We start from the raw sequence: 72,089 nt of genomic DNA on the forward strand, positions 1-72,089 counted from the left end.
CCCCTAATTGGACCCTCCGTAGCACTAAGCGCCCCCTGACTCTGCCTAGCTGCCGACGAAGGTGGGAACCAAGTCCCAAAGCCACCCATACCTAACCTCCCACTTAGAGAAAATCCTACTGGACCCTCTGTTTCACAAACATGAGAGCATTGATGACCCTCGCCTGAGCTGAGCACTATAAATAAGAGGGAAGGAGAAGAAAAAAAGGTTGGTCACAAAAGGGGAGGAAAGAGAACAGGGGTAATAGAGAAGAAAAATAGAGTCTGAGAGGAGTTGGAAGGAAAGATTGTGTTGCCGAGAAGGAGAAAAGTGATCTCAGTGAGTCCTTGGTTATATAACTACCCATAGTAGGAAATTCAGCCCAACAAACAAATAAGTTGTGAGCCCAAGTGGGGTTGAGCCCATTGGCCTCATTTGCGACCCGCACAATAACAATAACAATAATAATAATATATTATTGGTATTATTTTAATAATGTTTGTGTTTAGTTCTTTTTAGTGTCATAATTCTTTGTTATTACCATTAATGACTTTTTTTTATCAATATTAATTAAATCTAAATAATTTTCATCATCATGAAACACAAAATGAAAATGTAAAAAGGTGCTAAAATACATACCAATAATCCAAGTTTAAATTATACTGCATAAAAATGTCAAAAATTGTACTACATGAGTTCTGCTTCAGTTTCTGCAAGATCCCTAAACATTCTATCAAGTTGTTGTAGATTCTGTAGACCTTTATGTCCAAATTTTGAAGCTTTGGGTACTTCCTACAAAATGTAATTGTCATTTCACTCATATTACAATAATATACATAATTATTTCAAACTAACTACATATCTATCTATATATTACTAAAAGCTGAAGTGTAGCATTTAATGTTGCTACGCTCACGTTGAGCTACATCAGCAGTCATGTCATTTCCATCATCTTTTCTAAATTTTTCCTACAATTTTAAAATAGTTTTTATCAATTTTAAAATACTAATAAATATAAAATATTTTACAGCCCTATCTCTACCATAAAGCCCACTTCTTATACATTTAATTCCACCATAAAGCCCAAACCCAAAGTCTTTTCAACTGAAACCTTTTAAAACCCTCTGTTTTCACGGTTTCAACTTTTTGTTTTCCTGCACGGTTTCAATTTCCTCTCCCTACGTTTTAGTTCTTTCCCCTTCCCCACTTTGTTCTACGGTTTCACATTTAATTCACGCCTGCCTCTCTCCCTTTTAACGATGGCCTCTCTGTCTTCCTTCCTTCCTATCTTCCTCTCCTCACACTACTATATAAATACTGACAGAGGCTGGATGATTCGGTTGAGGTATCTCTAAATCCCAGTTTCTTTTGTAGTCCATTCTTTTGCTTTATTTATTTATTTTTCTCTTTTTACTACCTTTTTCGTGCTGTGGTGTGGATGATTGTTTACTGCCTCTTTCATAGGGTGTTGAATTTTTGATTGCTGCGTTTTTAAATTGGAGTTTTACCTCTTTGGGTCTGTTCATAGTTTTTTTATTGCTGGGTTTTTTTATTTTTTAATTCTATGTGATTCCAATGACTTAGTATGACTTTGATTTCTTAGCGTAGTGCTGTGGTGTTTGCTTCCGCTGTTTTCCAACAATTTGTGTCAGTGCCTACTTCAATATCATGATTGTATAATATGTTGATTGGGTTTTAGAATCAAAGCAAATGTTTTCCTGGTGTTTCAATTTTTTGTAGTAATTTTTCTGCATAATTGTGTTTATCATGGTCTTTGGTTTAGACATGGTTTGATATTCATGGTTTTGATTATAAGTCATTGTGCAAGCGTTTTTATTTTGTGCTAAGATTGTGTTTTTTAATTGAGATTTATAAGGCTGCTATGGTGTGGCTGATTGTTTACCGCCTCTTTGTTTGGGTGTTGAATTTTTGATTGCTGGGTTTTTTAATTGGTGCTCTACCTCTTTTGGGTCCGTTCATTTTGAGTTTTTTGAAAATTGCTGGGTTTTTAATTCTATGTGATTCCAACGACTTAGTGTGACTTTGATTTCTTAGTATAGTGTTGTGGTGTTTGCTTCTGCTCTTTTCAATCTCTCTCTGTTTTTGGTTTTAATCTCCCTCTGTTTTTACTCTTTCACTTTGTGTTAAAAGCTTCCACTGCCTATTTTACACTGCCCTGAATTCTCACCTACATGCTCTATATGCCATCCTTTTTCTTTTGTTTTTTTTTCCTTCTACAATTCAAAATTTATGAACCCAAGAAAGACAACTTGAGAACCCTATCTTTTGCAATATTTTATCCCCATTAACTTTTATACTCTCCTAAGCTGCCCATTTCACTGATCAATGACATATATTCAATCTCATAGAGATTTAAGCTCTGATTTGTGTCTTTGAAACAATTCTAGATGTAGCGGTATCTCTTCATTAAATGTTGTCTTAATTGTAGAAAGCCATTTGATTACACCCACCTAAAATCATTTCAAATAAGTGGTGGATAATATGAACAGCTTACACCACCAAAAATAATATGAGAACTATTTTAGTAAAACATTTCATTTTATTTACAACTAACATTTAGTGATACCTAAAGAAATATTCCAGCTTTTGAACTTGCAATTTAATAGATAATCTGTGATAAATTGGTAGAAAAACTGAACATCCTACACAACCCAAAGATAGCATAAAAATTATTTTAGCATACCGAAAAATAATATAAAATATGTTAGCATATCCTTTTCATTTTATTTATAATTGAGAATTGGACATACTTGAAGAAACAACTCCAACTTTATTTACAATGGAATTTCCCAGCAAAGCAACTCATTCAACAATGTCCTATTTCTTTTGGATAATTCCTTTGGTTACATAAACTATTCGGTTGACAATGGAATTTCCTAGCAAAGCAACTCATTAAGCAATACACTGAAAAAAGGAGAAGTAATATGTTTTTAGTAGGTGCAATTGTATCAAGCCCAAATCGCTCATATATATGTTTTTTTAATCTAAAATACTGCCACTTCTGCCTCCATAGTGGTAATAGCTCTGAATCTATCTATGACACTTGTGAATCACCAATAAATAAATAAGAAAAAAAATGTAATGCAAGAATGAATAAAAATGATATAAGAATTTAAATCATTTAACATATTTTTAGTATACTTCCAAATACATGTGACCAAATCTAATAGTGGAGAAGTTCTTAAGTAAATGCAGCTTATCTAATCAGAGTTTTCCATAGATGCCTTTATGATATGAGTACATAAAGAGTAATCATTCAATTATCACTGGCTTGGGCATGAAAATTATTACAAATGCCTTTGATTGAATAGCATGCAATAGTAGTTTAAAAACTGTCAAAATCTAAATTTACATATTCCTATTGAGATACTGCCAATAAAAAATTGACTGCAATTTAGGTCTTCCCTCCAATTTCATTAAAAAATTGCCATTAAAAATATATTATTCTCACATAAAAATGATCTATAAAATTAATTAAAAATATTTTTTCGTTAGTTAATTGCATGCTTTCAACTTCAGATATTAAATAGGAAAGACGTATTGAAAATATGTGAAAAATGTATTGATCAAAAAAGAACTAAAGACGTAATTTATAAAATGTTTGAACTTAAGAACTAATTTGCTCTTTTTTTTTAATAACCAATTTGAAACTAAGAACTAATTTTTTGAAGTATGTAATTAACTAAAGGATCAAAACATTTTACAATATGTCCTTCAAGTTAATTACATATTTAATGAGAAGTTGAAACTTGCAAGTAAGAACTANTAACATTTCATTTTATTTACAACTAACATTTAGTGATACCTAAAGAAATATTCCAGCTTTTGAACTTGCAATTTAATAGATAATCTGTGATAAATTGGTAGAAAAACTGAACATCCTACACAACCCAAAGATAGCATAAAAATATTTTAGCATACCGAAAAATAATATAAAATATGTTAGCATATCCTTTTCATTTTATTTATAATTGAGAATTGGACATACTTGAAGAAACAACTCCAACTTTATTTACAATGGAATTTCCCAGCAAAGCAACTCATTCAACAATGTCCTATTTCTTTTGGATAATTCCTTTGGTTACATAAACTATTCGGTTGACAATGGAATTTCCTAGCAAAGCAACTCATTAAGCAATACACTGAAAAAAGGAGAAGTAATATGTTTTTAGTAGGTGCAATTGTATCAAGCCCAAATCGCTCATATATATGTTTTTTTAATCTAAAATACTGCCACTTCTGCCTCCATAGTGGTAATAGCTCTGAATCTATCTATGACACTTGTGAATCACCAATAAATAAATAAGAAAAAAAATGTAATGCAAGAATGAATAAAAATGATATAAGAATTTAAATCATTTAACATATTTTTAGTATACTTCCAAATACATGTGACCAAATCTAATAGTGGAGAAGTTCTTAAGTAAATGCAGCTTATCTAATCAGAGTTTTCCATAGATGCCTTTATGATATGAGTACATAAAGAGTAATCATTCAATTATCACTGGCTTGGGCATGAAAATTTTTACAAATGCCTTTGATTGAATAGCATGCAATAGTAGTTTAAAAACTGTCAAAATCTAAATTTACATATTCCTATTGAGATACTGCCAATAAAAAATTGACTGCAATTTAGGTCTTCCCTCCAATTTCATTAAAAAATTGCCATTAAAAATATATTATTCTCACATAAAAATGATCTATAAAATTAATTAAAAATATTTTTTCGTTAGTTAATTGCATGCTTTCAACTTCAGATATTAAATAGGAAAGACGTATTGAAAATATGTGAAAAATGTATTGATCAAAAAAGAACTAAAGACGTAATTTATAAAATGTTTGAACTTAAGAACTAATTTGCTCTTTTTTTTTAATAACCAATTTGAAACTAAGAACTAATTTTTTGAAGTATGTAATTAACTAAAGGATCAAAACATTTTACAATATGTCCTTCAAGTTAATTACATATTTAATGGGAAGTTGAAACTTGCAAGTAAGAACTACCTAGATTAATAGGATGCATAAAATGTTTACTATAATGTTTTGCTCTTCTTGAAAGACGTATTTTAATAGGAGCATCAACTTCCCAGACGTATTTTAAGTTAATTACTTAGTTAATGGGAAGTTGAAACTTGCAACGATATTTTATAGACCCAACCAGATTTTTTACTATAATAATGGTTAGTAAATCAGACCTACCCATATTTCTAGGATGAATAAAAGATGGCATGTCATTATAATCCCATCCCGATACATCTTAGGTGGGGAGAGAGATTTAAGCCTTATAAATCTCGATTTAAAAAAATAATCTTAGCACAAAATAAAAACACTTGCACAGTGACTTAAAATTGAAACCATGAATGTCAAATCATGTCTAAACCAAAGACCATGATAAACACAATTATGTAGAAAAATTACTGAGAAAATTGAAACACCATGAAAACAATTTGCTTTCATTCTAAAACCCAATCAACATGTTATACAATCATGATATTGAAGTAGGCTATGATACCAATTGTTGAAAAAAAAAAAAAAAAAAAACGATGTTGATCTAAAAAATGAGGTTGGTTTAAGTATTTGGGTTAGGTCTTATCTTTTGATTGTTTCATTTATAATGGAACTGCATAAGGCAGGATTGTCCAAATAGTCTTAAAAAAATGCTCTTCATGTTTCTTGTATGAACTTACTTAACAACCAAGAAGACACTATAAATAGATGACAGCAAAATCAATGCACCTCAAAACATAAAATATTAGATCTTTTTGATTGTGTGTATTTCCACACAAGTGTTTGAGTTCATTCATTAAAAAAAAAGTTCTTGGTGTTCAATGATGTGGACACCTGTCATCATTTTAATTACTATTTTACCCACCTGTTGCTCACAGGTTACCTGTTAATTTGCATGTTTTTAAGTTGGATTGTTTATTCAAGAATGTCTAATTCTCAATTATAAATAAAATGAAAAGGCTATGCTAAAATATATTTTATATTATCTTTTGGTTGTGTAGGTTGTTCATATTTTCTACCAGTTGATTATGAATTATCTATTAAATTGCAAGTTCAAAAGCTAGATTGTTTCTTCAAGTATGTCCAACGAATAAAATTTTCACATTCTATTCCAAATACTAATCTCTAATAATACACAATTAATTCTATCACCAAAACCTCCAATCACCATGAATCCAGCAATATATTGATCATACATATATAATGCAGCTTGAGTAGTAATGCACAGAAAAATATTAATCATTAATAATATATAATAATAACACTATCATAAACAAATTTATCATGTGCAATGCGCGGGTCTGCGGCTAGTTAATAAAATACTCAACTCACCTTCAACTTCATGTCCCACCAATCATCAATAACATCAATTGTTCCCTCCACTGCATCCCAACCTAAATTTGTGTCAAGACCCTTCAATTTTTCCCACACTCTCCAATCTGTTTTTAATACATCCCACCTACATTTTAATTGTTCCTTATCATAGTTTAGATCAATCTCATCACAAAATTTGATTACCAAATTGCTCCAACCTTTGGCACTTAAGGCAGCAAAGATTCCTTTATTCCCAGCTTCAATCTCTTCCACACAAAGGTTACAAAAGGTAGTTTTCCAACTTGGATCTCCCCATAATGCTCTTGTTTTGTTTGCGTCGGAGTTGGAAGTAGTGTTTTTACCAATCTATAGAGTGAAATGCAAAAAATAGAATTCATAATATTCCAATCTAGTGAACTAGTTACAAACATGATCTAATAAATCCACACACACACACACACAAAAAAGAGCTGAAAAAGAATAATAGAATTAGGAGTACTGGCCAAGTCTTTCTAGAAGGTCAATGAAAAAGCTGTAAGAAGCACAGAATAATAGAATGAAATACCTAGATAGAAAGTGCAATCTTGCATGAACAAGAACAACTCAGAAAAATACTACATAGCTGGCATTCTGGGACTGATTTTTTGTGGTAACTAACATGCACAAACAAATAAAATTAGAGGCAATATTTAAGGCATGTAAACAAGCCAAGCAAAAACATGAAGCCATCTAATGAATGTTTAGAAAACATAGGAACTATTTCTCTTCACAAAACTCTCTCTCTCTTTCTCACGCTATTGCTATTGCTATGTCTTTTTTTAGTGTTTCTACACAACCATACAGCTTCAATAATAAACTCTTCTGCCAAAGGACAAGTATTTTCCAACCTACTCCTTCACATCCAAGCATGTCAGATAGGAAATCTAAAGACTCTATGCAAGTAAAATAAACATATGAGGAACTATACCTAATAATGCATAGTTGCCAGAGCTTCGAATTGCAGAATTTCACAATGCCACTAACGCCACTAGTATTTGTTAGCTGCTTAGGATTTTGTCTATGGTAACTTATTAGACAATTCAATTAGCATCTTTGCCCCTAATTAAACCCAACTGAAACCTCTTAAGGTTGCCTTCAAAAACTCTAGCACAGAGAATATATTGTTCAAACAACTATCTTGCTACCTCAATCTAAACATAAGAAAGCTCAAGCAAGTTGATGAACTAAAATTCCTTGTATGTCTATCAAGTTAACTTCAGGAAAAGGAAGCTTTATAAAGTTCCCTATTACAGGTTCTCTTAATTTATAAGGTATCCTACCATCTGTACTGCCCCACGGGAACTAAAATACCCAATTCCAATTCCAAAGAAATCAAACCTAAAACAAAAACTAAAATACCCAATTCCAAAGAAGACCCAAATCATGCTAAACTTAAAAAATCGAATCTCAATCCAAAATGACTTGAACAGAGAAAGGGAGTTTGGACGATTTTTTTGTCATAAATTAAAAGGTGACTTGAACATGAAAATATACAGAACATGTAAAGACAGAGCATCCACAAAAGAAAAAAAAAATACAAAGCATGTACCCACAAATTTTTTCAGTACCCAAAAGAGAACAAATAGATCATTAGCAAGAACAAATAAAGCATGCACAAATTTGAAAAATTTTCAACAAATATTTCAAAATCTCTGGTGGTACCTGGTGGATTTTAGTAGCAGATCAATGTTGCTTGGTATTTTGTTGATCAAAAACTCTACCTTCAAAATGTTTTTCTCAAATCAGATATATAGACATAAATAAAATTTTAAAAAAAATATACAGAGGGATGCGCGTTGAAGAAGAAAAGGAAGAAGATTCAACGGATGACAAAGGCAAGAAAGACTTTGACCATGGAGAGGCTTGTAGCAGCACGGAGAGGGAAGAGCAAAGAGAAGAGAGGATGGCGTGAGTGAGCTGAGGGCAAAAGGCAGAGCAGAGAGATGAGAGGAATGAGGGATATGGCGTGAAGGATTGTTGATTTATCAAAGGGTAAAGTTAGAGTTTTAAGTAAAAGTGATGGGCAATTTGGTAACTGACTAATAACCCAACAGCTTGATTTCTCAACACGTTAGGGCTTTATGAAAATGCTCCTGTGAGCTCCATTTAAGAGATGCACGTTCTCTTCACATTTCAAAAAGTAACGTTTTTGAAAAACCTGGATGAAAATGTCTTACCAAACAGGCAGAATGAAAAAGTGGTTTGAAAAAGCAGTTCTTGCACTTAAAAAATGCAAACAAACGGGCACTAAGTCCCAAAAAAAAAAAAAAAAGGGCACTAAGTATTGCACCTGAGTATATAACATTACAAACTTGTGAAATTTCTACGAGTGTTTGCCTTTAATACTGTCTTGCAGGCCCATGTTAACAACATGGACGTAAACATCTGGTGTTCCAAATTATGAACTTGAGGACAGATATCTTGTAACAGTGTTTGTAGACATCGAACACATGGACTGTATTGGCCGTTCAGCATCAACATTTTTCCTTTCTCACAAAGGCCAGGCATGAAGATGCACTCTGCAGAATCCTCTATGACTATGTTAGCCTAGAAGCTCCTACATCTCAGTAGCTGAATAAATAAAAACACGGTATAAAGCCTGCTGCAAATACCATTGATATTAGCCAATTACCCGTTGCTGTCCTAGCAAATGAAAATAAGAACTACAACAAAGGATATTTCCTATGTTCTTGCATCATCATCTCTGGCCTATGACAAAACTTGTTAACTTATTGTTATGGCTACATGATGCAGGTAGATAAGGGGTATGTGTTTAGACTTGGGGTTTAGAAAGAAATGAGAGTTGATTAGAGTGGCTTATAGCTATAGGTGGACAAACCTCTGCCCAAAGAACTTATCTCTGAAATTTAGCACTAAAGGCAAAGGGAAATTCTTATTCATCAACAAAAACTAATTTACAATTGACGTTTCAGGTACTTACACTACTAGCTACACAAGCACCAAGCTTTGCTAAGTGGTTCCTACTGTAACAGAATTAGTTACAGTTAACAGACACATTACCTAATACATTCATGTGCACTAATTGTTGCAATCAACTAAACTACAACTACTTGTTAAAATCAACTAAACTACAACGAAAACACTAACATGACACTAAAACACGACTCAATTCAGCTGCTGCACTGAAGAATATCCACTAACGTTGCTGTATTTTCTGCCCTTCTAAATGCTGCATACATGAAATTACTGCTGGTTGTCGATTTAGATTACAATTAAAACTTCATGATATAGACGCCCCTGCATCACTACACCACTTGTTGATAATAATAAAAACCTATGTTTTGATTGTTTTGGCAAGCACATTGTCGTGTCTGTCTTTGTTATTCTTCTAACCAAAAGATATAAGATGAAAATTTCACCTCTTTTATTTCCCCCTTGAATATTTTCTACACCTTTATCTAGTTGCAGAAAATACCAAGCCCCCTCTCCCTCTATTTTCCCATTTGCAGCCAGTGTAATGTGCAAACTTACAACAAGAAATCAGCTAGTTCCAGACAGTCAAACAGAAGACAATTACAAAGCTCCAACATACATGTTAACTTACGACATGCAAGATACTCAATTATGCCAAGATGGGCCGGACCTAGCAGCAGTGATCATAAAGCCACTAGTTCACCTCACTAATCACCTTTCTGACCAACCCAGCAACGTTGCTAGGTTCCACCCCACTCAGCTAAGCAGCCACATTTCAAAATTACTAGAAAAGCAAATCTTCCTGAGAAGACATCCAAGAAGGTTCTGGAAAAATCTATGACTAGAAGTTAGCGATGACATGACAAAATAGTCAATTAGCATTCCAGTAATTAGCAGTGCATCTGAAAGTATATCATTTTATCAAAAGGTTTGCATACAAAAAGCAAAGCAAGATGCCCCTCATTTACATCATTTAATCTGTAACTCTACAAAATTGCATGCAAAAGCATGCACAGAGGCACTGCCTAGAAAGCATCATTAGTTAACAAAGCTTCACCATTTACAAAAACCAAAAACACATTACAGGCTAGAGATTGTCAAAAGCAAGCCATAATGATCACTAGGCAGAACGGGAAGCTCCAGCTTCTTGACCTCCTTCCTCACTTTCTTCTCCTTGCTATATGACAGGCCTGGTATTGCATCCATCCCAATCATGTCAATTCCACTGATCTTGAAATCACGCAGATTACAAATAAATCGATCAAGCCGTTTTTGTAATGTACGGTTACCAGACAACATCTGGTTGGACTTGGTATCATATGTCCATCCATTTTCCCCTGGCCTTAACTCTTGCCATGCATCAACCCAACCATCAGGAAAAGGAAACTGACCATCTAACTTGTCATCCCAATTCATGTCACCACCATAAACGACATTTGGATTCTTTTTAAGAAAGTTGATTGCCTCCTTTGCCTGCTCTACACGTTCCTTGCTGTACATCTGATCCCATTTCGGGGGTGCTGGGCAGGGACTCTCAAGATGACTAGTAGCAACAACAAAAGTCTTGCCCCTCTGGACTTCAACCTCAGCAACAGATAGTTCTCTCCCCATTATAGAATTGGTAAAGGGTTTACAGATGAAGGATTTCACGGGCAGTTTGCTTAACTGCATATCATTTAATTGACACATCACATATTAATACCACATACTCATCAATTAAATGAATCATGCAACTTGCTAAATCAACAATGACTTACCAGGAGGTGATCCAAACATCGGATCCATCTATCATGCCTAAAAGTATGATAAATCAACATAAAAATGTGAACTTTTACACTTTAAGTAGTAATCAAAATATTACCAGCATGCAAAAGTAAGGTCTTGAGTTTGCCATCTCAGTTGAAACTGAGCAATGATATACCTTCCACCAGCTGGAATGGCAGAAAATATCATATATATTAGGAGTAACCTCCTGCAGAGCAAAGTGACCATAAGCAAGATGTACAAAGCTAACCAAATGAGAAGGGATGATAGAGAGAGAGATTGCCTGAAAACAGATGAGTTCTGGGGAATGCAGTTGGATAAGGTCACCAAGGGCTTTCATCCTCTTATGCATTTCCAGGTCTTCTCGAAACCAAACATTATAGCTTAAAATCTTCAATGAACTCGGTATGGTTCCTTTACCAGTTTCCTCTGCCACACATTTAACTAGTCTTTCATAATGTGCAACTAAAAACCCCTAGATTGAGTTTGAATGCGAGAATTTAAAGAACAATTGCAAATATAAATTACTTGATATAAAGTTAACAACACATGATGACTCCAGTCTAATTTAACACAATCCTGATCAGCCACAACAGGGCCAAAAATCCATATTTACACCATTACTCCATTAGAGCATAAAACAACGCAAGTTCATTAAAACCCACAAGCCAATGCACAAAAATCCAACCTTTAAAACCTTAGATTACCAAAAGCCACACTACCCAGTCACAGCCATATTGGACTCCTCCACCCAGTTCAAAAATCCACATTTGTGCCATAGAAGCACTAAACAAAGCAAACCCAATTAAACCCACAAGCCAAAAAAAAAATCCAAACTTTCTCAAACCAAAGATAATCAAAACTCACCCAGCACAGCCTCGGCCTTATTGGAAGCCTTGATCCCCCTAAACCCACCAAATTCAGCACGATCTTCATCAACCACAACTGGGTCCCGCGCCTTCCTCTTGTTGCAACGCTGCAGGGGCAAGAAAACTGACCCCACCCCAGAATCCAAACCCTCATCATCAAAATCAATTTCTTTCAAATCCTCAAAGCTGGACAAGGAAGACACAGAGGCCCTCGTGCCACAGACCTCACAGCTTCCGATCTTGTAAGGGTTCAAGAAAGTGCAGGCCTTGCATGACCATTTAGGGGCTGAAGGAGAAGGAGGTGGCGATGATGAAGAAAAAGGAGTTAAGCAGATTTCGCAAGTGGGTTTTTGATTTTGAGAAGTGGGGTTGATGAAAGTGCACTTTTTGCAGGTCCAAGAAGAAGAAGAAGAAGAAGACGACATTGTTAGAAATGAAAAGAGAGGAGAGGTTTTTCTAGGGTTTATTGGCTTGTGATGTAGAAGAAGAGACGGGAACGTGAATGGGGCACTAATCATAAGCTTTGGGATTGCCATTCAAAATTGGCTTGCCGCTTTTGCTGTAACTCTGTGCTGGGCTGTGCTGTGATGTGCTGTGCTTCTTTGCTGTACACCTGTACTAGTTGTGATTTGATTGAACTTGTCGTTTGCAGTGAACGATTAGTCGTTTTAGATTGGGAAATGCAAAACTAGTCCGCTATTTTTTTTTTTTTTTTGGATAGAAGTCCACCATTTATTTTGAACTCATGTTTTTCTTTTCTTTTTCTTTTTCAATTGAACATTAGTACGACCATACGAGGTTCAAGGGATAGCTCATATGGGTTTATTTATATTTTATTATGTGCAATGAACTCCTTTAAATTTCAACATGGTATTAGAAACTATTCGATCTTGGCTCATAGCAAAATTTTAATCCCTTTTTTTCATCCCCACGAAAGTGTTTTTTCTCTCTTGTTTTGGTCTTCTCTAATGTGTCCTCGTATAGTCTAACAAGTGTGGCACACATTAGGACTAAAACAAATGACATAATGAGCCTAATTCTTCAAAATCTGCGATCCTAGATCAATCGAGATTAATTCTCGGTGGATCCAAATTAATTTTATATAGTTGACAAAAACAAGTCATAGAAAAAAAATACATGCATTCAGCACCATTTATAATACAAAGAGGAAAAGAAATACAGCTACAGTTACATAACGTAGCATTAGACTAGTAGTTGTGCGGCAATAGTTATCAACACACTGTAACAGTCATTTCCCATGCCAACATGACAGTATACCGGCATAAACTTCTAAACTTCATAAGCCTTACAATACAAAACCAAACTTTTTTTGAAGTAATACAGAAACTTCATACAACAATACAGGAGCATCACAGGATTATAGAAGCTGTACACATCAATATAATACAAGAGTTTGCAGGATGAACTAAAATAGACCTAATTGAACCGAATGGAAGTTGTTTAATTTTTATGGAGAACAAATTATATTCAAAAATTTTTAGAGATAAAATTATTCTTTATATTACAATACAAAATAATTATTTATTCCCACACATTGCGTGGGTTTGCGACTAGTAAAGTTTAGCAAGTGTAGCACACATTAGGACTAAAACAAATGACATAATGAGCCTAATTCTTCAAAATTTGCAATTCAAGATCGTTGCAATTCAAGATCGACTGAAATCTCGGTCGATCCAAATTAATTTTATATAGTTGACAAAGACAAGTCATAGTAAAAAACACACGCATTCAACACCATTTATAATACAAAGAGGAAAAGAAATGCAACTACAGTTACATAACGTAGCATTAGACTAGTAGTGGTGCGGCATTAGTGTTATCAACACCAATGTAACAATCATTTACCATACCAATATGACAGTACACCAGCGTAAACTTCTAAACATCATAAGCCTTACAATACAAACCAAACTTTTTTTAAAGTAAAACAGAAATTTCACACAACAATTAAGGAGCATCACAGGATTACAGAAGCAGTAAACATCAATATAATACAAGAGTTTGCAGGATGGTGGGCACAGTCGTAACGACACACCTACAATCTCTTTCTTTCTTTTTTTGGAGGGGAAATGGAAACACTCAAACACTTTTAAAAGTGTTATCATGCCAAGACAATAATTTACTGGACATTAACCCCTAAGAGCAAGCCATAATGACCACTAGGCAATACAGGAAGCATCGACTTTTGGAACCCTTTTCTTACCTTCTTCCCCTTCTTATATGACACTCCAGGTATAGCCTCCATTCCTATCATGTCGATTGCACTTAATTTGAAATCACACAGATTGCAAATAAATCTATCTGGCCGCTTTTGCAAAGGCCGGTTAGAAGAGAGCATTGGATTAGACACAGTATCATATGTCCATCCATTTTCACCGGGCCTCAAATCTGCCCAGGCATCAATCCATCCATCAGATAAAGGAAACTTTCCATCCAAATTTTCATCCCAATTCATGTCACCACAAAAGACCACATTTGGAAATTTCTTAAGAAGGTTAACAGCCTCCTTTGCCTGAGCTATACGTTCCTCACTGTGCATTTGATCCCATTTAGGAGGGGCAGGGCAGGGGCTCTCAAGATGGCTTGTGGCTACAATCAACAATTTCCCCCTCACTTCAATCTCAGCCATGCACAGTTCTCTCAGCATTGTAGAATTGCTGAACGGTTTGCAGCTGAAGGATTTTACTGGAAGTTTGCTCAACTGCAATTGACAAATCAAGTTAGGCTCCAACACTACCTTAAATATGAACATTGAAGTAACAAATTATTTGACATGCAGAAAAATCATATCCCAAATAACACATCCTGAGACAAGTAGCCCGAAAGAGAGTGCACTATAGAAGCAAGATAAAATTTATAGGATAAAAGAAATTCACAGAAACAATCACATTATGGGCTTTACCACCTTAAAAGGTCAAATATAATAAAAATATGTGAAATTAATCATTTGAGAAGATGAGTGGATTTCTCAAGAATTGGGTACCGCCGTAGCGGCCGTATTAATTTTCTATATTTTTCTGTGAGCATTATACACAGCAAGAAGACATATTATACTGTTAACACCAAAATGCCCCCTACCCCAATGTACTTTCATGGAAAATAATTCTAGAAAGACCTAACTAAAAGAGAAAGAGAACCGAACAAAAGAACCTGATTTATCCAACAGACTGCAGTATCCCTCCACTAAGTAACCTCCCATGGTTTCTACATACTTGCATTGCAACTATGTTGGCCAACCTAAATTGCAAAGGATGCACAATATCTTACCTGCATGCAGAAATATCTTCTTGTACTGGCCATTTGATGTGAAACTGAGCAATTATATGTGTTCCACCAGCTTGATACCTTAAAAATGTCATACATATCAAGTGTAACCTCCTGTGCGGCATATATTCTGGTCATAAATATGATGAATAGTTAATTGGAAACGACCTACAAGATGAAGCCAAAATGGCACACCTGGAAACAAATGACATCAGGAGAATGCAATTGAATAAGTTCACCAAGAGCCTCCATCCTATTATGTATCTCCAAATCTCCGAACCACACATTGTAACTCAGAATTTTCACTCTACTTGAAACCATGCTCAAACTATTTCTCTCTGCCACAAACAGAGTTTTTTTAGAAATTCATATCAATAATAACAAAAGACTCCAACATAGCAACATTGAAATTCTGAGTTAGATGGGACCATTAAATATAGTGAATGAAATTCATTAAAATAACACATTATAATAGGAATCAATGTCCAACAACATGAGATTAGGAGAACTGATAACAATCGATGATTTAAGTTACGACCTCTCTCTAGTCATTATGCTCTATTAGAATCTCTTAATTCTTTCTTGCCACTAGGAAGGAAAGCCTTACTTTTAAAAGGTCGTACCCAATGTACAAAATTCTCACTTTTATAGAATCCTAAAAGGTCATTCACATTTATTTGAAATTTCATAAAATGATTCAAACATAAACAATTTGTCGTTGCCCGCTCCAGCACAAAGGCTGAGTACCGAGCCTTCGTTGTCACTACTTCTGAAATTCTATGGCTTCAATGGTTCTTGGTTGATATGGGTGCCCCACAGTCCAGTAATTCTTCCATCCACTGTGACAAATGGTGTGCCATCCGCATTACTCACAACAATGTTCTATAAGTGACAACTAGAAGCAGTTTCAATCTTGAGAGGCAATAACAAAAGAAAGAACAAAGAAGTGAAAATTCAAGTAAAAAAAGGAGCAGAATGACATTCTGATGCTCAAGAACACAACGTCAGCTATCAATTTGTTAATTGCTATCAATTTCATGCTATAAAGATCCAATATGATAATTCTATTGGGCAAATGGAAAACACCAAATCAATGCTTTTACGTTCATTAGCTACTAGAAGATTAATATATTTGCAGATACAATCAACAGATCATTAAATGGAGTAAAAGAATTCGATGTCGAAAGATATAAATTTTACCAACTTTTAAGGATTAATAAGCACCATCAACATCATCTAAAGTGATAAGTCAAAAGAAATAGGTAAGATGGACAAGAATTTGAGCAAGTCATAAATGCACTAAATACAAAATCCAAGATGAAAATGAAATGCTTATAGTGACTGGAAAATACACAAACCTCTTCTGAACGGAGGCACATATATGCCACATTCTAGTGGAGATTGACCAGAAAGCTCAGATTGCAGTTGAGACTTAAGTATGGATTTATGAAGATCACACTGGTCAGTGGAGAGAGCAGGTTGATTGTTATCTGGCGTCAAGGGTGATGCAAGCCTAGACGAAGAGGAAGATGGCTGATAGTATCTGTCTGACTGCTCGATAGGATCCTGGATAGATGGCTGACATCCACCAAATTGGGGAGAACCCTTTTGACTTCTATAGCTTCTCTTTGTCTGATCATTGTTCATCTTCTTGGCAGGAAAATCTTTGTCATGTAATGATAGAGATGAAAATTTATCATATGTTAGTCTATGCTCCACAAATAGCAACTCTCGCACGGCTTCAGGAACAGTTGGTAGAGGGGAACGTTCCAGCATAGACTTTCTAATATCCTCATCAAATATATCTGGTAAAGCCATGAGAAGCTGAACCAGCCGAGACTCTTCACGGTATTTCTTGTAACTCTCTAAATCACTCAATTCCTTTGGCTCCATCTCATCTAATTGCTGCCAATAACATTGCAAAAAACAATATAATCCAGTAAGGGGAAAACCACTTTGTTTCACAGCCTCAATTTCCCTCTCCAACCGATACGTTTTAGCCAAATTCGACTCATCATGATGGGCATACAACAATGCCAAGTAGTCCCATGCATCCTTGGCAGAGTTTATATTAGCCAAAAGTTTCTTAAGGGAACGATCAACATGCAAGTCGATAATTGACCGTGCTGTTGCATTCATAGATTCCCAATGCTTAATCAAGTTTAAGTAATTTTTATTTTTGGGGTCAGGACGAGTCGCTAATCCACTTATATAGTCCCACAGTTCTCCTTCAATCTCGAAATTACGCATCATATATGACCATAGTAGATAATTAGTTCCATCCGATTTGAGTGAACCAGCATCATCCGGGTCATAATCCATAACCAAAAACAAGTTTCTCAATCAAAATGCAAAGATACTTGGAAATCTAACACCTACAATATTACAAACACGTAAAGAATGTAATGGCTTTCATGCAGAGTCCTTAAAAAAAATTCATGATCAAATTTAGCTAGTCAATTATTAACATCTAATAAAATACATTAGAAGTCTAGCATTGACAATTAAGACGAAGAACAGAAACAAGAATTGAACACTTGAGTTCGAGCTGAGGACTAACCGGATTGAGAGGACCACTACTTTGTCTTAAAGCTTCAAATTAGAGCTCTGAGGAACTGACTCTCTTTTCTTTTCCATACACGACAAACAGTCTTTATTCTTTAACTCTTTATCCAACTTAACTTTACTCTCAGGACAAGTGAAGTAAAGGATACGACGAGGTTGTCGTTTTAGTTAACGACTCGTTTTGACTGAATGATTTTATATGTAACTATATAAGTACGTACACAAGCTTATCTCCAAGAGTCCAGTCCATTTAGTTCTAAGTTCTAACAAACATATTGAATGAGTTTTCGTTTGGATACTTATTTTTTGCCAGCTTATTTTATTATTCAGCTTATTTTTACTACTATTTATGGATCTCACTGTATTTTTTGTTACTATTCATGAATTCCACTATTCTATTTCAGTTAACTTTTACCTTTATCTACATTACTTTCAATAAAAAAATTTCAGTTTCATCAAAATAAGCAAATTCTAAATAGAAATGAAGCTCATGTTTTTCACATTGGTCTTCGGCCTTTTTACAATCCTAAACCCATTTTCCTGTGAATAAGATTTTAATTTGTAATGATTAAATGCTCATGTAGACTCATAGACCTTATTTTATTGATGGGCTTTACTAGGCTTTTCATGCCAAAACCCATATTCTTTGTATGAAAAAGTTTCTTCATGATTGTTAGAGGAAAAAAAAAAAAAAAAAAAAGAGGGGAAATGATTGTTAGAGTTAATATTAGAATTGTGTTAGGAAGTAGGGACGCAACAAATTGTCATTATATTTTCATAATAGTTGAGATGTCAATCCCTCGCAAATCAAAATAATATAATAAAATATGAGATTATGACTTGCTACAATTAAAACAAGGGTGTTGTGAGATTTTGTTGTGTCATTAAAATTTCTCTTAATATGATTCATCTTCTATTCATCACAAAAGTAGGGACACCAGACGGAATATGAAGGTCATGAAATGCAAAGTCTTTATTTTTTTTTTTGGCGAAAACCACATTTTCGTCCTTACATTTTCACGTAATTCCCACTTTAGTCCATATCTTTTATTTTCACCTCTTTTAGTCCCTATTTAGAAAAATGTCTTTCATTTTAGTCATTTCCATCAGTTCCCTAACAGTAAAATCCTACGTGGCAAACGGAACTATTAAAATAATAATAATAAATTTTATTTTGGCATTAAAAAATGCCACGACAACATCTAAATTATAAAAAAAAAAAATTATTTATTTTACTAAATAAAAAAAAAAAGTAAAAACAGAATTAAAATCCAAAAATCACATGAATTAAGATTTAAGTGTGTCTTGAACAAGAACAACAAGAACACAAATCCAAAAATTAAAAATCTCAAAATCACCATTTTCTCAAACCCAACAAAATCATCAAATCCTAAAGCCCCAAAGTACCAAATCAATCCAAAAATACAACACAACCAATCCAAACTCAGAAAAACCCATCACTCACTTCTCACCAATCCAATCCATAGCAACAACAATCAAAGATCCACCTTCAACAACACCTCCACCGATTACAACAAATAAAATCACCGGCGAAATCCACCAAGCACCATCTTTAACCACAAAATCTACCAAACCCAATCATAGGCGAAACCCACTGATCACAACATACCTAATCACCAGCTAAACCCATCGATCCCAGCAAACCCAATCACTGGAAAACCTCACCGATCACATTAAACAAAATCAACAGCAAACCCACAAAGTCAAACCCATCACCGGCCAAACCCATAGAGCTAAACCCATCGCCTCTTTCTTCTCTTACTGAGTTCGACCCTCGCCTCTTTCTTCAGACATGTTTTAAGTTTTTTTTTCCCTCCCATTGTGGTCATTGGAGAGTTTTATACATATTGTGATTGGTTGTTGGTGGAAGTGGGTAGTGGGTTTGAGGTGATGGTGGTGATCAAGTTTTTTTTTATTTGGTGGTGGTGATTGGTGAGTTTCAAAGAGAGAGAGAGAGATTAGTGAATCTCACCACTTGAAGCCAATCTCACCACCTGAGCTATCTCGCCAATCTTGCCGCCGATGTGTCCTCTCTCCACCTCGCTAATCTCTATTTCTCTCTCTCTCTCTCTCTCTCATGGTGCTTGTGGCAATGTTTATAATAGTAGTTGGTTGATTTTGGTTGGTGGTGATGGGTTCGTAACCATGGTGAGAAGCAAGTGATGGTTGTGTCTTGCTGTTCTTGTTCTTGGGTTTGATGTAAGGCTATGTTTAATTAAAATCCAACTTGCTTGAGGTGGGTTTGCTGGGTTCAACTTGCTTGAAATGAGTTTTTCTGAGTTTGGATTAGTTGCGTTGTATTTTTGGATTGATTTGGTACTTTGAGACTTTAGGATTTGATGATTTTGCTGGGTTTGAGAAAATGGTGATTTTGAGTTTTTTTTTTTTTTTTTTTGGATTTTAATTTCTGGGTTTGTGTTCTTAGATTTGAGTTTGTGTTCTTGTTATTCTTATTCAAGACATACTTAGATCTCAATTCATGTGATTTTTTATTTTTAATTCTGTTTTTAATTTTTTTATTTAGTTAAAATTAATAAATTATTTGTTTAATTTAGATGCTAACATGACATTTTTTAATGCCAAAATAAAAAAATTTATTATTATTTTAATAATTCTGTTTTCACGTAGGACTTTGCCGTTAAGGCACTGATAGAAAGGATTAAAATGAAAGACGTTTTTCTAAATAGGGACTAAAAGCGGTGAAAATAAAAGATAGGGACCAAAGTAGAAATCGCGTGAAAATGTAGAGTCAAAAATGTGGTTTTCGACTTTTTTTTATTTTTTTTTATTTTTAAGAATCAAATGCAAAATCATTTTGCTGTGTAAAATGATGGCATCTTGTGATATGATGAGATGGATTTTAGGCCATTGATCCCTCATAACATTAAATGGACCATGAAAGTGCTAGTACAAAGTCCATATTCTTTTCGTGGTTCCACTAGTCATTATAGTAACAATGGCCGAGAAAAGGAGCATGCCTTTCAACAAAGATGTTGTGGATTGTTTTTTTAGCAAAAAAAAAAAAAAAAAAGGATTTTAATTTCTGGGTTTGTGTTCTTAGATTTGAGTTTGTGTTCTTGTTATTCTTATTCAAGACATACTTAGATCTCAATTCATGTGATTTTTTATTTTTAATTCTGTTTTTAATTTTTTTATTTAGTTAAAATTAATAAATTATTTGTTTAATTTAGATGCTAACATGACATTTTTTAATGCCAAAATAAAAAAATTTATTATTATTTTAATAATTCTGTTTTCACGTAGGACTTTGCCGTTAAGGCACTGATAGAAAGGATTAAAATGAAAGACGTTTTTCTAAATAGGGACTAAAAGCGGTGAAAATAAAAGATAGGGACCAAAGTAGAAATCGCGTGAAAATGTAGAGTCAAAAATGTGGTTTTCGACTTTTTTTTATTTTTTTTTATTTTTAAGAATCAAATGCAAAATCATTTTGCTGTGTAAAATGATGGCATCTTGTGATATGATGAGATGGATTTTAGGCCATTGATCCCTCATAACATTAAATGGACCATGAAAGTGCTAGTACAAAGTCCATATTCTTTTCGTGGTTCCACTAGTCATTATAGTAACAATGGCCGAGAAAAGGAGCATGCCTTTCAACAAAGATGTTGTGGATTGTTTTTTTAGCTTTTTTTTTTTTTTTTTTTTTTTTTAAATTTGATAACTGGGGACGAGAGATTCGAATCTTGGTTGTCTCCATTGAAAGCACTAGAAGGTGCCAACTAGTTGAGTTGCCTACAAGGCTCTAGCTGAACTTGTTAATGGAGAGAAGAATAATGAATGTGAGTAGTAAATTATAGTTGCTTAATTAGAACCCATTAACCTAATGAGTAATGACAAATAAAATTATCACAAGGGTTCATCATAAATTAAAATCTTACCATATCTATATAATAGGGGGAAAATAAATTGGTAAAATGTTGTGGCTTTTTATATTTTAGATTGGAACAACTATTTTGGTTGAAATATCCAAAACAACTGAGACAAGTCAGAATAAACTGATATTTTGGGCAAGACAAAACAATGGGGTTCTTTCTATCACTTTGGTGAATGGTGTGAAAATTTTGTCAGTACCAACCAATGAGAAATGGAATTTAAAATCTTGATTTCTATTGCTCTTAACCATGAGCTAGTGGTGTATTCTCACAATATTTCATCTTAAGATATCCATATTCTAAGAAAATTGTCATTTATTACAAGAAAATCCAATTGTACTTGTAGGGAAAAAAAAAATGAGAACTCCTTTAATAGCCAATTAATAAAAGCAAAATACATCTTTTGGTTGAATATTCTCCAATCAACACTACATAAGATGTATCTATATTAGAAAATTGCAATATGCTTAACTGAGGATTAGAAATTTAGGAATCTTTGTTACTCCTAAGTCCTAACCCAGAGCTAGTGGTGCATTCTCAAATCAAAGTGTTAGGATAAGTCCACAACTAACAACACCTAAAAGAGTCATTTAGTTGACAGACGTGGTAGATTTCACAAGCCATGTTTTGAAGCTCTCACAATTAAGCCTAAAAAACAATATACACTCCAATATAAGTGTGATTTAATATTATTTTTTGTTTTGTAATATATAATATTTTGTACTTTTTATTTTTTAAAAAGGTCCGATGAATCCTAACTTCTTGTTTAATTTTTATAATAAAAAAAAATTAGAAATATGGAAGGGTTATAAAAAATTATGGATAATTTATTTTAATATAAAACTATATAAAAATATCCTAAACATAAGTATAAACATAAACATATATAATAATGTATGTGTTTGTTTTATTTGAGCCCACAAATATGTTTTAATCTTTATTCAAATTTGAGAATATAGAAATATGGAAATTGAAATGTCAATATATGAATTTATTGGGGCTATTTATGTTTTCACTCTTTATTTTTTAAAATACTAATAAATTTTTTAGTATATACCATGTGAGAGACGCTTAAGCTTTAGGGTCTTTAAGCTTTAAACAAGTTTTGGTATCCAAAAATAATCCGACATTATTTTGGTGCATCTTTCAACTTACTATTGATTTCATTGATATTCTTATTTCACTATATATAATTGTATAAGTCCAAATATGTATTCTAATTCTCCACATATTCACAAACGAAAGTAACTGAAGGAGTCCAATAAGTCTACTAATGATTGAGAATACACTATCTCCCTTGTTTATCTCATGTATTCACAAACGAAAGTCGTTTTATGTAAGTCATAAGTATGGACCAAATGGACCGAATAGGATTGAACTGAAGAGACTAGACTGAACGGGACCAAATTGGGTCGAAGTATATAGATTGGATAGAAGGGGACCGAATAGGACTGATGTGCACATACTGGACCGAATAGAAGCAATGTGGACTGAACAGTACCGAAGTGGACTGAATGGAACCAAAGTGGACAAAACAACCAAATAGAACTAAAATGAACAAAGTGGACCGAATAAGACAACAGTGGATATCATAGACTGAATAGGACCATAGTGAATAGAATAGAACCAAAGTGAACTGAATAGAGCCAAAGTGGACTGATTGGACTAATTGGACTGAAGTAGACAAAATTAGACCAAATGAACCGAATATAACTTTAGTGGACAGAATAGACTAAATAGGACCAAGTAAGACAAATTGGACCGAAGATGACAGAATGGACCGAATAAGACTTTTGAATATTAATAATTTTTATTGCATTTTTATGGCTCATATTTCTAATTTCTAATGTCTATTTTAGTATTTTCTTTGTAATTTTTTAACTCAAAACTAAAGAGTTTAGCCTCAATAAAATAAAAGTTCATACTTTTGAAGCCAAAAATTATGACAAAAAAAAAGTATTTTTGAGCTAAACTTGAAAAGAAACCCTACAAAAGAATCAATTTAAGACCCAATTAATACAAAATAGACTGAAGGGGGACCGATATTGACCAAGCGGACCGAATTGGACTGAGTGGAATGAATTAGACAAAAGTAGATCGAATTGAACCAAAATAGACTTAATTGAACCGAATGGAAATTGTTTAATTTTTACGGAGAACAAATTATATTCAAAAAATTTTAGAGATAAAATTATTCTTTATATTACAATACAAAATAATTATTTATTTCCACAAATTACGTGGGTTTGCGACTAGTACAGTTTAGCACGTGTGGCACACATTAGGACTAAAGCAAATGACATAATGAGCCTAATTCTTCAAAATCTGCAATTCAAGATTGATTGAAATCTTGGTCGATCCAAATTAATTTTATATAGTCGACAAAAACAAGTCATAGTAAAAAACACATGCATTCAACACCATTTATAATACAAAGAGGAAAAGAAATGCAACTACAGTTACATAACGTAGCATTAGACTAGTAGTGGTGCGGCAATAGTGTTATCAACACATTGTAACAATCATTTACCATACCAATATGACAGTACACCAGCGTAAACTTCTAAACATCAAAAGCCTTAAAATACAAACCAAACTTTTTTTTAAGTAAAACAGAAACTTCACACAACAATTAAGGAGCATCACAGGATTACAGAAGCAGTACGCATCAATATAATACAAGAGTTTGCAGGATGGTGGACACAGTCGTAACGACACACCTAGCATCTCTTTCTTTCTTTTTTTGGAGGGGCAATGGAAACACTCAAACACCTAGCTTTTAGAAGTGTTATCATGCCAAGACAATAATTTACTGGATATTAACCCCTAAGAGCAAGCCATAATGACCACTAGGCAATACAGGTATAGGCTTCTTCCCCTTCTTATATGACACTCCAGGTATAGCCTCCATTCCTATCATGTCGATTGCACTTAATTTGAAATCACACAGATTGCAAATAAATCTATCTGGCCGCTTTTGCAAAGGCCAGGTAGAAGAGAGCATTGGATTAGACACAGTATCATATGTCCATCCATTTTCACCGGGCCTTAAATCTGCCCAGGCATCAATCCATCCATCAGATAAAGGAAACTTTCCATCCAAATTTTCATCCCAATTCATGTCACCACAAAAGACCACATTTGGAAATTTCTTAAGAAGGTTAACAGCCTCCTTTGCCTGAGCTATACGTTCCTCACTGTGCATTTGATCCCATTTAGGAGGGGCAGGGCAGGGGCTCTCAAGATGGGTTGTGGCTACAGTCAACAATTTCCCCCTCACTTCAATCTCTGCCATGCACAGTTCTTTCAGCATTGTAGAATTGCTGAACGGTTTGCAGCTGAAGGATTTTACTGGAAGTTTGCTCAACTGCAATTGACAAATCAAGTTAGGCTCCAACACTGCCTTAAATATGAACATTGAAGTAACAAATTATTTGACATGCAGAAGAATCATATCTTGAATAACACATCCTGAGACAAGTAGCTCGAAAGAGAGTGCACTATAGAAGCAAGATAAAATTTATAGTATAAAAGAAATTCACAAAAACAATCACATTATGGGCTTTACCACCTTAAAAGGTCAAATATAACTAAAATATGTGAAATTAATCATTTGAGAAGATGAGTAGATTTCCAAGAATTGGGTAGTGCCGTAGCGGCCATATTAATTTTCTAAATTTTTCTGTGAGCATTATACACAGCAAGAAGACATATTCTACTGTTAACACTAAAATTCCCCCTACCCCGATGTACTTCATGGAAAAAATTCTAGAAAGACCTAACTAAAAGAGAAAGAGAAAACCGAACAAAAGAAACTAACTTATCCAACAGACTGCAGTATCCCCCCACAAAGCAACCTCCCATGGTTTCTACAAGCTTGCATTGCATGTTGGCCAACCTAAATTTGCAAAGGATGCAGAATATCTTACCTGCATGCAGAAATTTCTTCTTGTACTGGCCATTTGATGTGAAACTGAGCAATTATATGAGTTCCACCAGCTTGATACCTTCAAAATGTCATATATACCAAGTGTAACCTCCTGTACGGCATATATTCTGGTCATAAATATGATGAATAGTTAATTGGAAATGACCTATGAGATGAAGCCAAAATGGCACACCTGGAAACAAATGACATCAGGAGAATGCAATTGAATAAGTTTACCAAGAGCCTCCATCCTCTTATGTATCTTCAAATCTTGGAACCACACATTGTAACTCAGAATTTTCACTGCACTTGAAACCATGCTCAAAAACTTTCCCTCTGCCACAAACACAGTTTTTTTAGTAATTCATTTAAATAATAATAAAAGACTCCAAAATAGCAAGATTGAAATTCTGAGTTAGATGTGACTATTAAATATGGTAAATAATATTCATTAAAATAACTCAATATAATAGGCATATATGTCCTCCAACAACATGAGATTAGGAGAACGGATAACAATTGATGATTTTAGTTACAACCTCTCTCTAGTCATTATGCTCTATTAGAATCTCTAATTCTTTCTCGCCACTAGGAAGGGAAAGCCTTGCTTTTAAAAGGTCGTACCCAAGGCACAAAACTCTCACTTTTGTAGAATCCTAAAAGGGCATTCACATTTATTTGAAATTTCATAAAATTATTCAAACACAAACAATTTGTCATTGCCCGCTCCAGCACAAAGGCTTAGTACCAAGCCTTCGTTGTCACTACTTCTGAAATTCTATGGCTTCAATGGTTCTTGGTTGATATGGGTACCCCTCAGTCCACTAATTCTTCCATCCACTGTGACAATTGGAGTGCTATCTGCATTACTCACAACAATATTGTCACAAGTGCACCAAAGATATTGAGATAAATTGTCACTTTATTTGTCATTGTCTTCAGCATAATAGCCTCCTTTTGTAATCTTTTTGTTCTGAACATCAACTTGCTAACATGTTTACTAAATCTCATTCACCCAGTCATCTCCATGATCTTATTTCCAAACTTAATCTAGTTTCCTCCGCACTGCCTTCAGTTTGAGGGGTGAGGTTAGCATATTTGACATTACTATGATGTACATATATTTAGGCCAGAATTATGACCTGAATCAAGGCATATCAATTAAACTTGATTCAAGACATAATCAAGGCGCCAACATCAACGCTATCCCTCATTATACTCTTGGTAAGTTTTATATATATATATATATATATTCATGTCCTATATATAGACAAATATATACTGAATATAGAGATTTTCATATTCAATAACCCTGTTCTTTATCTTTTATTTTTCATATTTTGCAGAGAAATTGGACATCAAACTGATACATTATCAAATTATCAATATGTGTTACCAAAGTAAAATACCAAAGGTTCTCCATGAAAAACTCAAGAACCAGCCCAGCAGCACTCTTCTGCTGTCATTACCTTGCCAGGAGAACTCCTGACAAGCATATGGGATTAGGCAATTCCTTCTTTGTGTATATAACACAAGAGACAGAGGCAACTTTCCCCACAAGGGAAATCTCACCTAACGTCGTCTCAACAGCCTAGTTGTCCTTGAGAGTTGAGAAACTCTTACAATTTTAGGTTTCTGTTAGCTTCTGTTTTGGCTTACTGAAGTTAGAGCTCATCTTAGTTGCAGTGTACTTGACATATAACAAACATATATATATATATATATATTGATGAGTAACATATAACAAATATTATGTATAGTATAAGAACTTGATTAAGGATAATTTTGGCTAAAAGGAAGTGCATGAAACGGTCTCATCCACAAACCTTGTTGCCATATATATCAGCATTAAAAAAAAATCATCACCGAGCAAAGATTATAAACATGTTCTATAAGTGTCAACTAGAAGCACTTTCAATCTTGAGAGGCAATAACAAAAGAAAGAACAAAGAAGTGCAAAATTCAAGTCTGGAGTTAAAAGCCAAATGAGCAGAATGACATTCTGATGCTCAAGAACACAAAGTCAGCAATCAATTTGTTAATTGCTATCAATTTCATGCTATAAAGATCCAATATGAGGATTCTATTGGACAAATAGAATACACCAAATCAATGCTTTTACGTTCATTAGCTACTACAAGATTTTAATATATTTGTAGATACAACCAACAGCTCATTAAATGGAATAAAAGAACTTGATGTCGATAGATATAAGTTTTACCAACTTTTAAGGATTAATAAGCACCATCAACATCATATAAAGTGATAAGTCAAAAGAAATAGGTATGGTGGACAAGAATTAGAGCAAGTCATAAATGCACTAAATACAAAATACAAAATCCAAGATGAAAATGAAATGCTTATATTGACTAGAAAATACACAAACCTCTTCTGAAAGGAGGCTGATATTTGCCACTCTCTAGTGGAGATTGACCAAAAAGCTCAGGTTCCACTTGACCAAAAAGTATGGATTTATGAAGATCACACTGATCAGTAGAGAGAGCAAGTTGATTGTTACCTGGCGTCAAAGATGATGCAGGCCTAGACGAAGAGCTGGTTGATTGGGGAGAATCCTTTTTTCTTCTTCTGCTTCTCTTTGTCTGATCATTGTTGGTCTTATTGGCAGGACAATCTTTGTCATCTAATGATAGAGATGAAAATTGATCATATGTTAGTCTACGCTCCACAGCTAGCAACTCTTGCACAGCTTCAGAAACAGTTGGTAGAGGGGAACGTTTCATCATAGACTTTCTAATATTCTCAAATTTATCTGGTAAAGCCATGAGAAGCTGAACCAACCGAGACTCTTCACGGTATTTCTTGTAACTCCCTAAATTACTCAATTCCTTTGGCTCCATCTCATCTAATTGCCGCCAATAACATTGCATAAGACGAGATAATCCGGAAATGGGAAAACCACTTTGTTTCACACCCTCAATCTCCCTCTCCAACCGACACTTTTTAGCGAAATTCGACTCATCACCGTGGGCATACAACCCTGCCAAGTAGTCCCATGCATCCTTAGCAGACTTAATATGATCCAAACGTTTCTTAAGGGAACTATCAACATAAAAGTTGATAATATACAGAGCCGTTGAATTCATATCTTCCCAATGCTTAATCAAATTTATGTAATCTTTATCTTTGGGGTCAGGACGAGTCGCTGACCCACTTACATAGTCCCACAGTTCTCCTTCAATCTCAAAATTACGCATCATATATGACCATAGTAGATAATTAGTTCCATCCGATTTGAGTGAAACAGCATCATCCGAGTCATGATCCATAACCGAGAACAAGTTTCTCAAGCAAACACCAAAGATACTTGGAAATCTAACACCTACAATATTATAAGCACGTAAAGAATGTAATAATGGCTTTCATGCACAGTGTCCTTAAAAAAAATTTCATGATCAAGTTTAGTTAGTTAATCATTTACATTAGAAGTCTAGTACTGACAATTAAGATGAAGAACAGAAACAAGAATTGAACACATGAGTTGGAGCTGAGGACTAACCAGATTGAGAGGACCTTTGCTTAGCGTCAAAGACTTCAAAGCTCTGAGGAACAGTCAGTCGTTACTCTTTAAAACTCTTTATCCAACTTTAACTTTACTCTCTGGATCTGGACAGGGTCCAGTGAGCACACAGACACGAGGTTGTCGTTTTAGTTAAACGACTCGTTTTGACTTAATGATTGATATGAACCCAAGCTTATCTCCAAGAGTCCAGTCCATTTGGTTGTAACAAACACATTGAATGCATGGCAATTTGCAATGATTAAATGGCCTTGATATGATCCTAAACCCATTTTCCTATGAATAAGATTTTGTAATGATTAAATGCTCATGTAAACCCATGGACCTTATTTTATTGATGGGCTTTACCAGGCTTTTCATGCCTAAACTCATATTCTTTGTATGAAAAAGTTTCTGCACTGATTGTCAAAGTTAATATTAGAATTGTGAGAGAGAGTAAGGACGCAACAAATTTTCACTATATTTTCATAACGGTTGAGATGTCAATTTCTCATAGATTAAAGTAAAAATAATAAAATATGAGACTATGAGTGACTCACTACAATTGAAAACAAGGGTGTTGTAAAATTTTGTTGTATCTCAAAATTTTTCTTAATATGGTTCATCTTCTATGCATCAAGAGAGTAGAGACACCCGGTGGAATATGAAGGCCACGAAATGCAATTTTTTTTTTAATCAAATGCAAAATCATTTAGCTATGTAAAATGATGGCATCTTGTGATATGACAAGATGGACTTTAGGCCATTGATCCCTCGTAACATTAAATGGATCCTAAAAGTGCTAGTACAAACTACAAAGTTCATGTTCTTTTTGTGGTTCCACTAGCCATTATGGTAAAAATGGCTCAGAAAAGGGGTTGCTTAACTAGAACCCATTAACCTAATGAGTAATGACAAATAACAATTATCACAAGGGTTCATCATAAATTAAAATCTTACCATATCTATTTAATAAGAAAAAAAATTGAAAGTGAAGTTAAATTGGTAAAATGTTGTGACTTTTAATATTTTAAATTGGAACAACTATTTTGGCTAATATAACCAAAACAACTGAGACAAGTCAAAATAGGCTAATATTTTGGGCAAGACAAAACAACAAGATTCTTTCTATTAACTTGGTGAACGGTGTGAAAATTTTTGTTAGTACCAACAAATGAGAAATGGAATTTAAAACCTTGATTTTTGTTACTCTTAACCATGAGCTAGTGGTGTATTCTCACAATATTTCATCTTAAGGTATCCATCTTTTAAGGAAAATTTCATTTATTACAAGAAAATTCAATTGTACTTGTTGGGAAAAAAAATGAGAACTCCTTCAATAACCAAGTAATAGAAGCAAAATACATCTTGGTTGAATATTCTCCAATCACCACTGCTTAAGATATACCTATGTTAGAAAATTGCAATATGCTACTAACTTAGGATTAGGAATTTAGGAATCTTTGTTACTCCTAGGTCCTAACCCAAAGTTAGTGGTGCATTCTCATCTCCAAGAGTTAGGATAAGTCCACAACCAACAACACCTAAAAGAGTCATTTAGTTGATAGACGTGGTAGTATTCACAAGCATGTTTTGAAACGCTCACAATTAGGCCTAAAAAAAATATATACACCATGTGGTAGCATTCATAAGTGTGATTTATTTATTGATTTTTTTTTTTAATATATAATATTTTTTTTACTTTTTTATTTTTTAAAAATGTTTTGATGAATTCAAAATTCTTGTTTAATTTTTATACAAAATTTAGCAATATTTAAGGGTTATAAAAATAATGGATAATTTTTTTTAAATATAAAACTATATAAAAACATCCTAAACATAAGTATAAACATAAACATAATAATGTATGTCTTTGTTTTATTTGAGCCCAAAATTATGTTTTAATCTTTATTCAAATTTGAGGATAGAGAAATATGGAAATTCAAAGGTCAACATATGAATTTATTGGGGCTATTTATGTATTCACTCTTTATTTTTTAAAATACTAATCAATTTTTAGTATATATGTGAGAGATGCTTAAGCTTTAGGGTCTTTAAGCTCTAAACAAGTTTTAGTATCCAAAAATAATCTGACATTATTTTGGTGCGTCTTTCAACTTACTATTGATTTCATTGATATTCTTATTTCACTATAATTGTATGAATCCAAATATGTATAATAATTCTCCACGTATTCACAAACAAAAATAATTGAAGGAGTCCAATAGGTCTAATAATGATTGAGAATATATTGTTTCCCTTGTTTATCTCATGTATTCATAAAAGAAAGCTATTTTATGTAAGTCTTAAGTATGGACCTAGTGCACCGAAGTAAATAGAATGGACCAAACGGGATTGGACCGAAGTATACATATTACTCTGAGGTAGATTGAATAAGACTAACATGGATATCCTAGACTGAATAAAAGTAATGTACATGGGCACAGGGGAGTATGCCTCGGCTTTGGGGTGGACCGGGTGAATATTTATTAGTTCTAACAAACACATTGAATGCATGGCAATCGGCAATGATTAAATGGCCTTTTTATGATCCTAAACCCATTTTCCTGTGAATAAGATTTTGTAATGACTAAATGCTCATGTAAACCCATGGACCTTATTTTATTGATGGGCTTTACTAGGCTTTTCATGCATAAACCCATATTCTTTGTATGTTGTACTGATTGTCAGAGTTAATATTAGAATTGTGTTAGGGAGCAGAGACGCAACAAATTGTCACTATATTTTCAAATGATTGAGATATCAATTCCTCATAGATCAAAATAAAATAATAAAATATGATATTATGACTTCTTACAATTAAAAACAAGGGTGTTGTGAGATTTTGTTGTGTCCTTAGAATTTCTTTTAATATGATTCATCTTCTATGCATTAAGAGAGTAGGGACACCATGTAGAATATGAAGGCCACAAAATGCGAAGTCTGTTTTTTTTTCAAGAATCAAATGCAAAATCAACTAGCTATGTAAAATGATGGCATCTTGTGATATGATGAGATGGAGTTTAGGCCGTTGATCCTTGTTCAGAATATAAAATGTAACTAAAAACATCATTGATATTAACATAAACATTAATTCGACAATATATTTTATTTTTTATTCATATAAACATCACTATATATGAAAAATTCTTATGTCAATTAGTGAATTTTTTAGGTTGTTTGCAACTCATTCTCAGTTATTTTTAATATATAAATTAATTCTGAAATATATATACAAGAGATGTATAAGAATAAATCTTCAAGCTTTGAAAGAATTTCAACACTTGAAGATAATTTGGCCTCACTTTGGAGTGTCATTCTTTGTATTGATTTCATTGATTAGGGAAAACTAGTTGTATTAGAAAGATAATTTGATAATTCAAAATGAAATAATTGTTATAGAAATAGAATTTGCCTAATTTGCACGTTTAGTATGAAAAAATTGCCCCGCAATTTGAGCGAAAATAATTTTTTTTTCCCTCGATTTTAATGATTTTCCAATACTTTTGAATATCATTCAACTAAGGAACCTAAAATTTAGCAATTTTTGGATTACACATTGCTTGTGGATATTTAGAAAGTGATTAATTTTGATTAAATGCTTATATCTAAGAGATTTAATTAAAATATAAGATTAAGACTATCTATCTATTCGAATAAAATTATCCTAGGTATGATGGTGCACCCTTGTCCTAAGTCTAGACCAATGGGATTATGACACATCATTAATCATAACTAATCATTTAAATGACCAATCATAATTAATAACCATAATTGTACATGTCTAGTCCTCATCTTAGGGATGTATATCATCTGACGAATGCATATTAACAACTAAAACTTGATTCGATTGAAATTTTTAAATTTGTGGTCTGATTGAAGCACATGATATGTTGTTTTTATCATTAGAACTTCTAGATTTGGGTTTAATGGATAATTTGGGAATCCAACAATCAAAATTTTGATTTTTCTTTATATCTTAAATTGACAAATTTTCTCTTGGTGAGATTAAATGAAAGTTGTAAAATAAGATGTCTACACTTTCTCTCCAACATTTATCCATGGATCTTTCACTTGATTGGAGAGGTATTTTGCACTTATTTGGAAAGAATGATTGGAAGGTAGAAGATCAACTTTTCTCAGCCTCTAGTAAAGTAGTAATGCTTAGTATAAAATAATAAGATTTCCCACTCATATTTCTGTCTTAAAATATTTGAACTTATGTTTACTCTCTTGATCGTTTGGTTTCATACCTATGTGCCATTCATCAAGTAGGGACACTAAGTAAAAAATGAGGGGCCATGAAATGCAAAATCAATGAGCTATGTAAAAAGATGGCATCCTGTAATGTGATGTAACAGAGTTTTGGCCATTGATTGATACCTCTACATTAATCAGCCACAAAAAGTACTAGTACAAAGCTATACTCCTTCAAAAAGTTATTACGGCAACAACTGCCCGAAAGGAGTATGCTTTCTACAAAGATGTGGTAACGATAAAGAACTAAATGCCAAAAGTTAAAACTCTCTCAATATATATAATGAAGTTCTTTCTAGCCAAACTTCCTAATGGAGAGAAGAGTCAAGAATGTGACAATGTAGTGATTATAATTAGGTGTGGCTTCTATTCAGTGTCTTGTAACACTAGACCCGCTACAATCATGACAAGTATCTATTTTTAGACATGTGTTATGATCACAACAAGTCCAGTACACTTGAGGCAAACAAAAGCCATGCCCATTATAATTAACTCAACTTATAGAGTTCCTATCTACACCAAATAAATAAAATTAATGACATCTTAGCCTAATTGTATGATAGATTAAAATATTTTCATATTTATTTAAAAATATTGTATAGTTCAATACACAACTTCCACTTTGATCTTTTACCTTTATCTTTTCCTTTTCATTTTGGTAAACGACAAAAATGATTTCATAAGAAAAGTTTTTTCAATTTTCATTTCCAAACTACAAAAGAAAAAGCTTTAGAAAACACTTTCAACAACCCCCACCACAATAAATGCTTTACCTCTTTCTTCTTCTTCTTTTTTGGCAAGTAAATCCGTCCATGTTGTTGGTAGTGCCTGGCAGTATTAATGCCACACAATTTATGAATCTAACTTTAGCAATTATGCTAATTACAACCCCCACCCAAAAAAAAAAAAACATTGGATCATAAACGAACTTATTACAAACTGATTATAATTCAAAAAATAGTTTTTTTTTTCCTACCTCACCATAATAACAAAATATTGAAAGCTAAAACTAAGAAAAAGTGCCACCACTTGTTGATTGCACTTATTCGCCAGCTCCAGAAGGTGACGAATCTTACTCTGTTCCCTGCGCCACTTATGTCTGTCGAGTTCACTACTTGCCTCGTCGTATTGGTCGCCTGCTTACTGTGCACAAATTAAATAAACACACTTCGCTAAGAACATAAAAATTTATGCATAAAACATTAAAATTATAAGCTGTACTTAGAGCTAAGGTATTATTTATTGGCAATATGGGAATGGTAACAAATAAGATGAGGACTTTAGAGCAAGCTTTTCTTACCTTCCAGGAAAAATACAGTTCCCGTGACCTGCAAATACATTCCCCACAAGGGAGAAAAACCCAAAAAAAATAAGATGTTACATTCATATATGGAGCAAAAAAAAGTCAGGTGAAAATGAACAAATAATGTGGACCCATTTTACCATAGGAAATTTCTAGTTGATGTAAAAGGCAATAATGTAATGGGAGTTGGTTTGAAGTAACATTATAGAAAGCGACCTTATTCTGAAAGGCAATCTTATACCAGGACTAGAATCTTTTGAAGTGTCTGGCCACAATGGGGTTCACATATTAACCAATGTCCAGACTCCAGAGGAACTTCCTTGTACACACTTCCAAATACGAAATGCAATTACCAAGCCATTTTTTGAAAATTTTTTTCACATTCCAATCACAGAAGAGAGAAGAGCCTCTGCCAGGTGGGTCATAATTTCATTCCCATAGGTCATCATTGAGTTCTCCGTGACTGAAGCCTTGGAGCGCGTATTGTTGTTTCTATTACTTTCCCACAGTGGCATAGATTTAACAAATTAAGCAATCAAAAGTTCAAAACTTTAGCTTAAGGCCTTTACAAATAACAGCAGGGAAAATAAGAATTCATTTGTCCTACTTTTAATAAGTGTTCTACCAATACCATTTGTCCTTTTTTTTTCCCTTTCATTTTAAACTTTGGTTAATACTAATAGGAAATAAAAATAGTAGACTGCCATAGTGGAACAAAAGTGGGATGTAAACAGAGGATTTTTATTCATGTTCCTCTTCCCTAACTATTAAAGTTCCCAACTTTAGCATCAAACACCAAATTACAGAAACAAGAACCTCAAATATATTGAATTCAATTCAATGTTAAATTCAAACATCCAAGTTTTTTAAAATCTAAAATGTAAAACTAACACTTACTTGGGTCAGAGGTGGTGATCATAGCCACACCCTTGAAGTCACAAGACCCAGCAACCCTCCCTTCCTTCTGGTAATAGCTATCAAATGCATAAGTGGCATGGCTCTTCACATTATTAGGCTGGTAACAATTCTCCCCTGGTTGAATCTCAGAGCAATTAGCCCTCCCAGGTCCACATGCCCAATCCAAAGCCGCCTGCAATGTCTTCGAGTCCACTCCATCCATCACCACACAATAGGTCTGGTTAGTCGTATCATTAGCCAAAAAAGTCCCACTTCCTGCAACATGAAGCAAGTAAACCGGCGTAGAATTCCCATAAAACAAACCCCAATTGGCCTCAGAAACCGGAGGGGACCTCAAGTCCTCATTGAACAACTCATATATGTACACACTCGACGTGATTTCCGGGTGCAAAGGCGTGCCACTACGATCAAGAACATGCTTAATAAGATTGGAATTATAAGTATCAGCATTGTCAATAGTGGCATAAGGCTCTTTAGAATCACCCTTTGAAGGCCAACCACTCTCTGTGACAAGTACCACAACATCTGTGAAATTAAGGTTCTTCATGGAAGAATAAGCAGCATCAATCATAGCATCCAACACATTAGTATAATGAAGCAAAGTGTTTGGATCAACCATTTCTTTAGAAGGTGTTAAGGGCTTAAACAAAGAGTTATCCAGAGGAACCACCCCTTTGTTTTGCATAAACACATAGTAAGGATAAAGGTTCATCATCAAAGGTGACCCAGTTTTGGAAAGGAACTGAAGCAAAGGTACAATAACCGAGGACAAGCTTTGGTTAAAGAAAGCTTGTGAAGGTGGAAAAGGATCAAGGATTATAGCAGCAGCATGTGGGGTCGAAATCTTGATCTGGGTGTGAAGATTTGCTGCCACTAAAGCACTGTAAAGTGACTCAATAGCTGGGAGAAGTATAGGACCTGAGGAAGGCACAGTGGTTAACACCTCGTCCCCTACAGAAATAGCAGTGATGACTGTTTCAGGGTAGAAAGCAACAACGTTTCTGCCTATCCAGGCAGCGGCTGTGGTGTTGGAAGAGCCAATGGCGAGAAGCTGATTGTTTGGGACACTAATAATGACTCGGATCTTGGAGTGAGCCAGTGCTTTGAGGAGGTCAGGATTGGCATCGTAGAGTCTGATGTGAGTGATCTTTTGGACTTGGAGAAACGAAACTAAGGCAGAGGGAGAGACTAGATTCGAAACATCTGTGCCAATGTTCACACCCACGAATGGTTGTGCGTCTTGGTCTTGTACTTTTACCTGCTTGATTTGTGGCGCAGATTTTGCTGCAAACAAAGAAAATTAACATAATAAGATAAGGGTTTTACTTAGTTTTCTTGATTATTATAGTTTGTTTGTGTTTAGTTACCTTGTAAGAGTGTGAAGAGTAGTGTGAATAAGGACAAGATGATGGTGAGCTTAGAGACTGCCATTGTTGAAGAGAGGCTTAAGCTTCACTTCCTCATCCCCTGCTTCTGGTTCAGCTACAGATCCTTGCATTATCTTCCAAGTTTCTTCCTTTTGGGTTTAATTTGTGGTTTTGGTATTGTGGGGGATGTGGGGAGTTCACTTTGGTAGCTGGGTTTTGGGTCTGTCTGAGACTGAGACCCCAAGAGAGTTACAGTGCGAAGAAGAAAGAAGAAGACATAGAATCAAAGAAGACAGCGTGGCTTGGGGCTTGGGGTTACTGATTTTTTTTGTTTTTGTTTCCCAAAAGCTGTGTTAGTTTTTAGTTCAAACATTTTTTTTTCTTTTTTCTTTTTTTTTAGAAAAAAAACACTTTGTTTTTTTCCCCTTAATAGAAGTTCACTAAAATGACCTTGTGAGTTGTAAGCCGACACTCATTCAAAGTACAATTGCACTTCTCTTTTAGTCTTTTTAATCTTGTGACTTGGGGCAGGAAGGTTATTTTAGTCATTTCATACGTCTCTTATTAATTACTACAAATTAAAAATTAGAACATCAGTTAATTGTGTGTAATAAATGGCGCTGTTTTTTAACACTTTAAGAAGTTTGAGAGGTATTGTATAGGTAACTGGTGGGGCAGAGTTTTTTTTTCCTTCCTAATAATTAGTAAGAAAAAAAAATCGAATTTTAGACTTTTAAAAATATTAAGTTTTTAGAGTAATTATTAATAAATTATATTAAAAAAAATTTAATACTATTTTTGTGAAAAATATAAAAATTTATCAACATAATTAATTATTTTTTTATTTTTTCATAGAATAATTTTAAAGATAATTCTTAAATTAGTACACTTAGAATATTTTTTTAACAATTTTCAATATTAAAATACGTTAATTAAACAATAAAACTCTGGCTGTTTTTTTGTCTTTGAGTTTTACAGTAGAGTAGGGAGTTTTGGACAGTATTGTAGCTAACTCTACTTTCTACTATTTTGTTGAGTGGACAACAGAGTAGAGTAAATTTAAAGTCTTAAACTAATGTAGTGCACTCTACCTCTTTCAGTCAAAAAAAAAAGGTGAGTAACACGTGGCTTATTCTGGACCTTGGAGATGGTTCTTGAAAAAACAGGCTGGCGTTTGCAAGCAAAGAGACGTTACTGCAGCCGACTTTTATGGTGGTATGCTTTCACAAAGTCTAGTCTTCCACTGGGTTTAGGACATTCATCAGCTAACTTCAACTTCCTTTCAAAGAGTGACCGGGGCCACAGCCACTCACATTCTCATACCTCTTTCAGTGGTTTAAGACTAATTAGAGTTGCTAAACAGTCTAAATAAACAAAAAAATTATAAAAAATGCTAAAACATTCATTGAACAGTAGCAATTTTGATGACAGACAAAAAAAAATCAGTATAATATAATTGTACAGATGGAAAAGTACAACTCAGTGGTGCTACGCCTGCCAGTTGTGAATTACATGGAAAAAAAGAAAGAGCTAGGCCAAAAACATATTATTCCCCAAATCAATTATTGTATCTGCAAGTACCAAAACCTCCCACATTATCAACATACACAAAATATATAAATTCAAATGTAAATTGAATCTTAAAACAAATAAATTTAAAGAGAAAAAAATAAATAAAGTTTCTCAATATCAAAATCTTCTCTTATTTCTCCCATATAAACTTTAGGCCATTATTCTTAGTGGTGGGTCGATCATTAAACTTGAAGATCAAGAAAATTATGGCTCTTCCGCACTCCCATTGTGTGTAGATTGAGGTGGTTGCACACTTATACCAAGTCCAAAAAGATTAATCTAAAAGTGAAAAAATAAAAACACCAAAATTTAAGAATAGTAATAAATAACGATCAATCTATAGTTGCAAAATAATTGTTCAATCTTAGTTATATCATATACAAAGAAAGCAATCTATGAAACAGGTATCATCAAAACAAATCAAAGATCAAGATTATAGAGAAATCGATCTGAGTGAGAGAGAGAGAGGTACTTTGATAGTAGATATAAAAAACAAACATACACTGATAAAAAAAAATCCCATCAAATACTAAGCTTGTTAGTTTAAAGAGAAATAAAAAGAGAACATACATAAACATAAAAATATGTAGGGAAAGAGAAAAAGGTATTCATGATTTAGAAATGTTGAGGGAGGGGAAAGGTTGGGGAAAAAAAAAGATACTTTAAATGTTTTGGTAGTTGAAAAATGTCTATGTAATCGGCAAGTTGCATATTTAATGTGATATATTTGTGGGAGGACAAGAATCCAAGAATATGGATAGATGGGATAAGGTCAATGCTAAGAGAACAGACCTCGAAAAGCACTGACAATAAGTCCTCGGGAAAATATGAACAACCCACCACAGGTATAGGGAGAATATAACACCTGAGGACCTCGAGGATACTGACATGTCCTCAGGGGACCAAGGACCAACGCTAAAGACCGTCAGGCACAAACTGAGGAAGAGAAGGAGGATTCGTCATCAAGCTAGGAAAGGAAGAAGACAAATAAAGCATCCATCACTTCTGCATTCAATGCGTTGAACCCACCTAACTGGCCACATTAATGAGAAAATGACCCTTGAACAATGTCAACACAACTCATAGCCTAGTATAAAAGCCTTTTAGTAAGGCTCTGATGGAACAAGTATCAAAAGAAATGAACCTTGACCCTCCAAATGGAGAGCTAAGATACAACATAGGTGACTATATAAGGCAGAGAAGCCTCTGTAGGAGGGGACGAGAAAAAGATTCACTATTGTAACCTGAGAACAATTGTAATCACTATCTCAGACCAAACCCGATGAGCTTAATACAAGCCATTTGAGGCTATCTCTCACCTATACTTGCATAATTACACTTAATGTTAATTTTATCAATTCTAGTTAGTTCTTTCCATCTACATAAGGGTATTAATGGTTGATTGGCATTCCACCTCTTCAAATTAATTGTGTGAGCAAAAGTAACAAGTTTGATATGTTTTCACCTTGACTTATTTTTGCCCACTACAATATTTACATACAAACTCATCCTATTCAATGTGGTAGCATAATACCAAGTCTAAAATCTGAATAGGGAACTTTTGGGTTACCATATAGGTTCATAGAAAATTTGACACTTTCTATATTCATTATTATTATTTTTTACCAAAAATGTTTATGGAGAGAAAATAACTGCCTTTATAAATGAGAATTAAATTTTTCTATTCCATATTTTCATATTAATTGTCAATATATATAAACATCTATGGTTTTTTTTTTTTCCCAATTAAATGGAAGAATTAAATAGGTAGTGGATATTTTTTCAATTTACCTATACTATAGATTATAGTTAGATATTATAGATAGATATATGGAAAGACTGTTCACTCATAGTGTTTGTTGGCTTAACGTGAGGTTTACATGAACTACAACTTAGTCAAATTTCAACTAATTAGCTTGTTAGTTTGTCATACCCTCCGTTTAATAAAGGTGTTTTAAAATCAGACATTTTTTAGAGTTTTTTTAAATATTTTTTTAATAAAAAATCTCATTTTTAAAATCTAAAAAATACATTAGCATTCAAGTAAAAATTCAACTAATAAAGTCTCTTGTGATTGAATAAGAAATTTGAGATTCAATTTTTGTCTATACCAAAACTAATTGGGATTTTAATCTGATGATAAAGAACAATAATCAAGAACGGACAACTGGAACTCTAAAAAAAAAAAAATGAGTAAAGAATTCTTTAAAAATATATGTTACCACTATTTATTGAAATATATGTTATCATATGAGGTTTTTGGTAAAATAATAATATTTTATAAGTTTTTTGGATTTTTATCCCTCTAAATTAAATGGGTGAATAAAAAGTAAAATTTAACAATTTTAAAAAGTCTTAGCATTACCTGATATTAACCCAAACTTCAAGGAAGATTTTTGGTTTTTATCCTCAATTAAAAGTCAAAAAGTATAATTTACGATTACAACATAATCATAAATTTGAAATTTTACAATTACAACTCAGTTTTCTTTTTCATTTTTTTTTTCAAAAAAATATATAAAAAATTAATAAAATGTTTTTGATTTTGTAAGGTTTGTGTGGGAAGAGGATGAGAATTATCTTATAGCTTGTTCATTCTAGCGGTGTGGGTTATTGCCACTGTGGCATTATTAAGACACTGTAGCTTTTATTTTGGTATGTCTGTCTGAGACTACTCGACTGGGCTCATGATTCTAGGGTGACCTGTCTTTCTTACATTTTTTTTTTTTTTTTTTTTTTGGGTAGCCATGGAAATGACAATCCTCCCTTACCCCATGTACGTTGGGGAGAAATAGCCACCTCAAATTTGAGGCGCCTTGACTGAGTTCAAGATTTTTGGGATGACAAAGGGTGTTTTTGCATATTTTTATCTAGATTTTGACCATGGGGACTTTTCTTTCCTTCATTTTTTTAACTAATGAAAAGCACAGTATCATTCAAGTAAAGAATTCATTAAAAAAAAATATGTTACCACTATATATTAAAACATATGTTATCATAGGAAGCTGATTAAAACAGATGATACCTCCTCTCAAAAAAAAAGATTATATATATATATGGTACCGTATGTGTTTTTTTGGAAAAATAATACCATTTCATAAGTTTTTATTTATATTTTTTATTTTTATCTCTTTAAATTAAACGGGCAAATAAATTATAGTAACAAATTCTACAAAGTATATTGCAATTTCACTGGGCTTAATATCAACTTAATATATTTTACATTTTCCGAAATTTCAAATCTAAGTTGCGTTTTATACAGTGAATGGGCCCAATCACATACTACCTTGAGCTAAATTGAATAATTAGAGTGGCTAAACATTCTAACTCAAAAAAATATTTAAAAAAAATGCTAAAACATTCAGTGAACATTAGCAATTTGATGACGGACAAAAAAAAAAAACAAAAAACAAAAAACAAAATCAGTATAATAAAATTGTACAAAAGGAAAAGTAACTCAGTGGTGCTATGCCTGCCAGTTGTGAATTATAATTAGTAGGACAATGCATCTTTAAACATATTGAAAAGTATTGATTAATAAGTCGGCCATTGCATAATACATAATTGTACAAATTGAGTTAATTTTCTTCAAAGTAAACTTTTATTGAAGCACTGCTGTTAGTTGTTTCCCTGAGGAAAAAGGAAGCAATTATTTCGCATACCCTATATACTTCTCCCATGGTTTTATTGATTGAGAATGCCGTGTTTTTGGTTGAGAAATAAACACACAATGAAGCTGGAATGGGGGTTAAACATAAAAGCACATTACAAATTTACTTAATCATTGTAGCTTTTAAGGGATGATGAAACAAGTTCTACTACACATAACATAGTTAATAAATGTGGGACAATTATCTTATCTTTTTCTTTTCTTTTCTTTTCTTTTTTTTCTTTTTTTTTTCCTTTGGAAACAAGCACACACATATGCAAAGAATGTTGTGAAATTATTTTGAATTTTTATTGTATTCCTAAAAAAACTCAACATGGGTTCAATTTACATGTGGAACCCATAAATGGTGCATTGAATAATTATACATATTTGAAAAATGTTAAATGTAAGCTTCACGACCATCCAACTATGTGTGAAAAAAGTGTAATTCACCGGGTGCATAGAATAATTTGTTGAAATAAGTGTTTTTCATATATATATATATATATATTAATATAGTGGGTGTAATTGTAACTGAAATTTCAAGAGGTTTTAGGGCACATGTAAATTACAAGAGCTCTAGTACTTTGTTTTTTTATTTTTCAAAATCTGTTCGGCAGATTAAATGAAAAATGAATAAATAAAAATACTTCTTTACTTCAATTTTTTTTTTTTTTTAATTCAATAGTTGGGGAGAGACATCTCCCATAGAACACATTAACTTACAAAACTCCATCTTGACATTTTTCTCTTTATTTGATCCTCAAATAAAAACAAAAAATCACTTTTTTTAACGTAATTTATTTTATTTACAATTTTTTTCATTAATCAGTTAAGCCACAAAACTCTTAACATATTATTAATAAAATTGTTATTTTTTTATAGCATTGATAATACGAGGTTCATCCATTCATGTAATGCTATCAAGTACTTTTAACAAAGAAATAAAAACTTTCTACTAAAAAAAAAATCAAATCAAATCCATATGGTTAAAAAAAAAAAAAAAACTAAAAGCTAATTGACCTAGCAATAGTAATTAGTAAAATGTATAATAGTAGTAGTTATGATTGTGTCATGTTTAGATAATCCAATGTCAACTAAAAAGGAGTAAAAAAGGACATAGGACTGATCCATGATTCTTTGAATATATATTTTTTTTCTTTATAGAGAACAGAGAAATCTATTAAGGTATAGGAATAGAATACATAATGCTGATCAACCGCTCCACTAGTTTGCTCAACCACACTGCCACACTGGTAATATGCCCAAAGAATGACAAAACATGCACGGCCAAACTTTACCATTTTGATTGACCTAGCAAAAAGGAAAGGATAAAGGGTTGAGATTCTGAGCAATTAAAAAATTGGAATCCTAAGTGAGGTACACCTAGAATAGAGCATAAGACCATAATAATGTACAGTGAGTTCTCACATGACATGATTGGCAAAACTGAACCTACCTTTTGGGTTTGCTCCCCTTTCTTCCATCGTTGGAAACTTTAAAGATTTGACCAACCAAAAAAAAAAATAAAAATTGGATCCTATGTAAAAAACTTGCCAGTTCATTCATGAAAGCCCAAAAATTTCCCTATTTGTTTACCATGGAGATAAATGGTTCATCCACACGAGTTGTGTCTCAAGGCAAGACCTTTAGTTTAAATTTGGGTTGAGCTAAGGTGCCTACAATAGAGCCCAACTCGATTTACCTACTTTTGCAAAAGAATGTTATATATTGTACACACAAGTTGAAAGTTTGCTATGCCACTATAGATGTAGTTTAGTATTGGTATTTTATTATTATTTTTTTTTAGAGTCACGCCAATCACATCTAGGAAGTCCGAGTATTAGACTAGCTAGTCAGTCAAAGTCCTACAATTAAGGTTGTAAATGAGTTGAGCTGAGTTGAGTATTAAAAATTTAAATTTATTCATTTAATTTTATTTGAACATGAGCCAAGCTCGAGCTCGTCAACAAACAAGATTTTATGTTCAAGCTTGGCTTGTATTCTTGTTGAGCAAGCTTGAGTTTGATCATGAGTTATTTAATTAACTTATTCTTTTCCTATATATATATATACATACATATATGTATATATATATATATATATATATTATGAATCCATGATTAAAATGTTTTACATCTTCATAATTCTATGAATTTTTAATACAAATAAACTATTTATTTCATCAACAATCTAGACATGATAATTTAATTTTTTTTTCTGAACCTTTTGACAAACTTGCATAATTAAATTTCAAATCTATATAATTTCAAATCTATATAAATATGTCTTTAGACAAGTATACATATAAGTATATAATATTACATATAATTTAATTGAGTCCTCGTGTTAGCTTGTTCATGAACACATTATTATGTTTGAGCTTAGCTTGTTTAATAATTGAGCTTAAAATTATGGCTTAAACTTGGTTTGTTTTCTAAACAAACGAATATAAGCAAGTTTTTTCCTAAGCTGAGCTTGAGTTATTCATAAATAATTTGATTCATTTATAGCCCCACCCAAAGCTTTTCAAATTAGCTACTAATCATCAATAATTTTATTTTTAAATAAACACTCCAACAAAAATTGATACTAGTCAACACTTATTCAATGTTGATGTTGATGTAGTCGCAAAATTCATCTCTAGAGTGAAATCTAATAATTTATGAAAATAATTTCCTTTATAAATGAGAATTAGATTTTCTATTCCATATTTTCATATTCATTGTCAATATATATAAACAATTTTTTTTTCTTTTCAATTAGATGCAATAATTAAATATGTAGGGGACTACATATTTATTATAACGAAGGAATTTATTGTTGACACATTGCAGAAAAAATTGAAATGTATCAATTATTGTTTGCCACGTGGCATTATGTTTACAACTCTAATATGTGTCATTGTATTATGAATTGGCAAAAGAACACGTGTCACTATTGTGTACATCCTTCAAAATATATATATATATATATATATATTTTATGGGAAATACTGGAAAACTTTATTAAAATGAAGAAGCGCAGTTTACATCTTGAATAAGAGCTTGGCTAAGGAAACAAGGATCCTCTTCTAACCAAACTGAAAAATCATTTCCATGCCTGATGCATATTTAGCAAATAAATGGGCTGGCTTATTACCTTGCCGCCGGACATGTGAAAAAACAACCCGCAGTGAGTCACGTGCATAAATGGACTAGTGAGTCACATATACATCCTGGTAACAGCAATCAGAACCATGCCTTGATCAGCATCCAAATAAGACTGAAGAGTAGAAAGAAAGAAGAAGCATGGCTTGCAACAATTAGCACTGTCAAATTTGAATAAAATACAATTAGTAACTTCAATAGGGCCAAGTATATGAAAGTCTAAATCCCAAAATAAGGAAGTCGAACATTATAACGAATTCCATATGCACCCTTTCAGCAAAAGAACAAGAAAATATTTATATATAGATGTGTGACCAAAAAACCTGAAAGGTGACTGATTTTCAAGAAAAAAGAAGAAGATAAAAGTTAAATTATTTACAAAAAAACTAAGACAAAAAATAAAAAGTTAAACTTTCTGCCTTTACCCCAACAAACGTTATATCACATGAGTTATTAATTTATTTAAGTAGTGCACATTAATATAAAATAACTTATATGACTAAAAGTATATAAGAAGACTTATTTGAGATGCTATATAATGTAACGGGTTGGAAGAAATTTTCTCTAAACTAGTTTTGAAGGAAAATTCTTTACATATCTTATTATATTTTAGGTTTAATACATAATAAGATATAGTTGATGTGACTTGCATCGTTATATTATCATTTCAGTTGTTTTATTTCTTTTCCTTTTTTTTTTTTTTTTTTTTTTTTTTTCAATAGTAATTAGCAATGTATAATAGCACATAGGGTATCATATCATATGTTTTTTTTTTTTTTTTGAGGAAATCATATCATATGTTTTAATTAGCTTCCTATGGCAACATATGTTTTAAAATATAGTGGTAACATATGTTTTTAATGAATTATTTACCTGAATGATACTATAATTTTCATTAGTTGAAGTGTGTGTGTATTTGTTTAGAAAAAAAAAAATGAAGGAAAGAAAAATTACCCCATAGTCAAAATCTAGAAAAAAATATGCAAAAACACCCATTGTCATCCAAATGTTTATGAGCGCAGTCAAGGCTTCTTGAATTTGAGGTGGCTATTTCTCTCCAACATATATGGGGCAAGTAAGGATATATAGTCATTTTCATGGTTACCCTAAAAAAATGTAAAAAAGACAAGTTATCCTAATGTCATTATTTTAGGAAGAAGAGGCATATTTTTGGAGCTGACTCTGGATTATATGAGATCAAGCCAAGTTATTTCAAGTTTCCAGTGCATCCATCATGTTATTGAACACCGCAAGAATGAACAAACTAAGATAATTTTCATACTCTTGATACACGAAACCTACAAAATCAAAAACATTTTATTAATTTTTTATATTTTTTTAAAAAAATGAAAAAGAAAACATAGTTGCAACTGAGAATTTTTCAAATTTATAATGATATTGTAATCGTAAATTATACTTTTTGACTTAATTAATGGTGAAAACCAAAAATCTTCTTTGAGGTTTGGATTAATATCAAATAATACTAAGACTTTTTAAAATGTCAAATTTACTCTTTATATATCCATTTAATTTAGATGGTAAATATATATTGTGGGGGGTAGAAACTCAAGCTTATGTATTGAGCCCAAAGCCCTATTTGAAGGTTACTGTGTGTCCAAAGAGGTGAAAATTGTTAAGGAGTAGTCCGCATGAAAGAAAGATACCTGGGAGTGAAAAAGATCAGTCCAAAGAGAGCACCAGCGTTCCGAAGAGATCATTATCCTCGGATGTAAAGATTCTTAGTCAAGCAAATATCTGGGGGGTTCGAATGATCTTACTAATGACTTCAGCGATCTGGATAAGTTTTGTGCATGCCTAGAGATAAGAAGAATGGAGAAATATCTAAAAGAAAAAGCTGCCACCATCACACTAAATGCACTGCATCTGCTTTTTTGGCCGCATTAATGTGGAGAAGACCCCTGAACAGTATCAATCCAGCTACCACCACTCACAGAAAGCTAAGGAAGAAATCTGACGTGACATATACTCAAGTGGACACTTAGATGAAGAACAAGTGGGCGGTGAAGATGATAAGGGAAGATGCTATATAAAGAAAAAGCTTCTAGAGAAGAAGGAGACTTTTTTAGAGTTGTATTGATTTTTCATTCAATAATATTCTTCTTCGAACATCAAATTGAAAGACTCTGAAGTGTTTTTTTATCAGTTCTTTCTTAGCACCGTAGTTAACTATTGCTTAGTCCACAATCAGCCTAGGTCTTTCACCCATTCTCTACAAATTCATTGTTCTGGGTTCATTGGGCTCATAATCCAAACTTGTTGGGCTTGGGCCACTGAAATATACCCTACATATATATAAAAACTTATAACATGTTATTATTTTACCAAAAACCTCATATGGTAACATATGTTTCAACAAATAGTGGTAACATATGCTTTTAAAGAATTTTTTACTTCATTTTTTTTTTAGAGTTTCAAGGTCTGCTCTTGATAATTGTTTTTTATCATTAGACCAAAATCATAATTAGTTTTGGTGTAGGTGGAAATTAAACCTAAGATCTCTTATTCAATCGCAAGAGACTTTATTAGTGATGTGCGTGCTCAGTTTCTCATTTAATGGGCCAATGAAGAGATTGGGCTAACAATTTACTTATTTTTGTGGGTTAAGGGTATGGGGAGTTCCTTATGATGAAGGTTGAAACCCTTGAAGAGTTTTAATCGAGCTAACCATGTACTATTGCTCTTGTTTTTCCCTGTTCTCTCACTCTCTCTCTTCTTCTCTCACTCTTTTGCCACTACCCAGAGTCTAACCCCTTTCCCTCTTATCTTCCCTCTATTTATAGCCTTCCTTTGGTAGGTCAGCAATGATTGTTTTCTAACAATTCTCATGTGGGTGAGGCCCACTTGGATTATTCCTAACAGAGGCGGACACCACTTTGGAAACAGGAACTTGAATATTGGAACTAGTGCTAGATGCTGAATTGTGCTTGGCAGTGATATTCCCTAAGGCACTACCGATGTTTTCCAGGATGCATCTGAGCAACAACGGCACTGAGGCCCGAAACAAGCCTCGGCCTAACCCAACGTGCAATCCATATCAATTGGTCCCAACCGGAATGGGCCAATGAACGCACACGGTACAACCTTGGGCCCAACAACAATGGGCCTATGACTGCACAGCGTACAAGTGAAATTCTTTACTTGAATGCTTATGTATAACTTAGCTTTTTAAAAATAAGATTTTAAAAAAATTAAAAGTTTAAAAAAAAAAAAACTCTAAAAATTGCCTAATTTTAAAACACCTTTAATAAATGGTGGATATGACAAACTAACAGGTTAATTAGTTGAAACTTTACTATATAGTTAATGTAAACCTCACATTAACCCTATTGACACTGTGAGTGAACAATCTATCCATCTATCTATCTATAATATCTATCTATAGTCTATAATCTATAAGCAATCAATATATATATATATATATATAAGCATAGACCTCATGTAGGAGTGAATGAGCTCCTGTCATATGGCACTTTAATAATTCATTTAACCTTTTTTTACCTCTTTCATAAAGTTTTTTTTTTACTACTACCCAAAAGTTCACATTAACTTATTTTATTGTTATCTCATTAATTGCTTAAGCTTACAACATACCTTTCTCTATAATTCATGTTTTTTAGCATACCCACTGTTTAGTATTTTAAAAAAAGCAAAAAAATAAAATAAAATAAGTAAGGTCATAAAAATGTTGTGGATTGTTGAATAAAACTCATTATTTCACTATTTATTACCAAAATAAAAGACCTGAGACTAACAAAACATTTGAAAGAGAGAGAAAGATGAATCTAAGGGGTTACCACTTTCGTTATACTGGCCTTCCACCACCATTAAGACGCGAAACCCCTACGGGTAAATTTTTTTTTTTTTTTTTTAAATTAGGGACTTAAATATGATTTAAGTTAGGTAATTTGGTTGGATAGTTTTTGTTTTGGGTATATAGTAAAGAGAATATTTGGTGCACAATGTAAAGTCATATTCTACCCTGGTTTAATTTTAAATTATCTATTAGACACATGCATACACACTTGCCCACACCATGTCTTAATGACGCACTGTTGATGAGTGGAAGACAATCAGAGAGATGAGCATACTTTCATTTCATAGTATGAAATATGTGAACATAACACAAATTAGTTGATTTTCATGGTCCCACTACTCTTCTGCATTTATTTTTGGTTTCATGATTTTAAAAAAAAATTAATCTTACCTTAAGAAGGCAACAAATATGCAATGGAGTTACTATACTAATTTTTAATATCTCAAAATGTGTATGTTTCTTTACTCTAATTTAGTTTACTTTTTCTTTATAATATATGTACAACATTATCTAAAACAATCTTACATAAAATATTACAAAATTATCTGTGTATTACACTAACAACTTATTAGTATATTATAAAAGTTGGATCCTTAAATTGAAGGATGCACACAATAGTGGCACGCGTCCTTTTGACAACTCATAATACAATGACACATATAGAGTTGGAAACATAACACACGCGGCAAACAATAATTGATACATTTCAATTTTTTTTTGCAATGTGTCAACAATAAATTCCTTCGTTATATTAAATATCCATTACATGCTCTTTTAAAAACTTTATCAATTTTTTTCCTTTTTTTCCTCTAGGGGTTTTTTTTTCTTCTCATTATTAACCTAAAAGACATGATTATTTGTTTATTTTTATTTTTTGGGAGTATCCTAAAAGGAATGTTTTAAAATGTGTTGAATATGTGTAATCGAAAAAATATCCACTACTCTGTCAATATATATATATATATATATATCAACTACATATTCAATTATTGCATCTAATTGAAAAGGAAAAAAAACATAAATGTTTATATATATTGACAATGAATATGAAAATATGGAATAGAAAATCTAATTTCTCATTTATAAAGGCAATTATTTTCTTAAATTATTAGATTTCACTCTAGATATTGAATTTTGCCACTACATCAACATTGAATAAGTGTTGACTAGTATCAATTTTTGTTGGAGTATGTATTTAAAAATAAAATTATTGATGATTAGTAGCCGATTTGAAAAGTTTTAGGTAGGACTGTAAATGAACCAAATAATTAATGAATAGCTTAACTTAGCTCAGGAAAAAACTTGCTTACATTTGTTTGTTTAGAAAACAAGCCAAGTTCAAGCCTTAATTTTTTAAGCTCAAACATAATAATGTGTTTATGAACAAGTTTGTGAACATGAAGACTCAATTAAACTATATTTAATATTATATTTGTATATGTATACTTGTTTAAAAACAAATTTATATAGATTTGAAATAGAATTTTATAATTTTGTCAATAGGTTCATAAGAAATTAAATTATTATTTGTAGATTGTTGATCAAATAAATAGTTTATTTGTAGTAAAAATTCATAGAATTATGAATAAGTAAAAAAATTTAGTCATGGTTTCATAATATTTATAGAAAGAGAATAAATTAATTAAGTAACTCATAAACAAACTCAAGTTTGCTCGACAAAAAAATAAAGTAAGTTTGAACATAAAATCTTATTTATTAATGAACTTCAGCTCGACTCATAATGAAAAATAATTATAATAAACAAGCTTGAATTTTTATTCCCTAACTTAACTCAACTCAAACCTAATTTTAGGACTTTGACTGATTAGCTAGTCTAGTACTCAAACTCCTCGATGTGATTGACGTGACTCTTAAAAAAAAATCAATACTAAACTTAGCGGCATAGCAAACTTTCAACTTGTGTGTACAATACATAACATTCTGTTGCAAAAGTAGGTAAATCGAGTTGGGTTCTGCTGTAGACACCTTAGCTCAACTCAAATTTAAACTGATAGGCTGGGATCTTTTATTTGAGTCCTTCATCAACCAGACTTAACCGAAAAAGGTCTTTGCCTTGAGACACAATTTGTGCAGATGACCCGTTTTACCCATTTATCTCCATGGTAAACAAATAGGGAAATTTTGGGGCTTTAATTTCATGAATGAACTGGCAAGTTTATTACACAGGATCCATTTTTTTTTGGGTCAAATCTTTAAAATTTCCAACGGTGGAAGAAAAGTTAGCAAAACCCAAAAGGTGGGTTCAGTTTTGCCAATCATGCCATTTGAGAACTGAGAACTCATGGAACACTAACATTGCTACGTTTTTATGCTCTATTCTAGGTGTACCACACTTAGGATTCCAATTTTTAAATTGCTCTGAACCTCAACCCTTTATCCTTTCCTTTTTGCTAGGTCAATCAAATGGGTAAAGTTTGGCCAACAAAAATAAATAAAAATGAGGTGGTTTTAAGAAATCAGAGATTTTAAAAATGAAATTAGCATGGCCCTGCATGTTTTGTCATTCTTTAGGCATATTACCAGTGTGGCAGTGTGGTTGAGCAAACTAGTGGAGCGGTTGATCAGCATTGTGTATTCTATTCCTATACCTTAGAGCATCTTTATCAGCTGTGCCATATGTGCCAAATGTTAAATATTTGGCACATTTGGCACACCAAACACCATTTGACCTCATTTATCAGATGTGCCATATCCTATATTTTTTGCAACATTGAACAGTACCGTGACAAATTTGCCACGGTACGGATGCGTGTGGCAAAATTTTTTTTTCTTTTTTTATTCCTCTCTCTCTTCTCTCTCCGTCATTCTCTCTTCTCTCTCTGTCATTCTCACCTCTCTCACCTCAATCCTCTCCTCTCTCTCTCACCCCAATCCTCATCACAGCTCTTCCACGCCCACGCCCANATCAGATAGATGAGCATACTTTCATTTCATAGTATGAAATATGTGAACATAACACAAATTAGTTGATTTTCATGGTCCCACTACTCTTCTGCATTTATTTTTGGTTTCATGATTTTAAAAAAAAATTAATCTTACCTTAAGAAGGCAACAAATATGCAATGGAGTTACTATACTAATTTTTAATATCTCAAAATGTGTATGTTTCTTTACTCTAATTTAGTTTACTTTTTCTTTATAATATATGTACAACATTATCTAAAACAATCTTACATAAAATATTACAAAATTATCTGTGTATTACACTAACAACTTATTAGTATATTATAAAAGTTGGATCCTTAAATTGAAGGATGCACACAATAGTGGCACGCGTCCTTTTGACAACTCATAATACAATGACACATATAGAGTTGGAAACATAACACCACGCGGCAAACAATAATTGATACATTTCAATTTTTTTTTGCAATGTGTCAACAATAAATTCCTTCGTTATATTAAATATCCATTACATGCTCTTTTAAAAACTTTATCAATTTTTTTCCTTTTTTTCCTCTAGGGGTTTTTTTTTTCTTCTCATTATTAACCTAAAAGACATGATTATTTGTTTATTTTTATTTTTTTGGGAGTATCCTAAAAGGAATGTTTTAAAATGTGTTGAATATGTGTAATCGAAAAAATATCCACTACTCTGTCAATATATATATATATATATATATATCAACTACATATTCAATTATTGCATCTAATTGAAAAGGAAAAAAAAACATAAATGTTTATATATATTGACAATGAATATGAAAATATGGAATAGAAAATCTAATTTCTCATTTATAAAGGCAATTATTTTCTTAAATTATTAGATTTCACTCTAGATATTGAATTTTGCCACTACATCAACATTGAATAAGTGTTGACTAGTATCAATTTTTGTTGGAGTATGTATTTAAAAATAAAATTATTGATGATTAGTAGCCGATTTGAAAAGTTTTAGGTAGGACTGTAAATGAACCAAATAATTAATGAATAGCTTTAACTTAGCTCAGGAAAAAACTTGCTTACATTTGTTTGTTTAGAAAACAAGCCAAGTTCAAGCCTTAATTTTTTAAGCTCAAACATAATAATGTGTTTATGAACAAGTTTGTGAACATGAAGACTCAATTAAACTATATTTAATATTATATTTGTATATGTATACTTGTTTAAAAACAAATTTATATAGATTTGAAATAGAATTTTATAATTTTGTCAATAGGTTCATAAGAAATTAAATTATTATTTGTAGATTGTTGATCAAATAAATAGTTTATTTGTAGTAAAAATTCATAGAATTATGAATAAGTAAAAAAATTTAGTCATGGTTTCATAATATTTATAGAAAGAGAATAAATTAATTAAGTAACTCATAAACAAACTCAAGTTTGCTCGACAAAAAAATAAAGTAAGTTTGAACATAAAATCTTATTTATTAATGAACTTCAGCTCGACTCATAATGAAAAATAATTATAATAAACAAGCTTGAATTTTTATTCCCTAACTTAACTCAACTCAAACCTAATTTTAGGACTTTGACTGATTAGCTAGTCTAGTACTCAAACTCCCTCGATGTGATTGACGTGACTCTTAAAAAAAAATCAATACTAAACTTAGCGGCATAGCAAACTTTCAACTTGTGTGTACAATACATAACATTCTGTTGCAAAAGTAGGTAAATCGAGTTGGGTTCTGCTGTAGACACCTTAGCTCAACTCAAATTTAAACTGATAGGCTGGGATCTTTTATTTGAGTCCTTCATCAACCAGACTTAACCGAAAAAGGTCTTTGCCTTGAGACACAATTTGTGCAGATGACCCGTTTTACCCATTTATCTCCATGGTAAACAAATAGGGAAATTTTGGGGCTTTAATTTCATGAATGAACTGGCAAGTTTATTACACAGGATCCATTTTTTTTTGGGTCAAATCTTTAAAATTTCCAACGGTGGAAGAAAAGTTAGCAAAACCCAAAAGGTGGGTTCAGTTTTGCCAATCATGCCATTTGAGAACTGAGAACTCATGGAACACTAACATTGCTACGTTTTTATGCTCTATTCTAGGTGTACCACACTTAGGATTCCAATTTTTAAATTGCTCTGAACCTCAACCCTTTATCCTTTCCTTTTTGCTAGGTCAATCAAATGGGTAAAGTTTGGCCAACAAAAAATAAATAAAAATGAGGTGGTTTTAAGAAATCAGAGATTTTTAAAAATGAAATTAGCATGGCCCTGCATGTTTTGTCATTCTTTAGGCATATTACCAGTGTGGCAGTGTGGTTGAGCAAACTAGTGGAGCGGTTGATCAGCATTGTGTATTCTATTCCTATACCTTAGAGCATCTTTATCAGCTGTGCCATATGTGCCAAATGTTAAATATTTGGCACATTTGGCACACCAAACACCATTTGACCTCATTTATCAGATGTGCCATATCCTATATTTTTTGCAACATTGAACAGTACCGTGACAAATTTGCCACGGTACGGATGCGTGTGGCAAAATTTTTTTTTCTTTTTTTATTCCTCTCTCTCTTCTCTCTCCGTCATTCTCTCTTCTCTCTCTGTCATTCTCACCTCTCTCACCTCAATCCTCTCCTCTCTCTCTCACCCCAATCCTCATCACTGCTCTTCCACGCCCACGCCCACGCCAACGCCGACGCCGATGCCGACGATCACTTCCACGCTGACGCCGATTTTCTCTAGCAATGGTTTTTCTGTTTTTTTTTTTTTTTTTTTTTTGGGCTGTGTTTTGATGGGTTCGGTTCCGACGGAGGTGGGTGGGTTTGGATGGGCTAGGCAATGACGATGACGGCGATGAAGATGGTGGGTTTGGAGTTTGGGTTGACTTGGATTATAAAGGTTTTGGGTTTGGAAGTGGGTGTGGGTGAGAGTGTGGAGGCGGTGGGTTTGTTGGGATTTGTGGTTGAGGTGGTGGCTGTGGCGGTGGTGGGGCTTCCGATTTGGTTTTGGTGGGCTATGGGTTGTGGGTCAAGGTTTTGGGTCAGCGGGATTGTGGGTCGAGGTTGTTGATTTCCGATTGTGGGTCAAGGTTTTGGTGGGCTATGAGTTTGTTTGTTGATTTCCGATTTGTTGTTTGTTCCGATTTGTTGTTGTTGATCAGGGAGTTCCGATGCAGTTGTTTGTTATTTGGTTGATCAGGGAGTTCCCATGGGTTTCTGCTATTTTGTTGTTGTTGTTGCTGTTGTTGTTGTTCTTGTTGTTCTGATTTGTTCCGATGGATTGTGGCTGCCACGGCGGCGGCGGTGGCGGCGGTGGCAGCAGTGTGTGGTTGTTGTGGTTATTTATTGGGTGAGATATATTATTTTATTAGGTTGTTTATATTATTTTAATGTGTAAGAAATATTATTTTAATATATAGAATTGTAGTATAAAACATCTGATAAATGGAATGTTGTAAAATAATGTGGTAAAATAATAAAGTAGGGTTTTAGTGTGGCAAAATGGCATAATTTTTGCCACATCTGATGCGGATGCTCTTAATAGAATTCTCTGTTCTCTATAAAGAAAAAAAAATTATATATTCAAAGAATCATGGATCAGTCCTATGTCCTTTTTTACTCCTTTTTAGTTGACATTGGACAATTAAAGCATGACACAATCATATCTACTATTTTTTTTTTTTTTTTTTTTGGTAATTTATGAAACTTACCATTTCATAAGTTTCTTTTTTGAATTTTTATCTCTTTAAATTAAATGGGCAAATAAAGAATAGTAACAAATTCTATGAAGTAAATTGCAATTTCACTTGGCACAAAAATAAAATCAACTTAATATATATATTACATTTTCCAAAAATACAAGTCTAAATTCTATTTTATAAATTCAACAGTGAATGGGCACACTCACATACCTCGTTGAGAGTCTAACTCAAAATATATATTTAAAAAATGACAACGTTTAATTACAAAATTAGTTATACCCTAAGGTTACAATCTTATTCAATATTTTTTTATTGGAGGTGAATTTTGACAAATCCACCATTGGATTACATCTTCTTCTTTTATCCTCCATGATTGTAAAATTTATAGAAAATTAAAAATCAATATTTATGTTATCAATAAATTGTTTAAATTGTAAGTTTTTGTAGTTTAAAATTATGCATAAAATATAAACTTACAGATCGTATAATAAATAATATTTGATTAACACAAAATTTAACATGTGTATTAAGAGCCTAAAGAACATGCAATTCAATTGTTAGGTTTTCAAAATATGTTGTAGTTTTTATTTAATTGAGTAAGATTGTAACCTTAGAGTACAACTAATTTTTTAGCTAAACCATGTGGTGTTATGCCTAAGAGAACAAAAAATCATTCAACAATAGCAATTTTGATGACTAAGAGAAAAACAAATCAATAAAATATAATTGTACCAAAGGAAAAGTATAACTCTTTTTCTGTTTTATTTATTTATTTATTTATTTTTTGAAAAGAAGGAAAATTATAATTCAGTGGTGCTATGCCTGCCAAGTTGTGAATTTTAATTAGTAGGACAATGCATCTTTAAACATATTGAAAGGTATAGATTAATTAGTCGGCCAATGCATAATACATAATTGTACAAATTAAATTAATTTTCATCAAAGTAAAATTTTATTGGATCACTGCTTTTATTTGTTTCCTTGAGGAAAACAAAAGCAATTATTTCGCATACCCTCTATACTTCTCACATAGTTTTATTGGTTGATAATGTTGTGAATTTATTTAGAGTGAGAATGAGGTTTAAACACAAAAACATACTACAAACTCTACTTAAGAACTATTGTAACAATTAAAGGAAGATGAAACAAGTCATACTGTACACAACATATTCTCTTAAGAAATATAGGACAATTACCTCTTTTATTTTTCGTTTTTTCTTTTTTCCAAAATCAAACACACACATACACAATTTGAATAATGAATTTTCATAGAAATTATAGTGGTTTGAACATTGACAACCTTCTTTTCCCCTCTTTTTTGCTTAGGAAAAAGAAATATTTCTAAAGCATTATATCAACAACTATATAAACAGTTTCTGAAATTAATTTAGGTGTAGGTAGCTGTAGGGTCTGTTTTTGTTGCCCAAGCCCAAAAGATATGGTCAAAGGCCTAACGAACCCAGAACAATGAATTTGTAGAGAGTGGATCGAAGGTTTAGGCGCTGGCCGGCATTCACGAAATATGAACTCCTTTCTTTCTTTGAAAAATACTTAGAACAATTTACAACTGGGGGATGCTCCTCGGACCATGGCCGAGGAGGCTTTCCCTTCCCTCCTTTCCCAAAAACCTCCCCGCTTACATTTTGCTCACATTTCTTATATATCCCTCTCTTCCTCCTGTTGGTCATCTATTGGCCTTCCCCCTGACCGTCTATCCCATCAAAGGTCATATCCGTGCTCAAGTGGTTCACCCTGATCGATGTTGCCCTGTCAAGGGATTACATCCTCATTAATGCGGCCAGAAGGGTTAGGTGAGCGTATTCAATGCCGAGGTGACAGTTCGCCCAGGGCTTGCCCCTTCTTCATACTAAGGTCTTGGACGACCGAGGATAGGGTCATCCTCAGACCCATCATGCGTCCTCGGCGTGGGCCATTTGGGCCTGGGTTGAAGTGGGCCTAGGCTACCCGATTTTCTGGCCCCACAGTAGCTATTTGGTAACAAGGGATTTGAATTTGGATATCTCCATTAGAAAGACTCATGTCCGTTGGTCAAGAATTTTTTCTTTTAGCTTTTAATTTATTTAATTTTATGTGCATCATTTTTATTTGCCAGTTGAGTTATAAGATTCTTAACATGTTATTAATTAAATTAATATTTTTTATACCATTGATAATAAGAGGTTCATGTAATGCTAGCACAATATCAAAACTCAATTAAATATGCTTTTATAACAAATTATGGATTTTTTTTTTTTGAGAGGTAAATTATGGAATTGAAATAAAACTTTCTATATAAACAGTATCAAATCCTTATGCTTATTTTTTAACTTTCTTTTGTCTCATTAGAGCTTTGTATCCATTGGGGAGTTGGAGGCAAAAATTATTTACTATGCTGCTGGGATCGATATAAGCGCCAGCAAACTCCAAGTTACCCATGCTATTGCAAATTTGTGAGAGGTGTGAAGTGTGAAGACATGTATCAAATAATGTCTGTGAAGGCAGTGTCAGCTTTAGGCTCAAAAAGCATCAGCAACAAACACTATTCCTCTGGTAGCAAACAAAATACATGTAGCTCTGGTTCCATAACCAGCAGTGAGTCACGAGCATATATAAAAGGACATCTGGGTCACATTACATCCTAGTAACAACAATCAGAACCATGCCTTGACAGCATCCAAATAAGACTGAAGAATAGAAAGAAAGAAGAAGCATGGCTTGCCAAAATTAACATTGTCAAATTTGATTAAAATACAATTAGAAATTTCAATAGGCTCAAGCATATGAAAGTCTAAATCCCAAAATAAGTTAAGTCCAACATTATAACGAATTCAATATGCACCCTTTCAGCAAAAGAACAAACAAAATCAATATGCACCTATTAAGACATGTGAATCATGTTAGGAACATATGTCAATATAGAATTAGCTAATTCTTTGACAAAACGCATTTTACTTGTAATTTGGTAGATCTAAGATGCGTTTAATACTTCAAGGAACACGATTTCAAGTCTAAGTGTTAAAACCATGCAAATCTATCCAAGAATAAAGTGAAGAAGTGCTAGATTTTAAAACTTGACAGCTAGTTCGACAGATAGTATCTATTGAGATTTAAAAGGCAGCTTTTACCTGATACTTGACAGCTGCTAGATAGATACCCTATCTATCAAGATTTATGAAAATTAGATTTTCAGTTCTGATTTTCATCCAATCAGTGTATGCATATTTGGGCTTTCTTTTCTCACAACCCTAAATATCTATAAGGATTATTTTAAGAGCCGTCACAGCTGATGCAAGTGAGTGCAACTTGATACAAAGGTTTTTCACAAGCACATTGTGACTGGAGACAATTTACCATAGTTCATCTTTCTCTTCAAGAAGCTGTTGCGTTTGTACACCATAGGGTTTTGTAACCAAGGAGTTTCGTGATCTTCATTGTATTAATGAATTTAAGAACTTTGCAGCCAACATCCTTCTCAAGTTGGTAGTTAGTTACGTACTTGGATCCATGCATCAATTGGTTAGTCACGTATTGGGAGCCGTGCATTGAAAAGAGAGATTGTCACTACAGAACAAGTCCAATTGGGTATTGGGATAAGGGTTCAACTGTATGTTGGTATAAGATACTGGGATTCCTTTATTTGTAACCGCTTGTTGTGATAATAGTGGATTTTTAGGAGTGGTGACTTTAAAATCACCCGGAAGGGTTTTTGCTTTAGAGGTTTTTCCTATTTGTAAACAAATCACCGTGTCAACTTTATTTTCCGCTGCATATTAACTTAGTTGGTGATTTGTTTGTACTACCATGCGTATTGCATGTTAATCGGATTAATTAATTAACTTGGCTAATTAATTGATTAATTTATCACAAGAGATCAATACATTCTAGGCCTATCAACACCCTTGGATTGGGATGTGGTTTAATGTGTAATGGTCTCATTCACATTTAGGTTGGTTTACACTTGTGAAGTATCCCTTAATGTGAAACGGGTGTATGCAAATGGTTACACAAAATTAGAAGTCAAGTTGAAGGAAAATTTAGGCTTAAAATAAAGAGTTTATTGTCTATCTCATACCAAAAAAATATTTTGATATTTTGGGAGTAATGCTTTGTCCTCTAACCTCTCACATAAATAGTGGGTTACGTTGAATTTCATTAAAAGTATTGAATAAATTACCTATTTGACATCTTTTGAACTTAAATTTCATCTAAACTAGATTGGATATATCTCCTAATTCATTACATGGCCATTCATAAAACTATGTGTATTAAGAGTTTGTTTGGGTTTCCCATAGTTTTCGATAGTTTATTTGCATAGTATTTTTATCAAAAGATATAATTTTTTCTAACTTTTATGTTAAATATGTGACCAAAAAAAAAAAACAAAAAAAAAAAAAAATACCCAAACAAACATCATATCACATGACTCATTAAATCATTTAAATAGATCACATAAATATGAAATAAGTTATATGACTAAATATAATGATACTTATTTGAGTTGTCATGCAATGAGTTGGAGGAAATTTTCTCTAAACTAGTTAAAATTCTTTTCATATCTTATTATATTTTAGGTTTAATACATAATAAGATATAGATCATGGGACTTATATTATCATTTCCGTTGTTTTTATTTTTTATTTTTCGTTTTTTTAACAATAGTAATTAGTAAAAAGTATAATAGTAGTAGTTATGATTGTGTAATGTTTAGATAGTCCATGTCAACTAAAAAGGAGTAAAAAAGGACATAGGACCCATCTAGGATCCCGTGAATATATTTTTCTTTCTTTATAGAGAACAAAAAAAATTCTATAAAGGTATAGGAATGGAATGTATAATGCTGATCAACCACTCCGCTAGTTTGCTCAACCACACTATGCCACACTGGTAATATGCCCAAAGAATCACAAAACATGCAGGGCCATGCTAAATTCATTTTAAAAACCACCTCTTTTTTTCTTGTTAGGCCAAACTTTACCTGTTTGATTGACCTAGCAAAAGAAAGATGCTATGCAAAAAGGGTTGAGATTCTGAGCAATTTAAAAATTGGAATCCTAAGTGAGGTACACCTAGAATAGAGCTTAAAACCATAGCAATGTTCCATATTTTAGAGATTTGACAACGTTTTGGACCCAATGTAACATATATAATACACTTTGCCAGTTTCACTATAGGCGAAACCCCAAGTTAGTCATAGTGAGATTACCTGCCTCCACTGTAGTCATATGACAGGTGGCGGGGCACTGGATGGGTTTCCCGTGTCTCTCGTGGTCAGGCGACCCAGCGGTCGGGGTAGATCCCCTAGCGAAGCAGGTTAACAGCTAACGTTTTGGACCCAATGTAACATATATAATACACTTTGCCAGTTTATTCATGAAAATGCCCAAAAATTTTCCGATTTTTTTACCGTAGAGATAAATGGGTTTATGGGTCATCTGCACAAATTGTTTCTCTAGGCCAGGGAAGACCTTTTGCTTTTGGTTAAGTCTGGTTGATGATTAAGGGACTCGATTTACCTACTTTTGCAAAAGAGTTTTATGTATTGTACACACGAGTTGAAAGTTTTCGATACAGCTATAGATCTAGTTTAGTATTGGGTTTTTTTTTTTGGTAGAGTCATATCAATCACTTCTACGGAATCCTTGTATTGGACTAGCTAATCAGTCAAAGTTCTAAAGCTTTGTTCAAATCCGCTACTAATCATCAATAATTTTATTTTTAAATAGATACTCCAACGAAAATTGATACGAGTTAACACATATTTAATGTGGATGTTGTTGTAAAATTCAATCTTTAGGGCGAAATCTAATAATTTGAGGAATCTCTCATTTGCCATCCCTAATTAGAATTGGGCTTAAATCCTCTATTCTATTAATTGTTCACTCACAATGTTAATGGGGTTATTATGAGGTTTATATTAACTAAAACTTCAGTCAAATTTCAACTAATCAGCTTGTAAGTTTATCATATCTTCCGTTTAATAAAAGTTTTTTTAAATGACACATTTTTTAAATTAAAAAAAAATTTAAATTTTTTATAAAAATAATAAATAGATTGACATTAAAGTAAAGAATTCAACTAATAAAGTATTTTGTAATTAAATAAAAAAAAAATTGGGTTCAATAATCAGGAGCGTATGCTTGAAACTCTCAAAAAAAAACTAAAAAAAAATTCATTAAAAAAATATGTTACCACTATTTATTGAAACATACGTTACCACGACTTATTGAAACATATGCAACCATATGAGGTTTTTTTTTTTTTTGGTAAAATAATAATATTTTATATGATTTTTTTTTAAATTTTTATTTCTCTAAATTAAATGGGCAAATAAAGAGTGAATTTACCATTTTTAAAAAGTCTTAGTATTAATTAATATTAACCCAAACATCAACAATTTTTTTTTGTTTTTTTCACTTAATTCAAAGTCAAAAAGCACCATTTACTATTATAACATCATCATAAATTTAACATTTTTACAATTACAGCTCAATTTTCTTTTTCTTTCATTATTTTCAAAAATATAAAAAAATGATAAATTTTTTTTTTATTTTAATTTTGTTGATTTTGTAGGCTTTATACATGAAAAGGATGAGGTGCCTTGACTAGGCTCACAAATTTATGAATGAAAATGAGTGTTTTTACGTTTTTATTTTTTTTTTTATTTTTTTTATTTTTTTTTTTTGGCATAGTGATTGAAATTATGGAATCCAATCATTCCCTTAATCATTTTACCAAGACTCAGAGGCCGAGGCAATTTTTTTTCCACATTATCTTGGCTAACAAGTTTCATTCTGCATCGTGATATCTTATCTCGAAATCTGAGGTAATTTCTCTTTCCATGTTTACAAGATTACCCCCACTTACCTCATACATGTTGGGGAGAAATGCCACTTAAAATTCAAGGTGCTTGGCTAGGCTCAAAAACTTCTGAATAATAATGGGTATTTTTAAATCCTTTTACCTAGACTCCAAAATCAATGGTAGCTTATCTTTCTTATATATTTTGAGGGGTAGCCATGGCACTTACCCTGTATATGTTGGGGAGAAATTGCCACCTCAAATTCGAGGTGCCTTGATCTGGCTATTGAACATTTGGATGACAATAAGTGTTTTTGCATCTTTTATTCCTGAATTTGACTCTGGAGTAACTTCTCTTTGTATCCTAGATTTTGTACCTTAAATTCAAAACACCTTGGCCGGGCTCATGAAATTTTGGATGACAATGGATGTTTTTACATCTTTTTTCTTAGATTCTAACTTTGGGATAACTTTTCTTTCCTACAATTTTTTATAAGCAAAAAATATTCACAAATAATGATAAATACATTATCATTCTATTAACAAATTCATTAAAAAAATATGTTACCACTTTATAGTTAAAACATATGTTTTTTATGCTAAATATATGTTACCACAAGAAGCCAATGAAAACATATGTTACCATATGAGATTTTTTTGAGTAAAATAATACCATTTCATAAGTTTTTTGGATTTTACATGTAGAGCACTAGTTGGAGGCCACTTTTTGGTATTTGTTGTGCTAAAATTGCATTTGGTGTGTTTTAGCACATCGAATGCTAATGCTCATAAGTACTATGTGCATACTTTGGTTCAGAGTGACCTGAATATAAGTTGAGTACAATTTAGCATATACCAAAACAACATGGATCTTCCATGAAGAAGAGAATTAAAAATTCAAGAATTGATTTGAGTGCATGTTGGCCTCAAAATATTTTGGTTGTTGAAAACTAAAATAGAGAGAGAATACATCCAATTTGGGAAACAAGGAGAGTGCAGAGGGAAACAATGATGCTTCCCCAACCTAGGTAAATGGTAACCTTGACTAAGTGGAAACTATTCTAATACCCACAACAAAGCAAGTTCCTACATCCAAAGGAACTCCTACAAGAACAAACATGAAAACAAAAACATCGTAAAGTGACCCTAAACCAAAAACTCGTACACTGTGAGTCTGTGACTATCATCGAAATACCATTGGCACATTTAAGTAACAATTATCCTTAAGACTACTCAATAGTTTTATTTATCTTCCCCTAAAAGTAATGAACTCGGTGAAACCGAACATTAGTCTTGGGACTTTCCTATTGAAAGAGTTGCAGTTTTGAACCCCATAAATGGTTTTCAATTCCCATCACTAGAGAGCATTCACAAAAGCCATCAAGGAATCAACATATGATGCTTCCATTGATTTATTCAAAATTCAAACAAAATCCAATTAGAGCAATTCAGAAATTATAGGTAAAAGAATTCTCAATTGCCTGTAACATTGTTTACCTGGCAAAACTAGCACCACGGTGCATAGATTATCCATTAAAAAAAAAAAAAATACAAAAGCAAAAACAAAAACAAAAACACATTGAGAATGTTGTAAAATTATTTTAAATTTTTGTTGTGTTAGAGCATTCACATCAGCTCATCTAAATTTTCTGTCTATTTTACATGGAAAAACCTCATCTTTCTATTTTACACTACCACTTTTACAAAACACCCACATTAGTTCATTTATTTTACAAGATATTTCAATAAAATATTCATTCTTCTCCATTTTTTTTATTATTTCTCTCAACTGACTTCTCTTATATACGCGCGTTATCTCTCTCTCTCTCAAAAACTACAACCCAAATCAGTTCTTCACCAGGTCCTTACTTCACCGGCCGAACCAAGCTCCGACGACCCATGAACCGAGCTTCATAGACGGCCGAACCAAGCTCCGGCGACCCACGAACCGAGCTTCATAGACAGCCGAACCAAGCTCCAATGACCCACGAACCGAGCTTCATAGCTACCCATGAACCGAGCTTCACAGACAGCCAAACCAAGCTCCGACGACCCACGAACCGAGCTCTACAGACGGCTGAACCAAGCTCTGGCAACCCAGATCGTGTCTCAGTCGCCGATCCATGAACAAGCTCCAGCGACCAACGAACCAAGGTCCGGCGACCTAGAACCAAGCTCCAGCATCCCAGATCATGTCTTCACTAGCCGATCCACGAACCAAGCACCACAAGCACCAATCTGTCTCTCCGTTGGTTTGTCTATGTGGGTTTGTTTGTGTGTGGGTCTGTTTGTGTGGATGTGTTTGTGTGTGGGTGTGTTTGTGTTTGTGTGCATCTAAGAAAAAGAAAATGAGTTTCTAAGGTAGTTGTGCATCGGAGAAGAGAGAGAAAAATTGGTGCGAACGAAAATCATTAAAATAATAAATACATGAGCTACAGTACCTGTGTATATTTACACAGGTACTGTAGCTCATGGAAATATATACATGATTTTACCCATTTTTACACCCACTGATGTGGGTGTTTTTTTGCTCAAAATGTATAAAATTTACACTGTACATCTATTTTAGAAGAGTTTAGCTGATCTGATGTGAATGCTCTTATTAGAAAGCCTCAATGTGGGTTCCAAGTATGGATTTACATGTGGAGCCCTTTTATGTGAGAGAAAAGTTGTATTGAATAATTACACATATATAAGAAATGTAAGCTCCAAGACCATCTATCTTTATGTGCAAAAAAAAAAAAGTAATTATTGAGTGCATATAATAATATCCAATTAATGAAATGAAATAACAGTTTTTTTTTTTTTTTTTCACTTCTTTTTACAAGAGATTAATCATATTGGGAATTGCAACTAGTCGGGTCAAACGCTCAGCAGAAACAAATCTAGTGTTTTCTTTACTAAATATGCTCGCAGTCATTCTCGGAGATCCATTAAGCAGGTCCTCCAAATGAAGGGTCTTAAGCAACAAGTCGATGTTTATCTTGGTGCCCCCTTATTCTTGTCCAAATCACCTTTAAAGACTTCAAATATATTCAGATCGGCTAGAGGCTTGTCTAATGGGTTAGAGAAGCAAATGCCTTTTGTGGGCTGGCAGATGTACCCTCATCGATTCAGTGGCCCAAAACTCTAACGACATATGTCAAGTCATGCTTCAACATCCCTTCCAAGATTTGTGAATGGGTGTTCGCGGTGTAGTGCATTGCGGTTTGGTGTGATTTAGCCAAAATCAAAACTATACTGTACCTTATTTTTGCGGTCACATGTGCAGTGTGGTTTAAAGTTTAGTCAAAACTATAACCGCATCGCACCACATTTTTACAGTCACATGTACGGTGCATGTGTAAGATGCACTTTGAACGATTTATAATCGGTATATATTTCAAATTTTGGGCTTTTCCTACCGAGCCAAAAACTAATTTTTTCCCTTTATTTTAGGCTAAGTTTTCAACAATTGAGCTAGTTTTTCTTTATTTTGGGCTAGCTTTCCTAGTTAATACTTGTTAGGGTTATTAAACTATTTTTTTTTTTTGAAAACTAGGGTTATTAAACTATTAATAATATATTTAATATTAAAAATAAATAAATATACTAATATATAGAGCATGTGTATTGCAATGCAGTTTGTTCTGTTTTCTTATTATAAAACTACAAACCGCACTGCACCATGCGGTGCGGTGTGTTGTTATTTGCAATGCAGTACGATTATGCCATTTTGCAGGCAGTTTTTGTGTGATTTTTGAGTTTGTGCGGTTTGGTGAGTTGTGATCACCTTGACATAGCTTCAAGGAGCATGGGAACTGCCTTCCAAAAGGTAAAGATGGTCTTGGTCTCAAAAAATCCAACGACACTAATAGAGCACACTACTGGTAAAACTAGCTTGAATGTTCGCCTCCAGGGAAATAGTTTATGCAAGGCCATACTGAGGGCTAAATATAAAGTTTGGCAAGATTGACTCGGCAAAGACCCACCCAAATCAGCCTCTCCAATATGGAAAGCTATCAAGGGTGTCAAAGATATCATTGTCAAGGGTGCTTGTTACCTTATCAGATACGGAGCTTTTGGCAAGACCCTTTGGTACCTTGGATTCAAGGCTTCAAGCCTCAACCCAAGCTGGAAATCTCTGCCCAAAATCCGCTGATAGTTTACAATCGTTTTTTTTTTTTCAATAGCAATTAGTGAAAAGTATAATAGTAGTAGTTATGATTAATTGTGTCATGTTAAGATAGTTCCTGTCAACTAAAAAGGAGAAAAAAAGTGGAAAAAGGACTGATCTGGATTCCTCGAATAAAATTTTCTTTATACAGAACAGAGAATTCTATAAAGGTATAAGAATGGAATGTATACTGCTGATCAATTACTCCACTAGTAAATAGCCCAAAGAATGACAAAGCATGGGGATTGGGGCATGCTAAATTCATTTTGAAAATCTGTAATTTATTAAAACCACCTGATTTTATTTTATTTTATTATTATTATTTTTTTTTTGGCTGGCCAAAATTTACCCGTTTGATTGACCTAGCAAAAGAAAGGATAGTTTGTGTCAAAAAAAAAATGATAGTTTGGAAAAAGGGTTGAGATACTTGAGCAATTTAAAATTGAAATCCTAAGTAGCGTACCATGAGTTCTCACATGACATGATTGGCAAAACTGAACCCACCATTTGGGTTTGCTCCCCTTTCTTCCACCGTTGGAAAACTGTAGAGATTTGACAACATATTGGATCCTATGAAACGTGTGTAATAGACTAGTCAGTTCGTTCATGTGAAAGCCCAAAAATTTCCCTATTTGTTTACCATAGAGATAAAAAATTTATTAAAAACATTTGTTACCTATATTTATTGAAACATACGTTACCATAAGGTTTTTTTTTTTTTTTTTTTTGGTAAAGTACTAACAATTCATTAGTTTTTATATTTTTATCCCTCTAAATTAAATGAAAAAATAAAGAGTAAATTTGATATTTTTAAAAAGTCTTGATATTACCCGATAGTAACCCAAACCTCAAGGAGATTTTTGTTTTTTTACCCTTAATTAAAAGTCAAATAGTATCATTTATCTCATCAAAAAAATAGATCATTTGTGATTATAACATCATAATAAATTTGACGTTTTACAATTATAACTCAATTTTCTTTTTCTTTCAATTTTTTTTTAAAATATAAAGAATTAATGAAATGTTTTTGATTTGTAGACTTTTATGCATGAAGAGGATGAGAATAATCTTAACTTGTCTATTACCCTGATGTTTGGCGCAGCCATTGGGACTCCGATTACTAATGTAGTGAAAATTGTTTAATATTTTGCTTATTAATTTTGTATGGGATGTTGTTCATGGGATGTTGTTAAGCATATACATTACATTTTAGTACACATTCACAGGGGTAGTTATAAGAATAAATACACAATAATTTTCCAAATTTTACAAGGAAGTACTCTGAGGAAAAAACCTTACATTTCCCTACAAGTATATGCTTGGGAAAAATCGATACCTCAAATTTGAGGCGCTTTTACATGGCTTATGAACTAATTGATTACATTTGATGTAATGCATCTTTTTTCCTTGATTCTAACTCTGGGTAACTTCTTTCTCAACGGGGTACTAATGTGATGGAAATGGTTGAAGATTTTGATACTCATTTTCAATGACTTAGTATTCATTGGTGTCCATTAGTGATTCTACATCGTGTTTTGGCTCGTATCTCAATATTTGTAGCCATGGGAATGGCTACCCTCAATTAACCTATATAAACTGCCACCTTAAATTTGAGGTGCCTCGACGAGGCTTATGAACTGTTTGATGACATGTATGCTTTTGCATCTTTTTCATGAATTTTGAGTCTGGGATAACTTCTCTTTCCTAAATTTTTTTGATAACACAAAAAATATTTTCAAAAAATGAGAAATGCACAATCATTCTAGTAAAAACTTTATTAAAAACATATGTTGAAAGCTCGAAAATGTGTTGAAAACACGAGTTGTTTTGACCCCCAAATTAAAGTTACGGCTCGATTGATTTTACACTAACTTAATACTAAGTGCGGAATAGTGTAAATGCAAGCAGATAAACAAAACAAGTTACTTTAATCCATAATCAAAGTAACACAGGAGTAAAATGAAATGTAAAAGAGTAGGAAAGAAAGATGCAAACACAAAATAATACGCCGATATGTTATCGAAGAGGAAACTGAAGAACTCGGCGAAAAACCTCTCCGCCGCCCTCAAAGCGGTAATCGATCCACTAGACAATTAGTTGGGATACATGGGTGAGCAAGAGACCCTCAAAACCTAATCTACCCAATGTACCTAAGCCTTCCAAGCTCCTACTCCAACAAGGCTTCCCGGAAGCGTGTCTTGTCTAGCTCTCCGAATCCTGCAACAAGCTCCATGTTGCATCTGCCATCCTTGGCTTCTTCCAATGCTTCCCAGCAGCACCAAAACTTCAATTAACACTCTGAAAGGGTGTGGTAAGTGTTTGGGCTATCAACCTCTCAATGGTATGGAAATGGAAAGGTAGGAGTTGAGGAATTTCCATAAGCAAATATGTAGAGGATTGTGGGTATAACAATCTCTACCTCTCAAGGTGTTTGACTAGAGTTTTCTCTCAGAAGCACTCCTGAACATTTGTGGGTAATATGAGTATATATAGTGTAGGCATAGAAAGTGTGTATCAGAATGGACAGTCTGGCAGGATAGAATGTCTCGCAGGTGTCTCGCGCTTCGCCTTACCTACGAGATACTCGCGAAACACAACTGTCTCCATCCTGTCCTGACTTTTCGCATTCCAGCATGTACAAGTCACATAAATCACTTCACGGGATGCATAGTCGCCTGATACCCGCAAAAACTTCTCAGTCTTTAATTGCTTAAGTCTTCAGACTTTCTCTCTTTCTATCACACAACCCTTACAATCAAATTCCACAATAAATACAGGGTGCAAAAGATTGAATAAAATTACAATCAAATTTGGCACGGAATATAAGCCAACAAAACACAAAGTTGTAAACAACAACTTTACAATCTCCTATTTTGGTTATTCTGTAACAAAACCCTTAAAACAGACTCTAGACTTAAACGTAAGTTTGCAAACAGTGGAAAAACTCACTCACACCTAATCTAGAAGCTATGAAGCACTTGCATGTATATACCTATAGTCTAAAACACTTGCACACAAACAAAACTTTCATGAAGCTTATGACAAGTTGAACACAAGGTACGTACATGAGCAAGTAAAGTGTGATCAAGTTTGAAAACACTATAAAACATGTAAACATATCTTGATCAACAAAAACAGTCATTAAAGAATGACTACAATGAACATTTAGCAAGTAAATGCTCATTCGAACACGCAATGCAATTAAAAACAATCACAATGATCAATTGCATGTCCAACACTCAACCAATGCCAAATACACGAAGTATTTGCATCTATGATACAAAATCCTACTAGGGTACAAGAATGAGGTACTTAAGACATATTAGCAATATCTTAAAAGTACAAAAAAAAAAAATGCTACAAAGCAATAAGGTAAACACAGATACTAAATATAAACTTAAATTAAAAACAAAGTATTAAAGCATTAAACAAAAGTAGTATAAATTGTAAACAAAATAACTAAAGACTATAACAATAAAGCTAAACCGCCTGTAATACACCAATGTATGGAAGATCCAAGCTATGCTCCCCCCCAACTATGCAAGCTCCCCCTCAAAATTTTCTCCCCCTTTTTTGACCAAAATGGCCAAAGGGGCTAGAACTTATCAGACTTTGAATCTGATCCCCGTGCCATGGACAAGTCATCGATCTGTGAAGACAATGCAGTGATCTATCCCTGGAGGTATGCAAATTAGGTCACAGTGTGTGCACATGGGAATCAAGCACTGTAGACATCTGGTCCATCTTAGCTAGTAAGCGATCAAGTCTATCTAAACCTCGTGCTAGTGCTAAATATGATGGCTGAGCTGAAGATTCTGGAGCAAATGTATATCTATCAATCTCTTCCTCTGTATCACCACCCTCGTCCTCAACACGATCCTATGGTATTGTATGCACACCTGTTTTGGATCCCTTGATGTGAGCTGTGCTCTTAATCACTGTGTGTGCACCAATAGGATAGTCCCTTTGAACCACTGTCAGACCACTCGGGAGTTTAAGCCTTGTCTTCACAATGAGGCCCATAATCAGTGAAGGAAAAGGCATAACTGTTCTGGAATTTTGCTTCTCAATGCTTTTCTTCAACAGATGGAAGATGTGTCCACATATATCTATCTCCTTGTGGGTGAAGAGATCGTACAGAAATCTTATCCTTGGAGCTGACAGTGTAGTGAGGTTGGTGACCGGGTACAAGTTATGGATCATCACATATGCCAATGTCCTTATCTCTAGTGAAAATGGGATTATATTCATGGAGGTTTTCTTAGAAGTACTACCAAGTATCTTCACCATCTCCTCAGTAAAGCCTAAACGATCCTCATATTGCATTGTAATTGGCTGTGAGGGAAGGCGAACATTTAAGAACTCCTAAATGTTGTCCCTAGTGATAACAAACTCTTTGTGCCTTATCCAGCAATCAATACAGTCTTTTTCCACAATAGCATTTAAGAAAAATTCTTTTATGATCTTTGAATAGACAACCCCAACTGGGTTCAGCAGTTGGGTCCAGGTCCTTTCTTTGAACACCTCAGGGATGAAGGTGTCCTCAAGTGATTCCATTTATACGACCCTTTCCATGATGATCGTTTTATCCTTATAACAGTCATTATACTTCATATCAGCCTCAGCAGACGTGAAGTTATTAGAATCAGTGTGTGAACGTTTGGAGGATGATCTCTTAGTAGCTGCATGCTTAGTAGGAGACATTTGCACAAGGGAACACAGAACAAAAAAGAAACAAGTGCAAAAACACAAAATAGAACACAAAACTTGATTAGATTCAAGTTAGTCCAAATCAAAGGTAAAACTACCTAAAACAGAGTATCAAAAAAACTTAAAACAAATAAATCATGTAAACATAAACACAATGCATGAAAATAAGATATTGTGCATGTGATGATGCATGTGTGTGTAGCATGAGATGCATGAGGTGTGCCCAGAGGGGCCTAGTGTGTGCACGACAAGGTATAAAGGCACAAAAATAGCAAAGTGTGTAAAACACACAAACACTGACCAAAGCATGGTAAACATGATCAATCAAGTCCTAATCCAAGCATTGGAACTCAGTTGAGTCCAATTCAACACAAGAGTGTCACTAGGACATTCTGTCAAACACCTAACATGCAACAATGCAATCTAACAATGAACAATGCAAGAACATGATGAAAAATGTCTCAATACATGCTAAGAATGCCTCAAGGGGCCAACACAGATACACAAACATCAAATGGGACTCAACCCAATCAAAGATTTGGAAATATTTTCACAAAATTAAGAACCCCAACCCATTTTCGAAAAATCTCCAAAATTTTAGAACCCTAACTAAAAA

At 33.2% G+C, this 72,089-nt stretch overlaps 4 protein-coding genes and 1 long non-coding RNA gene across 6 annotated transcripts; all 5 read right to left on the reverse strand.

Annotated features, from left to right (window-relative positions):
• Positions 1-589: 589 nt before the first annotated feature.
• LOC112031132 (uncharacterized) lies at positions 590-8,344 on the reverse strand. The gene is made up of 3 exons (XR_010632346.1): positions 8,023-8,344; positions 6,340-6,687; positions 590-771 (listed from the first exon to the last, which is right to left on the reverse strand). It is a non-coding gene; the product is annotated as an uncharacterized LOC112031132 (long non-coding RNA).
• A 1,840-nt stretch (positions 8,345-10,184) lies between these two features.
• Positions 10,185-12,516, reverse strand: LOC112031046 (uncharacterized). Its single transcript, XM_024063728.2, has 4 exons — positions 11,926-12,516; positions 11,342-11,487; positions 11,156-11,266; positions 10,185-10,959 (listed from the first exon to the last, which is right to left on the reverse strand). Exons 1-4 carry the CDS (start codon positions 12,461-12,463, stop codon positions 10,375-10,377), a joined length of 1,380 nt encoding a protein of 459 aa, XP_023919496.1. The 5' UTR covers positions 12,464-12,516; the 3' UTR covers positions 10,185-10,374.
• Positions 12,517-13,742: 1,226 nt separating this feature from the next.
• On the reverse strand, positions 13,743-17,841 carry LOC136071028 (uncharacterized). The gene is made up of 5 exons (XM_065781842.1): positions 17,773-17,841; positions 16,571-17,587; positions 15,408-15,550; positions 15,216-15,326; positions 13,743-14,649 (listed from the first exon to the last, which is right to left on the reverse strand). Exons 2-5 carry the CDS (start codon positions 17,532-17,534, stop codon positions 14,068-14,070), a joined length of 1,800 nt encoding a protein of 599 aa, XP_065637914.1. The 5' UTR covers positions 17,535-17,587; positions 17,773-17,841; the 3' UTR covers positions 13,743-14,067.
• A 6,248-nt stretch (positions 17,842-24,089) lies between these two features.
• Positions 24,090-29,270, reverse strand: LOC112030748 (uncharacterized). Of its 2 annotated transcripts, none has more exons than XM_024063429.2 (5): positions 29,140-29,270; positions 28,141-28,962; positions 25,816-25,958; positions 25,624-25,734; positions 24,090-25,061 (listed from the first exon to the last, which is right to left on the reverse strand). In XM_024063429.2, the coding sequence occupies exons 2-5, from the start codon at positions 28,907-28,909 to the stop codon at positions 24,504-24,506; spliced, it is 1,581 nt and encodes a 526-aa protein (XP_023919197.1). In that variant the 5' UTR covers positions 28,910-28,962; positions 29,140-29,270; the 3' UTR covers positions 24,090-24,503. The 2 variants fall into 2 exon arrangements, with proteins under 2 accessions (XP_023919197.1, XP_023919182.1); XM_024063414.2 differs by having other exon boundaries at positions 28,009-28,962.
• Positions 29,271-34,071: 4,801 nt separating this feature from the next.
• On the reverse strand, positions 34,072-37,330 carry LOC112031023 (glucan endo-1,3-beta-glucosidase 1). Its single transcript, XM_024063695.2, has 4 exons — positions 36,985-37,330; positions 35,597-36,901; positions 34,697-34,724; positions 34,072-34,539 (listed from the first exon to the last, which is right to left on the reverse strand). Exons 1-4 carry the CDS (start codon positions 37,046-37,048, stop codon positions 34,374-34,376), a joined length of 1,563 nt encoding a protein of 520 aa, XP_023919463.1. The 5' UTR covers positions 37,049-37,330; the 3' UTR covers positions 34,072-34,373.
• Between the last annotated feature and the right edge of the window lie 34,759 nt (positions 37,331-72,089).

The sequence above is a fragment of the Quercus suber genome, unplaced genomic scaffold (genome assembly GCF_002906115.3).
Source record: "Quercus suber isolate HL8 unplaced genomic scaffold, Cork oak 2.0 scaffold_280, whole genome shotgun sequence".
Taxonomy (NCBI): Eukaryota; Viridiplantae; Streptophyta; class Magnoliopsida; order Fagales; family Fagaceae; genus Quercus; species Quercus suber.

Excerpts from the sequence above, each read along its gene's own strand:
- LOC112031023 (XM_024063695.2), bottom strand. The coding sequence starts at position 37,048 with ATGGCAGTCTCTAAGCTCACCATCATCTTGTCCTTATTCACACTACTC. Across the intron at positions 34,725-35,596 it reads GATCACCACCTCTGACCCAA|GTCACGGGAACTGTATTTTT; the intron begins GTAAGTGTTAGT and ends ATGTATTTGCAG. Across the intron at positions 34,540-34,696 it reads AACTGTATTTTTCCTGGAAG|TAAGCAGGCGACCAATACGA; the intron begins GTAAGAAAAGCT and ends ATTTGTGCACAG.
- LOC112030748 (XM_024063414.2), bottom strand. The coding sequence starts at position 28,909 with ATGGATCATGACTCGGATGATGCTGTTTCACTCAAATCGGATGGAACT. Across the intron at positions 25,959-28,008 it reads TCAGCCTCCTTTCAGAAGAG|AGGGAAAGTTTTTGAGCATG; the intron begins GTTTGTGTATTT and ends TGTTTGTGGCAG. Across the intron at positions 25,062-25,623 it reads GAAGAAATTTCTGCATGCAG|TTGAGCAAACTTCCAGTAAA; the intron begins GTAAGATATTCT and ends TGTCAATTGCAG.
- LOC112031046 (XM_024063728.2), bottom strand. The coding sequence starts at position 12,463 with ATGGCAATCCCAAAGCTTATGATTAGTGCCCCATTCACGTTCCCGTCT. Across the intron at positions 11,488-11,925 it reads TAAGGCCGAGGCTGTGCTGG|AGGAAACTGGTAAAGGAACC; the intron begins GTGAGTTTTGAT and ends AATGTGTGGCAG. Across the intron at positions 10,960-11,155 it reads GACCTTACTTTTGCATGCTG|TTAAGCAAACTGCCCGTGAA; the intron begins GTAATATTTTGA and ends AATGATATGCAG.
- LOC136071028 (XM_065781842.1), bottom strand. The coding sequence starts at position 17,534 with ATGGATTATGACCCGGATGATGCTGGTTCACTCAAATCGGATGGAACT. Across the intron at positions 15,551-16,570 it reads TGTGCCTCCGTTCAGAAGAG|AGAGAAATAGTTTGAGCATG; the intron begins GTTTGTGTATTT and ends TGTTTGTGGCAG. Across the intron at positions 15,327-15,407 it reads CTGATGTCATTTGTTTCCAG|GAGGTTACACTTGATATGTA; the intron begins GTGTGCCATTTT and ends TATGCCGCACAG.